The following is a 72,089-nucleotide window of genomic DNA, read 5'->3' on the forward strand; positions in this document are numbered from 1 at the left end:
CATTATTCACAATAGTCAATATACGGAAGCAACCCAAGTGGCCATCCAAATATGAATGGATTAAAAAGAATGTGGTATAAAAAAAGATGTGGTATATTTATACAATGGAATACTACTCAGTCATAGAAAGAAAATGGAAATTTGCCTTTTATAACAACATGGATGGACTTGGAGGGTATTATGTTTAGTGAGATAAGTCAGAGAAAAACAAATACTGTATAATATCACTTATATGTAGAATCTAAAAAACAGTGAATATAACAAAAAAGAACAGATATAGAAAATAAGCTAGTGATTACTAGTGGGGAGAAGGAAGGGGGCGGGGCAACATAGAAATAGGGGAGATTAAGAGTTATAAACTACTATCTATAAAATCAATATGCTACCAGAATATAGTATATAGCACAGGGAATACAGCCAACATTTTATAATAACTATAAGTGGAGTATAACCGTTAAAATTGTGAATCACTATGTTGTACACTTGAAATATATAATATTGTAAATCAGCTATGTGCAGGCTCAGTCATGTCCAACTCTTTGTGATCCTGTGGACTGTAGCCCACCAGGGTCTTCTGTCCATGGAATTTTCCAGACAAGAATACTGGAGTGAGTTGCCATTACCTACTCCAGGAGATCTTCCTGAGACTCAGGGATCAAACCTGAGACTCCTGTGTCTCCTACACCAGCAGGCAGACTCTTTAAAATTTGAGCCACCTGGGAAGCCCCCTGTCAGTTGTACCTCAATTAGAGACAATTTTAAAAGGTAAGACTCCTGTAAGCTAATATAACCTGTGAAAAGGTCGTGAACAATGCTATGTAACATCTCTTTTTCCTTGAATAAAAAAATCTCTAAAGACCAAGGATAAAAATCCAACTTTTAGAAATCTGTGGCCAATGTACACTCTTAAGTGTCAAAAAAAGGTGTTAGGAAAGTCCACAAATACAGTCATTATGCACATACATTGCGACATTCCAGGCAGATTCCTTACCATCTGAGCCACCAGGGAAACCCTATTTCGTCACTTTTGTGCCTGGAGACAGTTGGTTTTTTTTTTATTTTATCATGCTAATACAGCACTTCTTTAATATGTAGCTTGGTATATTTAACTAGCTGGACAAGGAAATGGCAACCCACTCCAGTATTCTCACTTGGAGAATTTCACAGACAGAAGAGTCTGGCAGGCTACAGTCCATGGGGCTGCAGACATGATGGAGCCACTGAACATGATCTTTAATTAGGTTTGAAAATTTGTCAACTATCATCTATTCAAATACTGCTTTGTCCAGTTTCTCCTTTTCTTTAAGACTCTAATCATAAATTTATTAGATCTATTTTCTATGTTTCTGGCTGCTTTATATGTTTTCCATCTTTTTGTCACTCATTACCTCCTTCTGGATATTTTCTTCTGATCCACTTTCCAGTTTATGAATATTCTCTTCATCTGAGTCTAATATGTTTAGTACCCCCATCCACTGAATCCATAAATTTAACTTTATAACTTTCAGTTCCAGAATTTCCATACAGTTTTTTCAGAGTTTCCTGCTTTCTGCAAAAATTATGTCTTGTTTTGTATCTTCTTAAACATAATAAGAATTGCTGTGGTTGTTGTTGTTTGGTTACTAAGTCATGTCCAACTCCTTTGCAACCTCATGGACTGTAGCTCACCAGATTCCTTCTGTCCATGGGATTTCCCAGGCAAGAATACTGAAGTGGATTGCCATTTCCTTCTCCACGGGGTCTTTCCAACCCAGGGATAAACTCACATCTCCTGCACTGGGGAGGAGGGGAGGTTTCTTGACCACTGATCCACCAGGAAAGCCCTTCATAACAGCAGTTATTTTAAACTATTATCCAGTATCTAGAGCCTTGGTGGATTCATTTACATGGTCTGCTTTTTTCTGCCATGTTTTATTGTTTTCTTGTCATTTTAAGTATCTAGTTACTTTTTACTGTTTGCCAAAAACTGGATTTGCAAAATTGTTTTTAGAAATAATTTTAAGTATAGAATATGTTATCTTCCTCCAGAAAGGGTTTAAAATCAACTTTGGTGTGCAGCTAGGGGAACCAGCAACATGGGTTCACTTCATTTTAATTTGAGAAATTGAAATGATGTACAGCTGACGTGCAGATTTTAAAAGTCATGAGTTTTCCCAGTTTCCATTATTCTTAGGATTTGTCTATTTAAATTCCTAATCCAAAATATTAAGAGTTCACCTGTGACCCACCTCACCACTGGTGACTGAGGACTCCAGTTTCTGCTAATTTAGCTTTGTCCTATAACGCTTGCATTTGTGACTTCCTTCTCTTTATGTCACTGATCCAACAAGTCTGACAAGACAGATTCATTAAAAACCAATGATATTACAGGTTCTTTTTCCCACAAGCTATTACAACACACACACACACACACACACACACACACACACACACACACACCCTGATAAGCCACATTATACCAACTCGCCATCTGAAAAGAAAAAAAAAGTGGTAGTACCAATAAAATTTGAAATTTGAAGTTTTGGATAAAATAAACAGTGCCCAGCCTATACTCATGACTTTAAATGAATCTAGGTCCTCATGGAAATACATACTGGAACATAGGAAAAGAAGCATAGGCATTGGCCTTATCTCCAAAATTCATCCAGACAATCAATAAATGCCTATTCTCTCACTGTACCTTTTTCTCATGCCATTTCTACCTTCAACTTCACCCGTTTATGTCTGTTTCTTGCCTCCAGTTTCTTAACTAATCCCCTTGATTGAGAACTCCCTTGGACCCACTTTCACAACAGCACCTTTGCCAGTATAAAACGTCTGGCATTTTGTCCGACTGCACGGTCTTAGATAAGAATTACTTCACAGGTAAAACTCTAACTGGCTCCATTAGACAGGCTTATGAAGTCATTGATCCCCACACAATGTTGCCCAAGAGACAGGAGATAAACATTTCTATACAATTTCCAAATTATTTAGTGTTCAAACAATGCAATGTTTAAACTCAAAATTACCATTTGCTTCAAATTATCTAAGATGTTTTAAACACTTTTATCCACATGATCTTAGAGATTAATAAAAGAATCCAAAAATATAGATAGCACAGCTAATTGAGGAAGAACTTAAGTCAAATAAAATTACAAATCCTTCAGATCTTGAGAGAGAAAGAAACAAATTTGGTTGATTCCATGAAAAAGGAGTCAGAAAATATTTCCATATCCAGCACAGATAGGGTATATTTTCTCAGTAGTGTATAATTTCGATCTTTAACTTATGTGATTAAAGCTAGAGATATTGGTTTAAACAAAAACCACAGCTGCCCTAAACTTACTTCAGGCTTTTGTTTGTTTTCCCATAATTCAGTTTGGAAACAAAGCAATTTAAAAAAAAGAAATGGAGCCGGCAGTAACAATGAATAACTGTCACTTTCTCTCTCAGGAGTTTGAGTGCCAAGATTCCTCCCTTAAGGAAATCTGAGTTACAAATTTCTAAAAATAGAGGTTTCTAATGGAGACAGCAACAGGGCAAAAGGCACCACTATAATTTGATAAGGACTCATTTAGTCAAGCCTATCATTTTAAATAGAATAAAATGTTTTAAACATATTTGTTTAGAGATGATTTATTTAGACTACCACTGACGCCAGGAAGATTAAAGACTGCAGGGCTAGTTGTTTAGTTCAAGATCTCTCAAAAAAGAGGTGATAAATTTCTGACATAGGTCTTACAATTGCTGCTGACGGACGAGTTAGATCCATATCATAATTCAGTTGCTTTATCAGCCCACCAGTAACTTCCCAGTTGCCTAGAATGTCCTCATGGTGACTTCATAGACGTTAAACATGCAACAATTCTGTAGATAAATTCCAGGACCACCCCTCTGAGAAAATCCCCCCTCCCTGGTTTTTTGAAAGTTCTGGTAATTTATAACCTCATATTAATGTCAGGGTTCTCTGAAGAGCAATTATATAAATATTTTTAATCGCAGGGTCCTCTTAAGCACACAAACCACAATTTTCTTAAGTAGGTCAAGGTCGCTGGTTATCTCCACCAAAGTTTTAACATGATGTGGCAATCTCAAAGTTCTTCAGTTAAAACATTTGAGCAAGTTTAGGAGTTTCAAAAGGTCTCCTGCTGTTCCCATGAAATACAGAGTGTACTCATCTCTCACGGGCATTTTGTTTTTCCTTGTTGCCTGTGTTGGCTAACTCCATGGAATAATGTGCAAATTATATCAAAGGTATGAATTTAATTGTACAGGGAAACAATAGCCCAAGTGTTTATCCTCACTTTATATGTTCATACTTCCCCATACAAGGAAACCTGGGATGATAGTAGAAATTAAGTGCAATCCTCTGCTCTGTGTGAATAAGTACCTTCATTTTCCTCTTTCAAAAAAAAAAAAAAAGTCTGTTTCAATGCTTAGCCCTCATGAAAGAGGGCAAGAAATAGACAAAGGGTAAGCTAAAAGGTGCCATGCCTAGGACAATATCCTGAATAGTATATAAGGAGTATAAAGAAGACTATCAGGAGATGTACATAGAAGTATAGAATCCATTGCTCTAGCAAAGCTGGGAAATTTTTAAGGTAGTCGGAGACCTTTTTAACACCTTCCCTTTCAAAAAAGCTGGGATGTGTATAAATTCTCTTCTAGTGCCACTGCAGAAAAGAGAGAACATAAGAGGAGAACTATTAATGAACTAATAATTTCAAAGCTTAGGTTGGAGAGCAGATTTCACCAGACACATTAGCATTGCACTGGTCTGTTTAAAAATGGGGCTAAAGATAGCCAGCGCTATCAAAATATTATTAAAACTCTGTATTTGATCTATGAACTTTGAACAATTATAGAGGCAGAGAATATGTGTTAATTAATATAAAACCTTTGAGTCAAAGTCATGTTCACTCCAACAGAGGCTGTCGTAGAATAAGTCCCACACATCACATCAGCCAATAATATAGGAGAAAAGGAAAAAGGAATCTGAGAACGATTATGACAGAGACATTCCCTTATCACTAATTAGCTAATAATCTTATAAAGTCTCTAGGGAAACAGGAGTGATGTTTTGCAGTGTATCCAAATACTATATATATATATACCCAGAGAATTTGTCAACAGTACCCTTTATTCAGTTATACTAAATACAAATATATATATATATATATATATTCCCTCTTAAGCTAACAGTGCATTAAATTCATACAGCACAAGTTATTATTTAAATTCTATCATTCTCTTTAAAATGCTTTCATTGTCTACATAAAGCCTCATATCAGAAGAAGCTGGCCAAGTCTTTTTAAATATGACCATTTTGGATATTCTCATTTGTCACTCTGATCCACTCTCCATTTACCGCCACCCTGCCTCTGACCTAGGAACCTGACTTCTATGGAGAGTAATACCATGACCTCTTGTCCTCGAGCTTCCAATTAGGTTCACTGGATGGGAGGTAACAGCATGGACAGTGAGAGGAGAGAGGTTTGGGGGTATTTACTCCACCAGCCACTTCCATGCCAGGCCTTGGGTTGGCAGCAGCTTGGGTCCACTGCTGATGGTGATAATTCACGTTAATTCTAGTTGGCCACTGCTCTTCTGCAGCTGCAGGAGATGGGGAACCACGCTCTTCGTTTCCCCTTCTGGCCTGCATTTGGTAAGGGCTCTCTAATCGTGCCACCTTGGGGTGTGTCCCCAATGCTTACTGGCTCCCTGAACCCTGCCTGTGTGTCTACAAAGTCCTTTCATTGATCTCTCCTTGTCTTACCCATTTGAGTGTGACATAACCCGACTGATCTATTAAGTGAATGAAAACCAACTCAGAAAACATCATCTTCACTTGATGTGCTCTAATCTGAAAATACATCACATCAACAGCATGTCCAGTTTCAACTAAATCAGCTGTGTCGACTCTTTATAAACTATGGTAACAGTGGGGTTTTTTGAGGTATAACTGATGTATAACAGTATATTAGTTTCAGATGTATAATATAATGATTTGATATCTGTGTACACTGCATAATGATCACCACAATAAGCCCAGTTAACATTCGTCACCATATGTGGTCACAAAAATTTTTTCTTGTGATGAGAACTTTCAAGATCTACTTTCTTAGCAGCTTTCCAATATGTAATGTAGTAGTGTTAATTACAGACACCGTGCTGTGCATTACATCCCCATGACATTTATTTCATAACTGGAAGATTGTACCTTTGACACCCTTCACCCATTTCATTCCCCCCGCCCCCCGCTGCCCCACCCCCACCTCTGGCAACCGCATGACGGTGTTTTCTACTCCAACTCTTTAAATACGGCCTCACACAGTATTTCCTATTTCTGATTTATAAATTTTTTATACAAAAGTTTTACAAAAATACAATAAGCAAAATAATAAGTCTGCAATTAAAAGCCAGTCTTTTTTCCCATAGCTAAATAACACATAAACAAGAGGGGTGGAACACATAAAGCTGAAAAAACTTGGCTTTCAAATACTTTAGGGACAGAGCAATGAGACGGTCTTTCCACAGATGTCTATCTAGCCTTTGCCATATATTGAGATCGTGCTTGATTCATCTTCGTCTGCACCCCTGGTAAGTATTTCTTCTTTATATGAAAAGGCCAAACCAACCTTCTGTAAAAATATTTTGAATGTTTCTCATACAAAAGCCCAAAGAATACCTCCAGAGGAACTGAAACAAAATACAACAAAAGGGGGGAAACACAATGATAAAGGCAAGAAAGTACCTTCAACAAAGCAAGAGACTTCCCAAAAGGGGAAATAAGGGCTAATACAGTCAAACTCCCTCTATCTATATCCTAACAAATAACTCCTCCTGTGCCTTAAATATTTAATGTGAAATCTGTGGATTTATACAGCTTACAAAATGCCAGGGGCTTATTATCTTTACAGTTGGCATGACAGGAATATTCATATTGCTCAATTTTGCAATCTAAGACAACAGGAATTCCTCCAGGTGCTAATGGCAGATAACTTTCACGTGGCTTCAATAATCCACTAATTATGGAACCCCTCAGGTAGAACAATGTCATTAATCTGATTAAATTATTTATATTGCTGGAAAACTAAATCTTATTAGGTCTTCAGTATTTTATTTGGTTCTTCGGTATGGATATGCAAAGTGGCAAAACCATCTCTTCACTGCATTTCCAGCTGAAGGAAAAGATCAACCGAGAAAGAACTAACCCCATGTTTAGTGCTTTGCTGCAAGATCACTGACCAGGAGCAAGGGTCTACCTCTCTCCCGGGCACTCTGAAGTCCAGGATTTTCCAAGTCCCTTTTGCAACTCCATTCCTGTGGTTGAGGTCTTCTTCCCACGTTTCAGCAAGAGGACCATAAGCCATGATAGAATTAAAGAGTCACTTACTGTCTAACATTACCTCTTAGGTACTGTCCAAATTAAAGTGAAGAGGTTTTATTTCTCCTGAAAAGACTGTGAAATCCCTTTTGCTAAATGGACTACCGAGTTACACTGAACAGACACCCGCTTTGGGGTTTTTGACAACATACAGCCCATTTTCATATCTGTGCTAGTCTATCAGACATTTAGTTAGAGCATTAAATAAGCCTGGAGATTTGATTAAATCCTGCTGGATTTGATAGGCTACTCAAAACATGTACCATTTATCCAAGCACTCTGTGTGAGTACTAATTTGTAAACTACTTTATAACCCATATTTTAAGATATTATGGCTGATTCATCTACCATTTTCATTTTACAGAAAGAGGTACTAACCCCAGACATACTTTCATCAGAAAAAAAACACAAGATCTATAAAGAAAAGTGCATGTTTTACAAAATGGAAATAAAAATACAAAGTGTCGTAGGTTTTACATTTGATCAAATCATTTGAGTTTTCACTTTATTGAAACTTTCCTGAGTCTAACCATCCCTTGTCTACTCATATTTCTATTAAGTTTCTCACTTCCCAAATATTCTTCCTTCTTTCAAGGCTTCCAAAACATGAGAAGCTGTGATAAGCCCTTCTTGTATAGCCCAGGACTTTCTTTTAATAGATATGTAGTTAAGACACATCGCCAATCCAGCTCCCTGCTAAATTTAAATCATACGATACTAGGAATAGAAATCATAACCTTGTGTTACAAAAACACCATCCTCTAATAGAATTCACAGAATTTCAAACAACTCTATTTTCTTCTTGGACCAGAAGCTAGAAGGCAGCAGAGAAATAAGCCTATGCTCCTCTCCAGCCCCAACCAACTATGATAACTTGGAGGCAGCAAGAACCAACATCTACCCCACCTGCATGAGTTTTGCAATTTCATTCTTGGAGACAGGCATTTGGGTCAAGTGTGTCCCGAGAGGCTTCAAGCCACAAACAGTAAATCTTAGAGCAGTAAATCTTAGACTGGATGTCTGTCTGTCCCAGGATTTCCTTAGAAGTGACTGTATATGTGTACCTGCAGCAGAAAGATTCTTCTCTAGAAACGAAGGACTGGGTCTGCCGCTGTAGGAGGTGTGGCAGGCACAGAGTCCTCAGCTGTCAGCCCCCTACAAGGACTGCCTCTGCTGAAGAGACCTTCCACACTCAAGATCATCTCCTCCTTCGGGGTGCGCCACATCTAGGGAACAACTGCTGTGGTGGTTATAAAGACCCTGCCTGTTGCCCAAATTCAGAGATCCCATGGGTTGGCTGAGGTTTCCATTGAGAATGCACTGCTGTTCAATTTCTCCCTCTGTCCAATCCTGCTTCCTCCTCTCACTTTCACAGCTTCTGATACCTAAAGCATTCCCTAAGAAACCTCATTTGTGTTTATTTCCACTGAGTCTGCTTCCCAGGCAGCTCAATCTTGCTGATGTTCAGCCACTATACTTCTTAATGATTCTCTGGGTCAAGGGGCATGCCCACCTCTTTGGGTTCTTTGGGGTTGAGTCAGGATTTCGAGGACTAAATTTGCCCAGACTAGTATAATAAAATATAATAAAAAATGAGTCTATATGATGGCAAGAAAAGAAGAACTGAAGTGGTAGTGTACAAATGGGCACCAAGTGTATTATTTTCTTACAAGATAGACTTCTTTCGGGATAAATAAAATGAGAATGTCAAGGGTGCTTAACCTGAGATTAACTGGCAGGTGAGCACAGGGGACAACTTGATGCTCAAAAGACCACTCTGTTTCCACTTGAGTCCTGGAGACAGAGGTGTTGTCAAGTGCACACACAGCACTTCATATGTGTAGTACCAATCCCCTTAATAGCTAGGATGGGCCAGGCTGAAATTCAAAACAAGAACTTTATGGTGCACCCCACTCCTGGAGACTGTCACTGGTCCCCTGGGGTGTGGGAATAGGACTGTCTGTATTCTGAGGCACCCAGAGAATTCCTCAACCGTATCATTTACAACTGCTCTCCAATACTCCGTGTTCTAGGTCCGCTTCCCGAGAAGCAGAGTCTGAGACAGGGATCATTGTGAAAGTGATATATGGAGGGCATGCTTGCAGGTAAAATCTGTAAGGGAGGGATGGACGAATGGGACGGGAGAAGAAGCTGAGATGCAGGTTCTGCTGAAGTCTACCGTTTATCAGGGAACTTTGGAGCATGGATAGTACTACAGAGGTGTCTCACCTTGAGCAAGGAGCCCAGGCTTTTCCACCGTCCTATCTGCAGTCATTGACTGTGGGCTGCCCTCAGATGGGGACGGCAGTGGCAGGAAGGGTACCTCCCAAGCACCTCTAAGTGAAATAGCTTCCCAGGCCAAGAGCAGCCCACTCTCACAGCAGTGACAGACAGAGGCACTGGCCCGGGAAAGGGATGGGACCAACAGTGTCCACAATACTGAGCAACTACCATCCATGCATGAGGTGCTGTGCTGGTGAGAAATATAAATGTAAGACTGGACCCAACAAGCATTGCCTTGGTGTCCTCACGTGTCCCCACATCCGGTCCAGGTGAGCCACAGGAGTTTCACCCCATCACTGGATTTCCCTTGAGAATAACCTCTGTTCCTGCTGGAAGGACCCTTGAAGGGAATTCTGCAGGCTGTAATCGAGGAGGATTCAGATGGGAAAATGAAAAGAGAGGAACATTATCTACTCGGCTCTTGGATCACAATAGATGTTGCACAGAGATCTGACCAGAAGTAAGAGTGAAATACAGGACACCTGTAGGAGAGGATGCGGGAGCCTAGCAGGAGACAGTGGTAGTCCAGTTAGGCTTCTGGCTGTGGCAATAGGCAGAAGTGGAGAGAGGATGTATTTCAGAAGTGCTGACAAATATTTGACATATTGATTATGGTTTGGATGTGGGGGATTGCTAAAAAAGAAAGAAGAGTAAATAATGACATCTGGGTTTCTAACATATGCAATAGAAAGAGAGTGATGCCATTTATTTGTGAAGACTGGTGAGTGAGAAGGAAAAATTTGGGGATAGAATCAAGAATTCATTCTTGACAAATTAAGTTGCAAAAGAGAAATCCAAGAATATATGTCTAATAAGCAGTGAAATATATACATCTAGAGATCAGTGTAATGATCTTGTCCATTAACCATCATCATCATCATTAAGCAAGGCACTTAAACCTTTGGAGACTCACTTTATTCATAAACAAAGTGGGGATAATAATATCTACCATCTTAATTCATAGAATTGTGAGGATCAAAATGAATTACTATATGGATAAGCACTTTGCAGACATCCACATAAAAGTATGAATATGTGTGTATGGATAATATTCGGCATTTCAATGAAAAGCAATCCTTTACACAAGTTCCTACCAGCAATACTCACATGCGGTTGTCATGAATATAGTGACTGATCTATGTTAATTTAATGAGAATTCTTCCTTTGTGAGTCTATAACATGTAACCAGCTCTAGATTAGCATTTCCACATGTCTGTTCCCACCAGACATTTGGTATTTTTGAGGAGACTTAAGAAATAGACATATAAGTGGTGCTGAGCCTTGAGAGAGAGTAACCAAAATAATTTGCAAACAAAGCTCACCAGTGCATGTCAAATAACAGTAAATATTAAGTAGTCAAAAACTAGAACTTTCTTCAATAGATAACAAGAGTCTATAGAAAAATACTCTTTCTTAGCCTTTACTTCACTTTCCTTATCATACTAATCCAAAGAATCATACTTTCCAAGCAGAAACAATAAGCATTTTCCTGTTAGAATTTCCTGTAGATATAATGAACACTCGTTTGGCCTCTGAAGAACATCATTCCAGTAAGATGCAAAGTGAGTGTGGAAGTTCCAGTAACTTCTGTAGGGTTAACCCTATTTATACAGGGCTCTGTCTCTTTGAACAGACCTTCTGGAGTCATAACCAGGCTAATTAATCCTCTCCATGGAATCACTCTGGCAGACAGAGTCTGGTGCCAATGCTAAAAAAAATACAGACATAGACAAGAAAGGTACTATAGTTGTACCACCAAATACCCTATACTGACAGCCAGATAAAGTAATCAATGATAATGAAGTAAAACTTCTGGAAATCTGTCACAGCAGCAGGAAATGTTTATCTCAATGACCAGTCTGCAACAGACTTGGTCAATTGGGGTCCTTTTTAAAACCAGTTAAAAGATAAAATGTGTGATTGCAGCTCTTGTTGGTAGTAACAGACATTTTCAGTAACTTACTAATCTTTATCTTTGCTGTATGCTTTGAGGATACCTTTCAGAACATACAATCAAAATATTAGAAATAAAATTATTCTATTTATTAAATTAAGCTTTAATTTTTTTTTTTTTTGCTGCTTAGTTGATTTCATTCTTTACTTAAAGATGGTCAGGACTAAGATCTTACCTAAATACTAAGTGCTAGAATTTATTATTGTGAAGACTTTCTAGTGTCTTTGAAAATGTTAAGCTTATGTGACTAGAATTTGAGATGGACAAGTAGAAGGCCTTCTGAACTTGGGGTGATGTGAGTAGGAAAGATGAATCTCTGGGTGGGAAGGGGTGTCCCTGCAATTATTTTCTTAGATGTATAGGCAGTATTAGGGCAAGAAAGGGTCTGCTTTGATCATTTTCCTTACTTTAGTGATGTCCAGAATGTTGTACACAAAAATCTTTTATTTACATTTATTTTTATTCACTCCTTTTTACTACTGTATATATTTAATGATGAATATAGTACATTAAAGATCTAATTTAGATATAAAATATATTTATATAAACATATAACTACATATACATAGTATATTCACATACTTAGATGTTTTCATGATAATGATGAATCATCATGAATATTGGGAGACCCTTGCTCAGAGCCTCAGGTTATGATCAGTCATGTTTTAAATACCTGTAATGCTGGAGAGGGTGTGGAGAAAAGGGAACCTTCTTACACTGTTGGTGGGAATGCAAACTAGTACAGCCGCTATGGAGAACAGTGTGGAGATTCCTTAAAAAACTGGAAATAGAACTGCCATATGACCCAGCAAGCCCACTCCTGGGCATACACACTGAGGAAACCAGATCTGAAAGAGACAAGTGTACCCCAATGTTCATCGCAGCACTGTTTATAATAGCCAGGACAAGGAAGCAACCTAGATGCCCATCAGCAGATGAATGGATAAGGAAGCTGTGGTACATATACACCATGGAATATTACTCAGCCATTAAAAAGAATTCATTTGAATCAGTTCTAATGAGATGGATGAAACTGGAGCCCATTATACAGAATGAAGTAAGCCAGAAAGATAAAGACCAATACAGTATACTAACGCATATATATGGAATTTAAAAAGATGGTAACGACAACCCTATATGCAAAACAGAAAAAGACACACAGATGTACAGAACAGACTTTTAGACTCTGTGGGAAAAGGCGAGGGTGGAATGTTCTGAAAGAATAGCATTGAATCAAGTATACTATCAAGGGTGAAACAGACCACCAGCCCAGGTTGGATGCATGAGACAAGTGCTCAGAGCTGGTGCACTGGGAAGACCCAGAGGGATGGGATGGAGAGGGAGGCGGGAGGAGGGATCGGGATGGGGAACACATGTAAATAAATCCATGGCTGATTCATGTCAATGTATGGCAAAAACCACTACAATATTGTAAAGTAATTAGCCTCCAACAAATAAAAATAAATGGAAAAAAATAAAAAATAAAATGACCTACAATCTGCATTTTCACAATAAACTGCTTTAAAAAGAAAAATAAATAAAGAAATACCTGTATAAACTGACTTGCCCTAAAATGCTTTTCATATATATTATCACCATTGCAAAGGCTCTAATTCAGGACCAAATCATACCTTTGTGAAAATTCAAAAAAGAAGCCCTTCTTCCAGGTGGACTTGCTTGAAAATTAGTCTTGAGAACTGAAAGGGGGCCGAATTGCAGCCCCCCTCAGCCCTCAGAAGATACCCTCATGCAATGAAGAAACTGCATAAGCGTCCAAACACGTGGGCCCTGCATGCTCCACTTTCAGAGACTGTGCTCAGAGCCATCACGCCCGCTGCCTCCATCTGGCTAAACTTCTAGGCAGTAGCCCCAGCAGCCTCACAAGACAGCGGTCCCTTTGTGAATTTGTTTGATCACAATCCAGAGTCTGATTCTCAGTGTCACAGCCTCAGAAAGGAGATTTTTGTCAGCAATGGAGACCGTTCCATTTGTTTTGACTTGAGTCGCAAAGTTATTGAATTCATTATTTTGTCTCAAGAAATATGTGTCATGAAAATCAGAATCCTCTGTAAAAGCACAATAAGCTCATCTCCTTATTATAAGCAAAACTATATGAGAAAGAAAGTTCTAATAAGAAAGAAGGCACCCATCAAATGAATCAAAAGAAAATGGTATCAAGTCAAGACAGCAGATGTCTACAGCTAGGAGCAGAGTTGAAAAAGGAAGTGAAAGTGTTTGTCGCTCAGCCATGTCCGATTCTTTGCGACCCCATGGACTGTAGCCCACCAGGCTTCTCTGTCCATGGAATTCTCCAGGCAAGAATACTGGAGTGGGTTGCCATTCCCTTCTCCAGGGGATCTTCCCGACCAGGTCTCTTGCAGGCAGATTCTTTTTTTTTTTTTTTTCATTTATTTTTATTAGTTGGAGGCTAATTACTTTACAATATTGGTAGATTCTTTACTATCTGAGCCACCAGGGGAATTCCCAATAGTAGAGGTGGTTGTACCAATTAGTACCCAAAGTGTTCTAGCTACAACTATTTGGATCCCTCTCCTTATTAGATGCAATCTTGACAAGAGCTTAGGTGATCTGACCAGCAAACTAAACTAAACAGCCACTGACTAGAACGTTCTCCCACACAGGGCTTTTAGAAAGGTACAATCTACTCATGTCTCACTGATTCTCCTGGTGCATCCTTGGATGATAAAACATGCCCTTTTTCTGACTGGCATGCTCGTTTTCTTTACATATATTATGACATTAAATTTGGCTTCAATCAGTCCTGGAGAGAAAGCTGTCTCTTTCAGGCTCCTATAAATCACTGCTACTGGCCTGCATGCTTCACGTTTAATTTTCTGAGGTAAGTCCAATGTTTTGCAACTTCTTTGGGATGCCAAACCATATCTCCAAGTGTTGAAACAACATGTTGCTCACACTGCCTCGAAGACTGCCATTACCTTTCTTTCACAGACGATGGTCAGATTCTCAGAATTCAGATAGCCATCTCCACACCTGTAGATTCCCTGGTCAACTAAAGCTGGTCATGCAACAGCGTCAAGAGGTAACTAAACATAACTAGGACACTTCTATGCTATATCCTCTCATAACCAACAATGTCTGCATGGCAAACACTTCCTTCTGATAAATTTATTATTATAACTTTGGCAGCTAATAGTGATGTAACAAGGGGAAAGCCATGTATTCAGACGCTACTGAAAATAAACTCCACCAGGGGAAAAATGTGCCCATTCATGAAGATGTTTACACTAATAGGGCCCAGCAGAGGAAAAGTATTTATTTAAAGCCAAAACATTTCTCTGAATGATGTTTGACCTCAGTTTTGTGTCACAGTTTAATAGAAGAATGTTTCCCTATGTATTTTCATTTTCATATTAATATATGCTACACTGAGAGAAAATAAATAAGTAAAAATAAGTCAGGGAATTCAGTGAACTAATGTGAATTAGTTATTCATGTTTTAAAGTTGGCAACAAAAAATAATTGCCAGAAACTACAGGGGCTCATAGATCCCCAAGGTCAGCTGTTTTCTGTAAACAGAGTTTCTAGACAGTTAATAACATGTCCTTGAACCAGAGTCTTGGGCCATTGCTCTGGTTTCCCATTAGATCTCCTGCAAGTGCATAAAATGTCTCTTCTCATTTTAGTGAGTGCGAATTGGCTGCCTATTCTTTATAATGATCATTTTTTACCTTTGAACAAATTGTTAAATTTGTTATTGATCATGCATGAAAGTAACTATCTGGCCTGAAACCTGGAAAAATTTGTCAGACTTTACTAGTCAATTCTATTTTTGAAGGTAAAATACCATCTATTACTTAGAGCTGTACTAAACTATTTATTCACACCTCTTCAAAGAATTGTGATCTTCAGTTTCCTATTTACACAGAAAATAGTATTTTTTTTTCTTTTATGCCAAAAGCACTGGGCTAGACAGTGGGAGAAAGGTTGAAGTGAATTAGACCTGATTCCTGCCTCCAGGAATCTGACACTCTGTACAGAGATAGGTGAGACATGCACATAACTGGCTGTAACGTAAGGCAGCATGAAATGGGGGCCATAGAAAGAAGGACCAAGTAACCGAGGAATTCAAAGGGAGCCTCGCTTCCAGTGGGGCTGGTCAGGGAACGCTGGCACCACAGAGGAGCAGGCGTGTGAGTCGGGCACGAAGCCACGAGTCAGATTTCAGAAGGCACAGATGGGCGGACGAGGCCTCACAGCAGATGGAACGGCATGAGCAAGGACAGAAGTGAAAAGTGCAGGGAACAAAGAGTGATTCGGTTTGGCCGGAACGCGTGCGCTGGATGGGTTGGGCAGGGGGGTGTGCTTGGGAGGTAAAGGTAAGCTGAGGTTAAGTTGTGACGGGTTCTCAATACAGGTTTGCAGAGTAAAATCTCGGTGGGCAACTGAGGGAAAAGTGACTGTCCTTATCGGAATGTGTTTAACAGCAATTCATCAGACGGTGCGACGTGGGATGGAGGTGACGCGAGGACGGTGGGGGAGTTACGGTTGTCTGTTCCGCACATGAGATGGTTCGTGGGCTTCCCAGAAGACTGCAAGGAACACAGAAGTCTGAAGGGCAGCAAGAATGTCTCTGTGTGTCCTTTTTTACTTAACCAATTTTTTTTTCTTCCCCTTTCTGAATATAGGAGTCAGAAAATCCAAACTCCATCAAGCTCGATGCTAAATGTGAATTCTAGGGAGCTACAGAATTTTAAGGGGTCAGAGATGGACAATGAAATCAAGTTACAGAGCTAGACTTCTAGATCAAAAAAAAATAAAATAAAATAAGGACAGGCACAAATCAAGTCATTCTGGAGAAATTCGAGGGTGGGAAGAGAGTCTTCCAAACTGTCTAGAATGGAATTTTTTAACTCTGTGTTTTCTTTTTGATGATAATCTTAAAAAATTGTGAAAGTATACTTTGGGTTTCCTTATAAATGAGGAGAACTTTACTCTATTTTAGTTGCTTTCATTTTTCTACTGTATTAACACCAAATAGTACCATTTTAATTATCATGGGCAAATGCAGAGAAGTAATTAGTATAGAAATGACATATCTATCCCAGTTAAAAGCCAACTGAAATTCTGCTGCTCTAAATGAACAACAAGTTCTTAATGGCTCTAATAAAGAAATGGGGAATTGAGTCCATGATACAAAACTAAGCAGCGCTAAAGACTCAGAGACCACTGTAATAAGCAGCTAAGTTTTTCTAACTCAATTTAGATTTGGACTTCATTAGTTTGATAATTTTCTTGATATGTAATTTGTAAATGTTTTTATTTTATAACTGTTTGCCATCTATAAGTATGATGAGTGCAGACCTAGTTTCATTTGCACAAATCCAAGTATTACCATCTTAAAATGATATCAGTTAATTTGATGACAGAAGAATGAGGGAAATATTTTTTTCATTTAATTAGGCCCCTGCATTACTCATGTTTGGAAAATGTTTGGCTCCTGGCTTGCTTTTATGGTAGAGGTGTGCAAAATGGTCAAGGCAGAGAGAATATTCATATACTTATATTCTAAGAGTTAAGCTTATCCATTTTTCAAGCCATAAACTTCAAAATTAATATACAGAATAAAAGTTTTATTTACCACCTGTTCACATGTGGCAGTGAACCAACTCATTTACTATGTTATTTAACCAGATAACTCCTCCTTTCCAGGCTATAAAATAAAGCAGATTTTAAGAGTGATTTTTAAGAATGTGTATTACAATAACATTATAAAGCAACTGTACTCCAACAAAAAAAAAATTTAAAAAGAATGTGTATTACAGAAGAAAGTACCTACTATTTTTCAATTTTGTATTTGTTCTGTCCTGATTTTAATAGCAGGTAGAGTCAGAGAATGTAAGATAATCTAATATATTCTTATGACAGCTAAGCAGGCAAATAAAATCAGCATATCAGTCACCACTGGGATTGTATTATTTTTAGCATGGCTGATGTGAAGTTAAGTTTAGTGGGATTCTCTATTACATTAATTGGCTACCAGTTCTGTTAAGTGTAATTAGCACTTCTATTCATATCTCAGCTCGTGTGTGAATCTGGCAGCACTGTCAGAATAACACACCTGTTTTCCTACCTGGAATATCAACTGAGCAACAACTGACTGATATTTTGAATTACATTAAATATACTTAGTAGTATTTCTGATATGTGTTCAAAGAAGACAGTATTGAGATGTTTTTCCTCACTGGTAATATTATATAAAGAAATATATAATTTTTCAGGAGATTTACAAACTGTTAACTAAGTCATCTTTAATATACTTCCGTAAGATATTCATCCCATTATCTCCAATGTATAGATTTGGGAACAAAGGTCAAAATGTCCAAAGCTTTAACACTCTTCAACTAAGCACATTTCTAAAATGTCCTCCTTGTGAATAAACTCATAGTAAATGCTCTCAGCAAGTGGTGGACAATTTAAGAATGACCAGTTTTAGGGTAGGAGAAATCCATGGAGAATATTAGATTAGTATTTATATGAAGATAAATGTTTAAAATAAAGCAAGTTATTAAAAACAGCATAAATACTGAATCCAAGCAATGCCAGTTCAGTTCAGTTCAGTTCAGCTGCACAATCGTGTCCGACTCTTTGCGACCCCATGGACTGCAGCACAACGGGCCTCCCTGTCCCTCACCAACTCTCAGAGTTTGCTCAAATTCATGTCCATCGAGTTGGTGATGCCATCCAACCATCTCATCCTGTGTCACCCCCTTTTCTTCCTGCCTTCAATCTTTCCCAGCATCAGAGTATTTTCCGAACAGTCAGTTCTTCGCATCAGGTGGCCAAAGTATTGGAGTTTCAGCTTCAGCTTCAGTCCTTCCAATGAATATTCAGGACTGATTTCCTTTAGGACTGACTGGTTGGATCTCCTTGCATTCAAGGGACTCTCAAGAGTCTTCTCCAACACCACAGTTCAAAAGCACCAATCCGTCATTGCTCAGTGTTCTTTATAGGCCAGCTCTCACATCCATACATGACTACTGGAAAAACCAAAGCTTTGACTAGACGGACAATTTGCCGGCAAAGTAATGTGTCTGCTTTCTAATATGCTCTCTAGGTTGGTCATAGTTTTTCTTCCACGGAGCAAGTGTCTTTTAATTTCATGGCTTCAGTCACCATCCACAGTGATTTTGGAGCCCAAGAAAATAAAGTCAGTCACTGTTTCTATTGCTTCCCCATCTATTTGCCATGAAGTGATGGGACCGGATGCCATGATTATTGTTTTCTGAATGTTGAGTTTTAAGCCAGCTTCTTCATTCTCATCTTTCACTTTCATCAAAAGCCTTTTCAGTTCCTCTTCACTTTCTGCCATAAAGGTGCTGTCTTCTGTGTATCTGAGGTTATTGATATTCCTCCCAGCAATCTTGATTCCAGCTTGTGCTTCCTCCAGTCCAGCATTTCGCATGACGTACACTGCATAGAAGTTAAATAAGCAGGTGACAATATACAGCTTTGACATACTCCTTGTCTGATTTGGAACCAGTCTGTTGTTCCATGTCCAGTTCTAACTGTTACTTCCTGACCTGCATACAGATTTCTCAGGAGGCAGGTCAGATGGTCTGGTATTCCCATCTCTTTTAAGAATTTTCCATAGTTTGTTGTGATCCACACAGTCAAAGGCTTTAGTGTAATCAATAAAGCAGAAGTACATGTTTTTCCGGAATTCTCTTGCTTTTTCTATGTTCCAGTGGATTTTGGCAATTTGATCTCTGGTTCCTCTGCCTTTTCTAAATCCTGCTTGAACATCTGGAAGCCCTTTGTTCACATACTATTGAAGCCTGGCTTGGAGAATTTTGAGCATGACTTTGCTAGCATTTGAAATGAGTCCAATTGTGTGTTAGTTTGAACATTCTTTGGCATTGCCCTTCTTTGGGATTGGAATGAAAACTGACCTTTTCCAGTCCTGTGGCCACGGCTAAGTTTTCCAAATTTGCTGGCATACTGAAAGCAGCACTTTTACATCATCATCTTTTAGGATTTGAAATAGATCAACTGGAATCCCATCACCTCCACTAGCTTTTTTCACAGTGTTGCTTCCTAAGGCCCAGAGTGAACATCGACATTTTAGGAATCAGTGAACTCAAATGGACTGGAATGGCGAATTTAATTCAGATGACCATTATACCTACTACTGCAGGCAAAAATCCCTTAGAAGAAATGCAGTAGCCCTCATAGTCAACAAGAGAGTCCAAAATGCAGTACGTGTGTGCAATCTCAAAATTGACGGAATTGTCTCTGTCCATTTCCAAATAATGCCAAATAATCACAAATTTCTGTAATGTGTTAAGAACATTATAGGTTTCTGTCTCATCTTTTGACTGCTAATGGTGCCCTCTCAGTCTCTCAACCATTGCCATGCTCAAATGCCAGTCAACTGGTCTACCCCTAAAAGTGGCATTGCATACTCAAGCCATTTCTTCTTGTTTCTCTAAGAAGCAAATTTCCACTCAGCTCTATTCCCTCTTTTGGAAGCAAACTCAAGTAACTGTTCTTTCCAGATCCCTAATTTGTTTTACACAAAACAATCACAGCAAGTTTCCAATCAACTGTCCCTCTCTACCAACTCTGCAAGATTCAGGAATCTACTTTCCTAACAGGGCAGCTTATTTTCAAACACAGCAACATGCCCCTAGAATCATGATGAATAGTCCTAAAATCCACCAGCTCTCTCTTCAATGTGAATTAAGGCATCTCAAGCCCTGCCTACAGCTCCAAAATGACATGTCTTTTCCATCTACCTGCCTAATTGCCAGAAACATCATCATTAGTCCTAATTTGGGGGATGGAGCATTACACCGTGAACAACCCTATTAAATTGTAACTAGTGAAAGCAACACATTAATCCATTGATTATTAAGCAGAGATACGCAACAGAATCATCCAGTGGAGTTTTCAAAATATATATACTGAGCTTTGCCCTCTAGAAGGTGTTGCTCAGAAGGCAGGGCTAAGAGGAAGGGCATGTGGAAAAAGCCCACTGAGCCATGCTGATGTCCCGGCTTCCAATGCACTGCAATAATTCCTCATTAAGCATCCAAACATAATGCAATAGGTTCATCTTTTTTTTTTTTTTAAGCGTCATGAAAAAATACAAAATGGAAGGAATAAGGAAGTTTGATGGTGAGATGACAGTTAGGAAAGAAAAAGTAGGACAGAATGTTTTGCTTCAGGGAAAAAAATCTGAGAAGCCAGGGGACACCACGAAGAAACTGGGTCCCGGAAGGAGTGTGGGGGATTGGGAGAGGTAAACGGAAGAAAAGTTTTGAAACTACTTCCTAATTTAACCAGAGACAGACTCCAGTATTGAAATTTCCAGCCTTAAGTTCTCTATAACTGTGATAAACAGTTGGTGGTTCCTTAAAAAGTTAAACATAAAATTACCAAATGGCACAGCAATTCTATTCCTAGATATACACCCACAAGAATTGAGAACAGGTGTTCAAACAAATACTTGTACATGAATGCTCAGAGCACTACCATCCACAGGAGCCAAAAGGTGGAAACAACTGAAATGCCCATCAGCCAATGAATGAATAAATACATCCAGTATAGCTATACAATAGAATCCTATTCAGCCATAGAAAGCCATGAAGTACGATACATCCTACAAATGCTATGCTGAGTGAAAGAAGCCAGACACAAAAGGCCACATACTGTATGCTTCCATTCACATGAAATGTCCCTCACAGTCCAGGCTATCAAGATAGAAACAAGTTGATAGCTGCCAGGGCTGGGGAGGGGGCAGGGAGCCACAGAAATGGGAAGTGATGCTAATGGGTACAGGGTTTTCTCTTGGGGTGATGAAAAAGTCCCAGAACTAGATGGTGGCGATGGTTGTACGACACTGTGAATGTACTTAATGCCACTGAATTGTACACGTTAAAATGGTTAAATTGGTAAATTTTAGGACATGTGGGTTTTAACACAGTTTTATTAAGTGCTTTAGAAGTATGCTGTTTTTTATTCAAATTCTGCCACATCCTAGAGGAACTCTGAAGAAATGCACTTGCCGGTAAGCTACACATGGACCTGGTGGTGCTTTTGCAGCCTTCTGCCTCCCTTCTACACTGAATTTACAGATAGCGCCAAGTGTGTGTCAACAGGAAAAGCTGGTCAAGTACGGCATCTCAAGTTACTCCGTGCCTTAGAGGAGGAGATGAGTAGAAGAAAGGGGCAAGGACATTAGAACAGTGTGGGTTCCTAAATGCCACTGGGTTTTAGGTCACCAAACCTCACACACTCTCTGGAAAATTTCATAGATCAGCAGGTGATGACCACAATAGGTGCCCTGTGATTTCGACTGGTCCCGTCAATTGATGGCAAATAGATGGGGAAAAAGTGGAAACAGTGTCAGATTTCATTTTCTTAGGCTCCAAAATCACTGTGGATGATGACTGCAGCCATGAAATTAAAAGACGCTTGCTCCTTGGAAGAAAAACTATGACCAACTTAAACAGTGTATTAAAAAGCAGAGACAATACTTTGCCAACAAAGGTCCATCTAGTCAGAGCTATGGTTTTTCCAGTAGTCATGTATGGATGTGAGAGTTGGACCATAAGGAAAGCTGAGCAATGAAGGATTGATGCTTTTGAAGTGTGGTGTTGAAGAAGACTCTTGAGAGTCCCTTGAATGCAAGGAGATCCAACCAGTCCATCCTAAAGGAGATCAGTCCTGAATATTCTTTGGAAGGACTGATGCTGAAGCTGAAACTCCAATACTTTGGCCACATGATGCGAAGAACTGACTCATGGGAAAAGACCCTGATGCTGGGAAAGATTGAAGGCAGGAGGAGAAGGAGAAGACAGAGGATGAGATGGTTGGATGGCATCACTGACTCAATGGACATGAGTTTGAGCAAGCTCCGTGAGTTGGTGATGGACAGGGAAGCCTGTTGTGTTGCAGTCCATGGGGTCGGAAAGAGCTGGACATGACTGAGTGACTGAACTGAACTGACAGTGTAGGAATGTGAAAAAAAATGAAGCTATTTTCTGGGGAATTTGGAGAATTCCCTAAGTACCTAATTACTGGCCTCCAAAGTATTCAGCTCTGAGACTTGAACAGTGGAGGAAAGTATGTTTCTCTAAGGGGAATTTGTCTTCTGATTATAGACAATGGTAGTCCCTAATGTCATTTCTCTGTGGCTGGTCTCTCTGGGTTTACAGTCACCAAGTCTTCAATACCTAGCTCATCACAGTTGATTATCTTCATTCTCGGTTTAGGTAACTTAGAAAGGAGAAGGCACTCCCTAAGTATCATTTTAGCAGACATAAGCAAAAGAGAAAAGTCTGTAGGTAGCACTCAAGTTTTGTACATACATTTTAAGAGGGTGTTGGATGGAAGGTGATTCAACAACATGTTTACACAGATTGCTTCAGGGTGACTATTGGTAAAATACAGCTATTTTTCTTTTCTTTTTTTAATGTATTCCTGTGTTTCTGAATTTTCTGCAGTAGGTACACATTTATTATTTTTAATGTAATAAAAGAAAAAGCATCATTTTATATTTGGCCTAATGTTAAGTAAAAGTATGTTTATGTCGAAGCTCAAGCAAATTGCTATCATTGCTGTTCTGTCTGCTAACTTTACCTGCTTCTAACTGGTTTTCATCTTTCTGGTTATTATTTTCTCACTAGTAGCTTCTAAACTTTTGACATTATTGTTATCTTTGATAGCTATCAGAGCTTTTTTTAGAGTTGAGGTCAATAAACTAGTATATAGGTCTAAAAGATAATAATATGCAAATGGAACAGAGTCCAATGAGAAAAATCAGCAAAATTTTCTTTTATAGGCTTTTTACTGAAGTATGATACACATAAAGAAGAATGCATAAGTCAAAAGTGTCAAGCTCAATCACAAAATGAACATAACATCACCCAAGTAATGAAGCAAATTATTACTGGCCCCTGGAGGGCCCCCACAGGCCTCCTCCAAATCTCAACTCCATCTTCCTCTCTAAGGCTAACTGCCACCCTCATCTCCAGCAACACAGACCTGCTTTGCTTATTTTAATATATTACAGAAATGAATCATATACTAAATGCTTGGGTGTCTGAGTACTTTTCATGTAACCAAACCTTTGTTAAGTCTGTGTTGTGTATAGCAGTAGTTTCATTTTTGTTGTTGTATAATATCAAACCGTCAGGGTGGGGAGCAGATCGTTTTAATGTATCATGGATAGAGGTGATCAGAACCAGAATACAGTCCCTGTGGTGGATGGTTTATTTTTAGGTCATTTACTTTAAGATTTAGTCCTTCAGGATCTAAAATGAAAGCCTGAGGTGGCCACTAAGACTCTTTCCCTTGAGTGAGTGAAAGTTGCTCAGTCACGTCCGACTCTGCAACCCCATGGACTGTAGCCCGCAAGGCTCCTCTGTCCATGGAATTCTCCAGGCAAGAATGCTAGAGTGGGTTGCCATTACCTTCTCCATGGGAACTTCTTGACCTAGGGATCAAACCTGGGTCTCCCGCATTGCAGGCAGATTCTTTACTGTCTGAGCCAGCAGAGAAGCCCTTTCCCTTGGTAGGCCTTAATTCCAGCTATTTCATCCCAGCCTCACGAGCATGCTGAAATGTCTGCTCAGCTTTTCAGCTTCTTCATTACTATTTACAAATCTGCAAACACGTCTAGTGCAAAAGTCGTGTGGGACCAAGGGTCCTCTCTGTCTATAAGCCAATTGGAAACAGATATAGATAGGAGAAAATAGAACAATTTGAACAAAAGAATAGAACTAAAGCAACAGCAATTTGTTTAAGCTTCCACATACATTTACTTTTCAAAATATCAGGCCAAAAATAATATGGTACTTTTATAACATTATAATTTTATAAATTATCATACTTTGAAAAGGCTTAGAAATAACCACTATTCCAGCATTAACAGATATTCTAACACTTAGATTGCAGTTTCTAAATACCTTTTCCCACCAAAGTTCATTCTATGCCTATGGCATGAAATATGCCAAATAAACTTGGAACATTTTGTCAAGCTAGAAGGCAAGGAAACTATTAAGGAGTATCACGATTGTCAAAACAGCCCAGGAGCCAACTTGAAAAGGATTCCACGGCAAAAGATGGGACAATTTGAACATTAATAGTAATTATAACTTCAAGGCATTAAAACATATCATACATATTGAAATGCATTAGATTGTTATGCTAGGGAATGAATTCAATACTCTGAAAACTGATAAACAACAACAAAAAAGAATCAAGCATTTATCTTGCCTTTTTTTCTTTCTTTCTTTCTTTCTTTTTTTCTTTTGGCTATGCAGCTTGGACAGCAAGGAGATCAAACTAGTCAATCCTAAAGGAAATCAACCCTGAATATTCACAGGACTGATGTTGAAGCTGAAGCTCCAATACTTTGCCTATCAGATGCGAAGAGCCAACTCATTAGAAAAGACCCTGATGCTGGGAACGATTGAGGGCAGGAGGAGAAAGAGGCAACAGAGGATGAGATGGCTGGATGGCATCACCAGCTCAATGGACATGAGTTGAGCAAGTGAAGGACAGAGAAGACTGACGCACTGCAGTCCATGCGGTCCCAAATAGTCAGACACGACTTGGCGACTGAAGAACAACAACACAGCTTCCAGGATCTTAGTTCCCCAACCAGGAACTAAACCAAGCCTGTGGGAGTGAAGCACGGAGTCCTAACCATTGGACAGCCAGGGAATTCCTACCTTGCCTTTCCTATACTAAGCTTACTAGGGGATAACCAAACAGTTGATGTGGGCAAGTGTTTATTTATACAATCATTCTAGCTTATAAATTAGGAAGCAATTTTAGAGTTAAATTATCATTATTTTTCAAGCCTGATAAACTAGCAAATGCGTGAAGATATTATATCATTAATGGCTCCTAATATCACCAAAAGAGATATAACCAGGTATGTGCCTCCTACCGTAAGTAGACACAATCACCTAAAAATAAAAGTCTCTAGATCTAACTTTCAGTTTCTAATAAATATAAAGGAAAGAGGACTTTGTTGAATGATAGCTTGAGGTGCAATCAGCAAAATAAAAAATGTGGAAGCCTATAACAAATGACTTAGCTTCTTCAATGAATAAGTTACAAGATAAAAAAACAAGGGGAGAAGGGGAGAGCCTGTAAATTAAAAGAAAATTAAGAGTCATATCAACAAATTGCAATGCACAAACCCTACTTGAATTCTGATTTGAACAATTGTTTAAAAAAATGTTATGCAATCTGGGAGATGTGATCACTGAGTAGTTATTTGTTGATATTAATAAACTATTATTAATGTTTTAGGTATGATAATGTGATTATGCTGTCTTAAAACAGTTCTTAGCTTTCAGAGATACATACTGAAATATTATAAATAGAATGATTAGACATCTTGGAGTTGCTTCAAAATGATCCATCTGCAGTTGGCAACAGGATTTGCCAAGGGTTGAAAACTGATCCGGACAGGTGATAGGAATGTGAGTCTTCTCTGTACTAATACTTATTCTTCCACTTGTGCAAGAATAATAAAAAGTTCAAAATTCTAGAACATCTACAAATATCCCCAAACTTTGCACCTAAGATATAAACGTATCTTCTTTCTCGGGTGAATATCAAAACTGAGAAACACCTGACTATTTTATAGCTAGAGAGAGAAACATCACAGGGCTGGAGGAGAGGTAGCCAGGTTGAACTTAGCCATGCTGAGCAGGCCAGCAGAACTTATATTTCAGTCCATATCTTTAAAAGGATGATTTTTCAGAGTGAGTTCAACATTAATTTTCTGACCAACCTAGGGGCAGTAATGCAAAGCTTCTGTTTCATTATGCTACTTCTTAACACAAATACTTCATGGAATTTTATAACCAAGAGTTGGAAAATGGGGGAATATTATTTCAAAGGATCTTGGTAGAATTTCTCATAGGAACAGAACTGTCTGTTGTTATGCAAAATACTTTAATGAGCCATTTAGGTAGAAAAATGTGGTCATCTAGAAGAAGAGAGTAAAAGAAAAAAATAAATGCTTTTTTATATTTCTGTTAAAATGAAAAGAATCTGGATGGTGCACAGGGAGCCTCTAAAGAGGTGAGTGGCCTTAAAAGAAAGAAGAGGGGTACATGGACAGGGAAGGAACCCAGCATTCTGGAGGAAAGTCTTTTTAAGGAGGAAAGATAGTCAGTCCATAAGGAACTCAGCAGTGCTAGCCGTGACTGTGGAGCTATTTAGAACAACGATGGCTAAATTTCAATTTTGAAGTATCTGTGGTGTTGGTAGGTGATATGATCCCCCAACCCCTCATTAGTGCCAAACCATAAGTAAAAGCAACTGCCCACACAGCCATATGTGGGTGGTTCCTGGAAGAGAACCAAAGGCAAGACAGCTGCTCTTTATGCTGAGTTAATGTGGGCAGAAGTAGGAGTCCAAAGAAGAGATGTGTGTTCAGTGGAACCAGAGTAATGCATGTCTTGCGGGTATGGATGACCCTCAAGAATTCTCAGATATGGGTCAGGCAGGTGGGAAACCTAGGGGTAAAGGCTTGAGCCAGTTTATTTGACTCTTACAAGAAAAAATAAATAATAAAGGATGACTCCACAAAGACTAGAAGATTTGGGGATGCCTATGATGCTATGTCTATGATGCTAACTCTGGGAGAACACTGAGAAGACCGTTTAGACCACCAAGGTCTATAATCCTATGATGTTACTTCTGGGAAAGACCCTAATCACCCAGAACAGCATTTTTTAACTCCATCCACAAAGCCCCTGGTTTCTCATAGGTGGCCCAGGGACTTCCAGAAGGAGCATGGATTAGGCCCCCTAATTCTTGATTAATCTGGAAGAGTTACTCTATATTACCTAAAAGGATTCCATTGTGGACCTTATTTTTTTAAGATTTTTGCTGCTAAAAAGAAGAAAAGGGCATTGATATTATCTAGCTGCTTCATGTTATAGAAAGGCAGAGGACTGAAAAAATGCTAGGGGACTTGCCCATCATCACATAGCACAGCAGATGTTAGAATCCAGTTCTTCTGATTCCCAGTCCACTCCATCCTCCTCTTGACTGAGAAGCTAACAAACGTGCCAATGGAAAATGTATGTACACTCAGAACTGGGTTGGCCTCTGCAGTTTTATAGGTTCTCAGCATCACATAGAAGTCACTGGAGGCCAGACAACAGGAGTCTTCGCCATAGCATAAACCACATGATGGAGAAAGGTCTGCAGGCTAGAGGATACATTTTCCCTCTCTCTTCCTGCTGCAAATATCCATCTAATCCTGTTTCAAGGGCCTGCAGAAAGCCTACGGCTGAGAGAAAAGTCCCAGCTTCATCTGTCCACCTGTTTTGTTCCCATTCCATGAGACAGTCTGAGCTGCCTTCTCTTGTATTGCCCTAATTTTTTTTTCCTTCCAGTTTTTTGAGATATAATTGATACATAAGCATGTGTAAGTTTAAGACGTACAGCATGACTTGACCCTAATCTGTTTCTAACAGAATCAACTGCCATCTCTCTACCAAATTCTATCTCAAAAGCCAAAAGTGAAATTTCAGGAAAGTCTCACGCATAGTGGAGGGAGGACAGGACTGAGAAAGAAAATTTCCAGGTCAACAAGACAGTTCTACCAATTAGCTGAGTGGCCGGAAAAGTAAATTAATTAACTCTTCATCTGTAAAATGATTCAAATAATACTTACTTCATAGGGGCATTGCATAAAGATAAAATGAAGTAAGCCACTTAAAACATCTACCCCAGGACATGTTAGTCATTCAGTAAATATTGGTTGGATTATTTTTTCACATTTTTTTCATGTTCAGCCTCACAAAGGAGCACTACAGTGTTCTCTTGGCATTCTGTCCTTGGTACACAGCAAAGGCAAGAGACCCAGCAGCAGCCAGAAAGGTCTTGAAGATGAATTTCCTGTCTATGACTGAATTCAGGATGTTTTTCCTAGGACACTGCTGTGTCCACAGTAAAAACCAATATTATTGCCCTCCAGAAAATATGATCTGAAAAAAATGGCAGAGTTTTTATGTGGTCACAGTTGACTGTCTGCCCAGGCCACTCTTCCCCTGGTGGTCTCTTGGGATTTAGGGAAAATGTTGGCATCTTAGAAAATATTTTATTCTGTTGGTTCAAATTTGTAGAGGGAGTCAGCCACACAGATCCTCCTCAAGCAGGTGAATTCAACCAACTCTGAAGGAAACTCAGCGCCCTCACTTCACATGAGACATTTTAGATCAGTGTCCCCCACGACCTTCGGCAGCAGCAATTACATGCTCTCATCCTTCCCTTCCACCAGGCCCCGTGACAGCATTCTTCCTCAAATGCACACACTCAGTTCACTGACCTAATATAAACAGTGGCTGTAAATTCCCCACAGTGGAGGGTCTGCCCCATCTCCCTGTAATGCAGGTCCAGGAGCCCACTTGTCTCGTATGCAGTCATTCTGTAACCTTATACATGGATTCCCTGGTAGCTCAGCTAGTAAAGAATCCACCTGCAATGCAGGAGACCCTGGTTCAATTCCTGGGTCAGGAAGATTCCCTGGAGAAGGGATAAGTTAGCATCTCCAGTATTCTTGGGCTTCCCTGGTGGCTCAGATGGTGGAGAATCCGCCTGCAATGTGGGAGACCTGGGTTCGATTCCTGGGTTGGGAAGATCCTCTGAAGGAGGGCATAGCAACCTACTCTAGTATTCTGGCCTGGAGAAGTCCATGGACAGAGGAGCCTGACAGGCTACAGCCCATTGGTTCGCAAAGAGTCAGACACAACTGAGCGACCAAGCATACAACCTTATACATAATCTCGTCCTGCTCTCAGATGACGATCTTCCTTCCTAGTCACAAATTCACTGTTTTGAATAAACTAAAGGCCTAATTCTAACAGTTTTTCTAGAGTTTCACCTAACTTACAACTCCCCAAACAGCTTCGATTTATAAGCACAAGTTCAGGAGGAAAAAACTGCACAAAAGTTGAGACACATTGATGATTGTATCCATCAGCAACTGTCACAACAATGCTGAGTCACAAACCAAGGAGAACTTAGTGACTACCCCATGAGGCTCTTCTCTAGACTGAAGGCAGGTGGGACAGCTCTATTCCATGAGCACTCATCCTGGGTCCCTGGCGGAGGAGGCAGCAGGCATCATCATGGTGAGAGGTCAGAGCCCCCAGATGTTCATGTGAACACACAAAGCATGTGAAGGCCTAGGACTGGAACTCACACACTGTCATTTCCCACTATGTTTCATTAGCCGAAGCAAATCACAGCAAGTCCACACTGGTAGCGCGGGAAGTATATTTCTCCAATGGAGGCAGTGGTGAGCGAGAGAAGGAATATTTGCCCAACAGTGGTCTACCCCACAGGGCTTCACCTAGGGCTCAGCAGTAAAGAATCCACCTGTGACACAGGAGACACGGGGTTCGATCTCCTGGAGGAGGAAATTTCAATCCACTCCAGTATTCTTGCCAAGAAAATCCCATAGACAGAAGAGCCTGGTGGGCTACAGTCCATGGGAGAGAGTTGGACCTGACTGAGCACACACACATGACTTCACAAGACCTGTGTACACGCCAACTCTTCCTTTATACCTTGGATGCTCAGTGTTTCCTTGCATCTCAATATTAATGTCTTCCTCATCCAGAGTTACAAGTTAGATGACACAATACTTCTACAAATCAGAAAATTGTCTATCACAACAAAACCTGCTTGAGGTCTAACCACTGTCGCCTACTTAGCACTAGGTAAGAGATCTGGACTAAGACGTTCTGCTAGTTGTGCGTAGCAATCACTAGAAATAAATGCATGTATAAATGATGTGCAATTTAAACACACAAAAAAAAAATAAAAAAAAAAAAAAATAAACACACATACACACACTCACAAACCACAGACATTTTTGTAAACTCGCCAGTGCTACGGGGAACCTCTAGCTTGTGGTCTGGCCTTTCATGTGGAGTTTCACTTGAGTATTTACTTTGGAATTTGATAAACACAGCTATTCACAGGGCCATCACCACATGGTACGTTTGCTACCACAGAAACACAGAACTTCTTCTGTAGGAACATCCCCTATTCATCCTGCAAGCTGAATCCCTGCCGTTTCCTAAAGATCCCGCAAAATGACTGTACATATTGCACAGTAATTTGGAACAGGGGGTAATCATTCATTCTGCACAGCTCTTCTCTGGCCTCCTTCCTCTGGCAAAATTACCATCATCGTGTTTTACTTTAAAACTTAGGAAAAAAAGAAAGAGAGAGGGAAAATGTGGTCTCACTTGAATAACTGAGAAGTTGGAGCGGCAAGGATGAAGACCTGGCTAGGGCGGGTCTTCTGGAACTTTGCTTTTGCTACCAAATTACATCTTAAGGAGTAGAAAAAAGAACAATGAACAGGCTGACCCGGAATTAACCTCAGAATTTGCCTTTCATTTAATTTTTTCTTGTAATGATGAAGGAGAACAACCATGTCTGTCCCTTTCCTATGTGCTCAGAATTTAAGCTGAGAGAGATTCAGCAGGACACCAGATAGAGAGCGCAACACCAGTCTTAAAGCCCTAGAAGAGACCACACAGAGAAGAAAGTGCCCCAGCTCTGTGATCAGACAGATGCAGGCTTCCATCCAGACTTGCTCCTTCCTCTGTCGTCGGGCAAAACTGCTTAAGTTACTTTTTGCTGCCTAATAAACCACCTCAAAACTCGTGGTTTAAAATGACAACCATCTGACCACAGTCACAGTCTTGTGGGTCTAGGATGAGTGCAGGGCATGGCGAAGACAGACTGTCTCTGCTCCACAGCGTCTTTGGTCTCAGATAGCATAGTACAGAGGGCTGGGAATGACTAGGATGACCCCACTCTGGACACAGGTGGGGTCCTGGATTCTGGCTTTGGTTAGTCTTTTTGATTCTTCTCCAAATAGGATCTAATGGGGCTGGAATGTCCAAGATAACTTCTAGGCTAAGACGACCAGAAGATTGGTGCTGGCCAAGTGTGCCTGTCTGACTGTCTCTCGCCCCCTCTCTCCTCCACTGCCCCTTCCCCTCTTTCTCTTCTCTCTTTCTCCCTCTCCCTCTCTTTCTCTTCATTCCCTCTGCCCCTCTCTCCTTCCCATTGCTCCTCCCCCAGCTAGGTAGCCTCTCTGTATGGTTGACTTGAGCTTACTCAAAGCATGACAGTCTCAGAGTACTTGAACTTCTTACGTGACATCTAGAACAGAAGCAAAAACTATCAGGTCTCTTAAAGATTAGACCCAGAGAAGTCAATGTCACTTCTACCACATGCTATTGGTCAAACCAACCAGTCTCAAGGGCCAATTCAGATTCAAGGGAAGAGAGAAAAATACCCAACCTCTCGATAGAAGGGTAGCAAAGAATTGCAGAATTTTAAATCTATCCCAGACTCAATTTCCTCATTTGTGAAACAAAGGCAACAACCATAGGAAGAAGTTTTGTAAAATGAATATATGACGGTTTTGAATGTTTGTAAAATACTCGACATTTAGATAGCATTTCAAATGGTAGCCTTTACTACCAAGAGAGTTTATTTGGACAAGGAACATCTGCAACTCCCAAGATCAGATGCTGGTCTTACTGATGTGAGGGAAAGAGAGAGCAAAACTTTTCAGAGAGGTAAACATAGCCAAGATAAAATATAATGTATAATAAATGTACCCATTCTATTGTTTCCTTCTGATTTGCTCCTGTTGTTATTAGCCTTCTTTGTTTTCATGGTTCAGATGAATCTAATAGTAATTTCTCATGGTAGAACAGAAAACCATTATGGTGGAACTGTATTATAATCTCAGGAGGGTGAGGTGGGTGAGGAATATTCTGGTGGTGAGAGCAGATGCTTAGAAAGAAGTCCTGCTGTCGGAACCTGATTGTGTATGCAAGCCTTCTTCTACAGTCGTACAACGGATGAAGAGAAGAACTGACCTCCTGTGGAGATAGAGTCTCCCCTGGGTTATGGACAGGGCACCGCAGAGCAGAGAACAGGAGTCAGAGAAGAAAACTCAAGTTGAAATTCCAGCTCTGATGCTCACCACAGAAGACAGGTTCCTAACCTCTCTGTACCTCCATATCTTCAACACAGAGGTATGTAGTATGAGGTTTGGCACACCCAAGCACATCAAAGCCCCTTCTTCCAGGACCTAGTCATGTCAGTGGACACACCACCCAGTGCCCCAGACTTTGTATATGTTCTCTACTTTAAACTTCCTGTCCCCCTGAGCACTTTCATACTGACAGCACAGATGGCTTTTGCTTTGGATTGGAAAGTTAACTCACTTAATTCTCAGGGGTTACGGGTGGCTCAGTGGTAAAGAATCTACCTGCAAATGTAGGAGATAGATGCAGGAGATGTGGCTTGATCCCCGGGTCAGGAAGATCACTTGGAGAAGAAAATGGCAACCCACTCCAGTATCCTGGGCAATCCCATAGACAGAGAAACCTGGCAGGCTACAGCCCAGGGGGTCACAAAATAGTCAGACATGACTTACCAACTTAACACACAGCCTGGAGGTAACTTGCGAAATTGAGTCTCCAGAGGAGAAGGCATATCCAAGTAGACTCATTAGACTGGCTAGCTCAGTAGCTCCCAAGCTTTTGCTAAATTCACAAGCAACACCACATAGATTAACATTGATTTTACTTTTACCTACATCATTTTTCTTCCTCAGACCATAAGTTCCTTGAAGGAGGGTCCATGGGCTCTATTTTGTACACGTTTCACATTTTTTTCCAGCAGGAGGATGAAAGGCAGCCTGGTGTACTAGAAAAAGTGCAAGGTTTGGACTCAAATGGCCCCATCATTTTACCATGTATTAGCTCTCTAAACCAGTGGTTCCCAAACATGCCTGCACATTTGAATTGTTTTTATTAGTTTTATTTTTTTCCCAAATACTAATGCCCAACTTCTACCCCCAGGCATTCTGATGTACTGGTATGGGTTGCTGCCTAGGCACCAAGATTTCAGAAACTCCCCAGGGAATTTTATAGCTGGGTTTGGAAATCACTCCTCTAAACTATTAATACAAATTCCCTCCTCTATAAAACAGTGGTGAAAATTGTCCCAATTATAAACAGCTAATGAAACATTTTAACAAGATCATAGATGGTAAAGGGTTGGCATATTATACATGATCTGAGAATAATATTCAGCCTTGTTAGCTGGTGGTGGCGGAAGTCGTGAGCCATGGAACGATGAAGACTTGTGAGGACTCTCCCAGCCTAGCTAGCTATGGAGCATATTTAGATCCCTTTAAATGTCAGTCCAATTTCTATTTCTATGCATCTGGAACTTTTTCTGACTTGTAGAAAAAGTCAGAGGCATCACTGCAGAGGCATCTTTTGTTTGGATTTACCTGCGAGTGACGTGGACTTGACTGTCTCACCTTGCATAGCAATGAGATGACATGTCCTGTGAGTCTAATTACTAACTAGAGAAACTTTTGTGGGGTCATCAAATTTTACAGGGCTAACTTAAACATGTGAGGAGAAAATTTTGGTATCAAGTTGCATCTGAGCCTTTGAAACTATTTTGGGTCAGCTACATAGCAGAAGTTTGGGCCTGGCAGAGAGCCGTAAAACTGGGCCAAAAATAAACCAAAGACCATTATAAAAATGTTCTAAGTGCCAAATGCGTGAGATGCTAAAATTGCAATATAATGGAGTAAAAATTTATGAAAAAGACTTTCCAATGGTGGTACTAAGTGTTCCAACCCAGAGAAAGAGAGTTCAGGGGGAGAAGTCGGGGGAGTGAACCCAGTCCCTGGAAAGAAGCCTCCCAGAGAGCCATAAGTGCCCCCGTCCCGGCTATTTACAATTTATTACCCATCAGGCATCACAGGCATTGATTTTCTCCTCCCTATCAGAGAGCACAGGCTGAATAGCCAGGGTACGGGGGAGAGTTTTCATAAAAATTAATTGGGCCACTCAGCTTTTCACCGTATTTAGCAAATGCTGCTCCGCTTGCTCTTCTCCTGGCCTGGACCTGCTCTTCCTCCTTCTCTCAAATCCAGCGCATCCATAATGTACTCGAGCACATCCGCACATTATTTATTTATAGTCTCACTTTCCTGAACTCCAGAAAAGGTGGTGATTTATCCTTGGTACAGGCCTGTGGTAGAGGTTTCAGGAAAGGTGGCAGCAAGCACGGGGCTCCCTCCTCCCGGTTCTTCTCTGCCTGCCAGTCTCAGCCTGCTCCCTCAGTCCATTCCCCTCCCTCCTTCTCCCTAATTAGGAACGGCTACCAATTGTACATGGACAGATTTATGCATGGCTGGGGACCAGCTAGTCTCCCACTGATTGTCTAAAAGAAGAGTATGTTCTATGTCAAAAATCCTTTGCATGGAGTCCAACTGTTTTCTTGGAAATAGCTCCTTTGACCCAGGCCCATAATTTTTTTTTAGGTTTGAATTTTATGGGCCTGATGCAAAGTCTGTCAACATTTTCTTTCTGAGACTTATTCAGGGTACAGCATATTTTTGAAATGTGCAAAAGTTTGGGGATATTTCTGTCATCTGGTGCCAAGAGAATGTATTGGAAAAGAAGAGGGTGGGAGAGGCAGAGCAGTATGCTTAATGACCACTTACTAAGGGATTTTTGAACACCAAGGCAGAAATGACATTCAGATCAGAGGTGCGTGTGTATGCCTGTGTGTGCATACTTATATATGCATGAGGATATGATAGTCTGTTGTTTAAATATAATAATAATACTTTAATAATACCTCTGGTTTCCAGTTTTATGTGTAAGGAGCTTGGAAGGCATGACACTGTCTAAACAATAAATACAAGCTGAATAGACTGAAAAATCAGCAATTCTTCTTGGATCTGGATCCATAAGAGAGAGGAGGACACAGTCAAAGCACTGCCCCCAAAGCTGGAGAAACAGATACGTGAATACAGTGCCAGGATCTAGTCCATGCGCTTCACATATAGTAGTTCCCTTAATCTCTCAGATCTAGTGAAGTGGGGATTATCATCCCCAATGTAAAGATGGGGAAACTGAGCCGCAGATGTATTCAAGTATTTTGCCTACAGTAACACAACTAAGTGTATGAGTCAGATTTTGAAGTAATATGATCTAGCTCCAGAGCCTATGTCTTGATTATTATACCTGACTACCTCTCTAGAGTCTAGGACAATTTCCAAGTTGATGCACATAGCATGGAAGATATATTTCTAGATGCTTCAAACCACACCACTTGGTAGAAACATCTTATTACCCTATATAATACTGACCTTGGAGTGCTTCATATTACGTCTATAGATAATTCTCTGGAGTCAGTTTGGTACCTTTAGTCACAGAATCCATTGTCAAGAAGAAGACATAAGTCCCTTAAATGTTATGTCAAACTGAGGTGTTATTTGCCTGTATGGTTGAATGAGTCACACTAATTTTGAAACCTGGTAGTAGGAGCAGCAATAGTAGCAGAAATACAAATACCACTACTAATAAAAATAACAATAATAGCAACAAGAGTCAAATGGCACTCTGTTGATCAATTATTATTTACCAAGCATCATGCTTCGTTTTCATATTCATTATATTTTTTAATCCTCAATAAGCCCTCTAAAATAGGTATTATTATCCTCACTTTACCGGTAAAGAAACTAAGAATTATAGAGAGGTTAAGTAAATTCTGTAAGGTCACAGACAAGTAAGAGGATGAGATTTGAACCAAGGTCTTAGTCTTAGGCTGCACGATCCCTTATTGCCAATTTAATCTTCTGATAAGTTTGTTCACCTGTGAAATGAAGGAAGTTGAATTCCAAGATGACTTCTAGCTCCATAGTGAAAGGATTGAACGCCATTGAAGACACAGAAATTGAGTGTCAGGAGGAAAGTAAGTGGAGGTGGGATGACTTCATAAGATGAAGATTAAAGATGCTCAGGACTTCCCCGAGTGGTGGTCCAGTGATTAAGAATCCACCTTGCGATGCTGGGACACAGTTTCCATTCCTGGTCAGGGAACTAAAATCCCACAAGCCACAGATCTACTGAGGCCACATGGTAACTGCTGAGCCCGAGCGCCACGGCTGGAGAGCCCAGGCATCGCAACAAAGGGTTCCTGCGTGACCCAGTGAAGACCCCACATGCCACAGCTCAGACCCAGTGCAGCCAAATAAATAAATTTAAAAGAAAAGATGAAAGCTATTCTTCACGGAAAGGATATAAAGCATTTCTGTCCAAGAAAACCTCATCTCTGGACACAGGAACCAAAATGTCATGGTGACCTATGGCCAGAAGAGACAGACTCTAAATCAGAGAGTAGATTCTCAGATAGTTGAATGTAGAGGAAACAGCATGATGTTGCAAGTTGATATTTGCCAAACACTGGGACTCTGTACCCATATTTAAACACAGTCTCTTCTTTATATAAATATATTTTAATGAAATGTATGAGTCAAATTAGAGAAAAATATTAAGCAAAAAAGTTTTAAATAATATGCAGATATGGCAGAAACAATAAAACTATTACCTACAACTGAATTTAGGAACACAGATAGTCTAGAACTCACTCTGATATTAACTAGATGTGAAACAACAAAGCTCTCCAATCTTTAGTTTTCCCGTTTAAAAATATGAGAGTTAAATTACTTTCCAAATATCTCTTACAACTCGAGTGAAGCTTCACTTTTAAAAACTGTTCATAAATAAATTTTAAAATATATCCACACCAGATTTCCTTATACCTTTCACTGAATCAAGTGTGCTATCCCATAATTAGCCAATAGGTCATTTTTCAGTTAAAAGCTGTTGACCTATTTATTGAGTACCTCTAATCTTGAATTGGAGAAGTCAATGGCACCCCACTCCAGTACTCTTGCCTGGAAAATCCCATGGACAGAGGAGCCTGGTAGGCTGCAGTCCTTGGGGTCGCTAAGAGTCAGACACAACTGAGCGACTTCACTTTCATTTTTCACTTTCATGCGTTGGAGAAGGAAATGGCAACCCACTCCAGTATTCTTGCCTGGAGAATCCCTGGGATGGGGGAGCCTGGTGGGCTGCCGTCTATGGGGTCGCACAGAGTCGAACATGACTGAAGTGACTTAGCAGCAATCTTGAATGGTCATCTGTCTGTCCGAAGTAGTTTAGGAAAATGATTCTGAACCTCCTTCTCAATCTAATTTTACACTCACATAACAAATTTCAAGTCAATGATACAGAGACTTCTGGTTTTTAAATAGCAAAATTAACTGAAATATCAGGGAAGCCTAAATGTATAGTTATGTATAAATTATGACATATGCAATCAATAAATAGTAAGCAATCATAAAACTAAAAAAAAAAAAAATTTAAGATATCTCCACCATCCATTCCTCCTTGAAATTACCTAAAAACAAGACATTCGAGAGGCAGAGAAGCAAAACTCAACTGGAATGAAGTCTGTAATTGAGAACCAAACTGTATGAGAAAGAGCCCCCAAATTTAGTGAATAGTAGGCCAGAGCGCAGAACAATGTTAGGGAACAATTGCACCTGGAAGTCACAGAATCCAAGCCAGGTGGTGCCCTCTAAGGGAGAAGCAGCAGAACAAGATGTGCAGTGATGATGGGACCTTCCCTGGACCCTTTTTAGCAGCCAAGAATAGCAAGAAAGACTAGGATAAAAAGGGAGCACATGGACTTGCCATCATTCCTTGAAGGAATATGGTATTAACACAGGAGAGACAAGAGGCTCTAAAGTTTGAGTAGATGTTAAACTCTGGTCAGCCTCAGAGATGAAAGCATCAACTAGTTGAAACTCAAAACCCTAAATCATAAGGAGTTTTCCTGTGCACCAGTGAGGCTTCCTGCTATCCCAGAACATGGCTAACACAAAACACCTCCAAGTATCTGGCTCATCATTCAAAGATGAGTGATAGTAAAAAGGAATTTGCAAAAGATCTAGTCAAAGATATCATAGTAAAATATCTATGAAGAGCAGTATAGAGGTTCCTTAAAAAACTAAAAATAAAGCTACCAGATAACCCTGCAATCCCATTCCTGGGCATATATCCAGAGAAGAACATGGTCCAAGAGGATACACACGTCCCAGTGTTCACTGCAGCACTGTTTACAACAGCCAAGACATGGAAACAACATAAACATCCATCAACAGAGGAATGGATAAAGAGCATGTGGTACATATGTGCAATGGAATATTACTCAGCCGTTAAAAATACTCTGCCATGAAACAATGCCGTTTGCAGTAACATGGATGGACCTAGAGATTACCATACTGAATGAAGTTAGGGAAAGAGAAATATCATATGATATCCCTTATATGCAGAAGCTAAAAAGAAATAATACAGATGAATGTATTGACAAAACAGAAACTGCCTCACAGACTTGGGGTAAGGGATAGGTAGGGAGTTTGAGATCAGTGTATATATACGAACACTATATATAGCAGTAGATATTATTATCAGATATAGCAATATACCCTGCTAAATTTAAACTGGATAACCAACAAGGACCTACTGTATGGCACAGGAAAGTCGGCTCAATGTTATGTGGCAGCCTTGATGGGAGGGGAGTTTTGGGGAGAATGGATCCATGAACAGGTATGGCTGAGTCATTTTTCTGTGTGCCTGAAACTAGCACAACATTGTTAATTGGCTAAACTCAAATATAAAATTAAAAGTTTTTTTAAAACAGAAAAGAAGAGAAACAAAAAAGCACATCGTAAAAAGTATTACAAAGAAGCAGACAGAAATATCAAATACATTTCCAGGACCTCAGAAAATTAAATAGAAAAAATGTCATTTTAGAACAAGAGCACAAAGAAAAGATACAAATATTCAAAAAAGAAAAAATGATCAGACATCAGAAGGAAAATACATATGAAATATCCAGGACTCAGGAAAGAAGTCAAAGAGAAAAAAAAAAGAAAACCGCCAGAGAAATCAAGACTGTTATGGAAATATCAAAAAGTACAACACATACTGCAGAAAAGACAGAACTGAGAAAGGAGAACAAAATAAGATGTATATACTAAAGACTTTTATAGGACTCAAGAGGAAACAGAAATGTAAAACCAAGGAGATCCTAAATTTAAATATTTTTGTTCTTGAAAAAAACAGTATCAATTGAAGAGAAAAAAAACTCAAAGATATAATTCAAGATAATTATCTTACATCAAATTACAGTTAGAACTACAGATTGAGAGGTTATACCATATACCAAGAAATAATGAATCAGAGAGATAAATATCAAGACATACTTCAGTAATGCAATTAAAGTTAAAGAAATAGTTATTTGGGTAGTGATCCAAAAATAGCAATCATGAAACTGCCAATATTTTGTCATTCTAGCCTGTAAAAAATGAAACAATTTCTTCTGGCTTTATTTAATAACAAAAGCTTGGAGATAAGGGCTGAAATAGAGAATGGAGAGCAAATATATTGGTAGAAATTAAGATACATCATCTAATTCTGATTAATCTGGTAATAGAAATATGCCTATGGAAAGGTTCAAAGTAAACACTAAGAAAACAGAAAAAGATGTCATAATCAGCTAAAATCAGGGTAATCAGGAAGAAGAAAAGTTCAATAAAAATTGCAGGAATACTTATTTCTTTGTTCATAAAAGTGAAAATTAATTATATCACTTTAGACTATAAGGATAATCATTACAAACTGAAAATAACATAAAACATCAAATTATCATATGAACTGAATATATAACCAGCAAAGAGCAAACAGAACAGAAAATAAATGAGAAACAAAACAAAGAAAACCTTAAAGTTTTCTACTATATAATATGGGCTTCCCTGGTGGCTCAGATGGTAAAGAATCTACCTGCAATGCATGAGACTCTGGTTGGATCCCTGGGTCAGGGAGATGCCTGGAGAAGGGAATGACAACTCACTCTGGTATTCTTTCCTGGAGAATTCCAGGGACAGAGGAGCCTGGTGGGCTACAGTCCTTGGGGTTGCAAAGAGTTGGACATGACTGAAGTGAATTTGCACACACAGCACAATGTTACACCAGCAGTAAGTCCAAAAATGTCATTAATAAGTGTACATGTTATAATCTTATATACTCAAAATACACTCAGATACTCATAACAAGGCAAAATCCAGCCATAAGTGGGACATAAGATCTACCTCTGAAACAGTCGTTCCAGGCACTCCTGCTGACAGGGCCCACAAGCGGTGGTCGTGGTGTCAGCCTGCACGTGTGGGCATCCGCCGTGCCCTGCGGGCTGCGGGGCTGAGGACTGGCGACATCTGGACGCTGAGCACCTGCTCTGCTCTCCATGGATAAGTCACACACCTGAATGATATCAACAAAATATGGTGTTAAATTGTAGAAATCAGCAGTTTGGCACAGGAAGCTTTGCGAAATGTCATTTAGTGTAGACTGCCTGAATTTGGGACAAAATTGAACAAGAGGAGTTTGGAGCTATGCAAAGTGTGAAAGCTGCTGGTGAACTTTATACTCCTCTATCAGATGTAACTGAAATGAATGAAGCTCTAGCATAAAATTCAGGATTTGCCAACAGATCTTGCCAGGAAAATGGCTGGCTGATCAAAACGGCATTCAGGAACCCTTCAGAACTAATAAGTGAAGAATAATGTGAGAAATGCACAAAATCTATTTATGGCTGTTTATTTACACAAACAAAATAAACTAATTTGAAAGAACTTAATCTAGCATACTTAAGTTAGCCAGGGAAAGAGGTTTCTTTAAAAGCAACTTTCGCAAAAGAAACTATTTGCAACAAAATGGTACCAGAAAAAAATACTCCTTAAATTCCTAATAACTTCAGATAAACAGTATGAGTCTTTTTCACAGCAGCTTATGATTTTTAGGCTAGGGTCCTATTGTAATACTCAGAATTCCTGAAATTAGTTGTGGTAAAAACCAGTTATAAAATTTATGCAATTCAAGGATAACATTGTTATCTTAAGCCTTATATAATATTCTAACATGCTTATATACATTCCTGGATTAGGGTTAAAATACTTAATGATCTTCCCATTGCAAATAACTCGCAGTGGAGAAAAGTTTTTGCTAGTTCCACACTGTTAGATAAAGAACAATACTATCAGAGTTTTGTTAGAGGCTTCCCTGGCGGCTCAGTGGTAGAGAATGGCTGCCAATGCAGGAGACATGGGTTCTGTCCCTGATCTGGGAAGACCCTGCATGCCTCAGAGCAACTAAAACCCTGCACCATGACTACTGAGCTCTGCCCTAGAGTCCGGGAACCCTAACTGCTAAGCCCATGTGCAGCAACTACTGAAGCCTACAGGCCTTAGAGCCTGTGCTCTGCAACAAGAGAAGCCACTGCAATGAGAAGCCCATGCACTGTAACTAGAGAGTGACCGCCCTTCTCTGCAACTAGAGAAATGCCCATGCAGCAAGCAACACCCAACACAGTCAAAAATAAATAAATAAGTAAATTATGTTTTAAAAAATTTGCTATACACTGTGTTTGCTGGTGCTATTTTTATACAGTGAAGCGAGTCGTGAAAGAAAATAAGAAGCAGTTTAATAGTAAAATGTTCAACCTCTTAATTTAAAAAATAGAGCAATTCCAAAGTGATAAAAGAAAACCTGGAAAATGAAAAAGAATGGTGGTGGAGAGAAAGAAGGGAAAGAAAGAGAAAAAAATAGAGAGGGAGGAAATAAAAAAATAGAAAAAAATATAGAAGGGGAGGAAGAAGAAGAAAGGTTATAATCCCAATATTTTTAATGTATTCATAGTGTTAAAAAGTTTCTTACTGCAAAGGTTGCACTCCATAAAGATCTAGCAGGCAGAGTATCTATACCTAGTAATAGAGCATCAGGATTCAGTGCAAGAGGGAGGCGTAAGTTTCTGGATCTCTCACAATCTCCACATAAAAACAAAGGAAGTAGATGATAAACTCAAATACTCACAGGCAACAATGACAACAAACTACAAATGCCAAAATATAAATGGGTAGGGAAAAACCACCAGCAGCCATGAAATCTGCCAAAGCAAAAAAGTGCCTGAAGACCCAAGAACTCAAGAATCCCCAAAGAACAAACAGGTATTCCCTGAAAAGCAAGCTGTTCCTGTCTCCAATCCCAAAGAAGGGCAATGCCAAAGAATGCTCACACTACCGTACAACTGTACTCATTTCACACGCTAGCGAGGTAATGCTCAAAATCTTTCCAGGTGGGCTTCAGCAGTATGTGAACCCAGAACTTCCACATGTGCAAGCTGGATTTACAAAAGGCAGAGGAAACAGAGATCAAATTGCCAACATTCATTGGCTCATAGAGAGAGCAAGGGAATTCCAGAAAAGCATCTACTTCTGCTTCATTGACTATGCTAAAGCCTTTTACTGTGTGTATCACAACAAACTGTGGAAAATTCTTAGAGATGGGAATACCAGACCAGCTTACCTGTCTCCTGAGAAACCTGTATGCAGGTCAAAAAGCAACAGACATGGAACAACAGATTGGTTCAAACTAGCCAAAGGAGTTTGTTGAAGTTGTGTATTGTCGCCTGCTTATTTAACTTATATGCAAAGTACATCATGTGAAATGCCAGGCTGGATTAACCACAAGCTGAAATCGAGATTTCTGGGAGAAATATCAACAACCTCAGATATGCAGATGATGCCACTCTCATGGCAGAAAGTGAAGAGGAACTTAAAGAGCCTCTTGATGAGGGTGAAAGAGGAGAGTGAAAAAGCTGACTTAAAACTCAACATTCAAAAAACCAGGATCATGGCATCTGGTCCCATCACTCCATGGCAATTAGAAGGTGGAAAAGTAGAAGCAGTGACAGATTTTATTTTCTTGGGCTCCAAAATCACTGCAGATGGTGACTGCAGCCATGAAATTAAAAGACATTTGCTCCTTGGAAGGAAAGTTATGACAAACCTAGACTGCATTTTAAAAAGCAGAGACATCACTTTGCCAACAAAGGTCCATACAATCAAAGCTATGGTTTTTCCAGTAGTCATGTACAGATGTGAGAATTGGACCTTCAAGAAGGTTGAAAGTGCTGAAGAATTGATGCTTTCAAATTGTGATGCTGGAGAAGACTCTTGAGAGTCCCTTGGACTGAAAGGAGATCAAACCAGTCAATCCTAAAAGAAATCAATTCTGAATACTCATTGGAAGGACTGAAGCTGAAGCGCCAATCCTTTGGTCACCTGATGTGAAGAGCTGACTCACTGGAAAAGACCCGGATGCTGGGAAAGCTTGAAGGCAAAAGGAGAAGGGGCCAGCAGAGGATGAAATGGTTGGACAGCATCACCAACTCAATGGACATGAATCTGAGCCAAGTCCAGGAGACAGTGATGGGCAGGGAAGCCTTGCATGCGGCAGTCCACAGGGATGCAATCCTACATGACTTAGTGGCTGAACAACAGCCACCACCAATCTGGGAGGAGCAGTTAAACCTGGGAGGAGTTCTTCCCAAGCACACGATGGGGGAGTTCAAGGGCCACGTCAGGTTTCAAGGTGCTAGGAGGCAGAGCTTAATCCCCACCTACCGTCCCCCTTCAGAGGGCGCTAGACTGTGACTTACCTCCAGAAGACAGAATAGCAAAAGGGCAAAAGTGCAGTAATGAGACCTGGTAGACACTACCGTAACTAATGAAGGTCCACGTTCCCGGCGTTGTCATGGAACTATCAGGGATGCCTGATGTGTACGCTCATGCTGCAGTACTTGGAGTCGCAAAGAGTCAGACACGACTGAGCGACTGAACTGAACTGAACTGATAAAATACAACAAAAAGGGCATTTCATCACTGTGCTATTTTTTTTTAAATCACATAACTCCAGTCTAATCATGGGGAACACATAAGATACACCCAGCTTGGGAATATTCTATAAGGTATCTGGCCAATACCCCACAGGACTGTCAAGGTCATGAAAACAAGGAAAGGCTGAGAAGTTGTCATGGACCAGAGGAGAATCAGGGGATTGACAACCATACACATATGGTCCTCCCAACTTGTCCTGGAACAGAAAGAGGTATTCATGAAAAACTGGTGAAATTCATGTAAATTTGGCTGTTTAACTGATAGGAATGTGCCACTGTGGGTTCCCTTGTTTTGGCGAATGTACCGTGGTAGTGTACAATGTTAACAGTGGGAGATACTGAGGAAGGGGGAATATAGAAACGCTCTGTACTATCTTTGCCACGTCTCTGTAAATGTACCTTTTTCCAATTATAAGTATTTTTTATGGTAAATACATTCTTTTTTTTAAAAAAAAAAAAAAAAAAAGAGGGCAAAAATGGATGGAGAGAATGCAAATTAGTTTTTCAAGAGGCTTCCCAGGTGGCTCAGTAGTATAAAGAATCCACCTGCCAAGCAGGAGGCTGGGGTTCCATGCCTGGGTTAGGAAGACCCCCTGGAGAAGGAAATGACAACCCACTCCAGTATTCTTGCCTGGGAAATCCCATGGACAGAGGAGCCTAGTGGGCTACAGTCCATGGGGTCACAAAAGAGTCAGACGCAACTCAGCGGCTCAACAACAGCAATAATTTTTTCAAAAATCATTTAGTTTGTAAGCCTCTCAGGTTAATTTGTACAGAACTTGTTTAGGGTATTCATTTATTGTACAGTGTTTCTAACAAACACAGAAGTATGAAAGATGTTATAATAAAGTCCCATGTACTCATCCCTGAGCATCTGCTATTTTCATTTTTTCCAGTCTTCTTTCATTTAATATTTTTAAAAAGTCAACACAGAAGGAAGAAGTAATGCAGATAAAAACAGCAATCAGTGACTTGGAAATTAGAAAAAAATTAGCAATGTTAGTAATATTAAATTACTAATAATTAAATTCAAGATCTGGCTCTTTGAAAAAACAAAATAGATAAATGATTAACTGATCTAATTTTTTTGAAGAGAAAAAGCACAAACTGACAAGAGACATGAAAAGACAGTTCAAGGAAAAGAAAATTAAAATCTTTTAAATGTTTAAAAATATGTTAAATACTATTAATAATAAGAGAAATAAAAATAAAAAACTATGCAAGACTCCATGATTTAATTACCACTGTTGGCAGAGATCAAAATATTTGGTAATATCCAGTTGGTATGTTGGCAAAAAGAATGAGGAAACAGGAATTCCTGTGTATGTAGACAGAAGTATAAACTTGTATGTTCTTAATGAAAAATAATTTGGCAATATTCTTCCATATTAATTATTTTAGCCTTTAAGTGAAGTTTATACAATCTATTGTGATAAACCCAACATCTTACATTCCACTGGAATAAAGTGGAGTATAAATACATGCATATATCCTTCCTCTAAGCATAAGATGTACTGTTGCTCATGGACAGGCATGCAGCTGTAAGAACCCAATTCTTCCTGTCCAGACAGCTGACTCATACGAGACCCTGGAGCAGTCAGTCAAGACTACCCAGGCCCATTCCATCATTCCTCAGACCCCTTCGAAAACATCTTAAGACAGGTATTAAAATATCCGATCATCAGGGAATTCCCTGGCGTGGTTAGGAATTGGCGTTTTCACTGCCAAGGGTGCAGGTTGGATCGCTGGTCAGGGGACTAAAATTCTGAAAGCCACACTGCACGACCAAAAAATAAAATAAATAATCAACAGGGACCTATTGTGTAGCACAGGGAACTCTCCTCAATATTATGTAATAACCTAAATGGGAAAATAACTTGAAAAAGAATAGATACTTGTGTATGTATAACTAAATCACTTTGCCGTATACCTAATGCAGCACTGTTAATCAACTATAATACAAAAAGTTAAAAAAAAAAAAAATGGTCATCAGACTTTGATGACAGAAATGCCTATGACGAGCGACTTCCAGATTTTGGGGGTTAATCAAAATCACCTACATCACTAGAAATTTCTACTCAGTTAGTCTGGCTTATGCCCAGGAGTTAGAATGTTTAACATAAGTTGAGTGAGTCAGGTGTATGTGGTCATTGGAACCAATACAATAAACCGTGCCTTTAGGTACCAGTTTTCTGATGGGAAGAAACTGTGCTTTGTTAAAAGCTATTACTTGGTTTTTTCAAACTTGCATCACAACATCAGTTTCATCGGCACTAACATGATGATCACCATAGTCTTGAAAAATCTCACAGTGGCTCCAACAACACAATAAAGTGATTGCCTTCACCAGTCACAGGGGCACCGTAACCAGGGTTGCTTTCGTCTCACACTCTGGGTCATTTGGGTCCCATTGCAGATGCAGCTGAGGTATCTGTCCTGGGGTCATCAGAGGGTGACAAAACTCCTAAGTTTCTGCATCAGGGGAAGAGTCAAGTCCACCTGCCCTCAGGTGTTGTGACCTATTACATCAGCTCCTGGTTGGTGCTGGTGGGTTTGAATATCCTGCTTCAGAATCCATTCTCCTTGTGCTTGAACCTGGGTCCAGAAACAAGGGGAAGCCCTTTTGACCTCTAGACCTTGGGTAGCTGTTCATCTTCCCAGGTCTTTTTTGTGCAAGGGGTGTCAGAGTTCCCATCTGTTTCAGGCAGCGTGCCCATGCAGCTGCAGGAACCAGGCTAGCCCCAGGGCAGCTACGTCCAGTAGAAGTTCTGGAGTCAAGAGGCTGCACAGCCTGGGAAATTCCGTCTCCAGGGACAGACATCTGGAGTGGCCCCTCCACACCTACAGACTACTAGATCACATTCCAGAGTCAGTTACAGGTAACTTCGCCTTCACCACTTATCTGAGGCAGAACTTGTTCCTTCTGTAACCTGTAAGAGCAAGATCTCCCAAATTAATTATTATTCACATACTCTAGATTCACCAATTCCACTTCCTGGAAATTATGCTACAAATACGCTTACAAATGCACACAAAGATATATGCACAAGGATTTATGTAGAGCATTACCCCCAAAAAAGTAACATTTGCATACTGGAAGTAATTTAAATACTCAATAATGGAGGGTTATATTTTAAAACATTATAGTATGTCAAAACAATAAAATATTATAGCACCATTGAAAAGGCCTAAGAAGTTCTTTATATAATACTATGAAACAAATTCCAAAATATGATGAATTTAAAAGCAAGGGTCGGGAGAGTCTGTATAGCATGGTAAAATCTGTGCACAAAATAAGAAAGGAATCCCATGACATTTCATGCAACTGATGAAGTCGGACATGTCTGTTCTCAGCAGCTGAGTGTATTTAGCTGTATATTCATGCTCCTGAGCATGCACTTCTTTGCCCTTTGGTTGAAGTCCAGGATCTAATGTCAATAACCATCTTTACTCTTCAGGGACTGAATTTACTCCTCACCCTATGACCACTAACCGTTTTGTTGGTTTCAGGCATTTCCTAAGCGTATGATGAGAGAAGAGGCCTTCTCCAAATGTAACTTCCTTCCTAGGAAGGAGTTTGCTACTGTTGTCCAGTCACTCACTCATGTCCAGCTCTTTGCGACCCCATGGACTGCAGCACCCTAGGTTTCCCCATCCTTCATCATCTCCCAGAGCTTGCTCAAACTCACGTCCATTGAGTTGGTGATGCCATCCAAAAATCTAATCCTCTCATCCTCTGTCATTCCCTTCTCCTCTTGCCTTCTATCTTTCCCACCAACAGGGTCTTTTCTAATGAGTCAGCTCTTCACATCAGGTGGTCAAAGTATTGGAGCTTCAGCATCAGTCCTTCCAATGAATATTTAGAATTGATTTCCTTTAGAATTGACTAATTTGATCTCCCTAAAGTCCAAGGGACTCTCAAGTGTCTTCTCCAACAACACAGTTTAAAAAGCATCAATTCTTCAGCACTCAGCTTTCTTTATGGTCCAACTCTCACACCCATACATGACTGCTGGAAAAACGATAGCTTTGACTGGTTAGACCTTTGTTGGCAAAGTAATGTCTCTGCTTTTTAATATGCTGTCTAGGTTGGTCATAGCTTTTCTTCCAAGGAGCAAGCATCTTTTAATTTCATGGCTGCAATCATCATCTGCAGTAATTTTGGAGCCCAAGAAAATAAAGTCAGTCACTGTTTCTATTGTTTCCCCATCTATTTACCATGAAGTGATGGGACTGAATGCACGGTCTTTGTTTTCTGAATGTTGAGTTTCAAGCCAGCTTCTTCACTCTCCTCTTTCACTTTCATCAAGAGGCTCTTAAGTTCCTCTTCACTTTCTATCATGAGGGTGGTATCATCTGCATATCTGAGGTTATTGATATTTCTCCCAGCAATCTTGATTCCAGCTTGTGCTTCCTCTAGCCCAGCATTTCACATGATATACTCTGCATATAAGTTAAATAAGCAGGGTGACAATATACAGCCTTGACATACTCCTTTCCCAGTTTGGAAACAGTCCATTGTTCCATATAAAGTTTTAACTGTTGCTTCTTGACCTGCATACAGGTTTTGCAGGAGGCAGGTAAGGTGGTCTGATATCCCCATGTCTTTAAAAATTTTCTACAATTTGCTGTGATGTTCCACAGTCAATGAAGCAGAAGTAGATGTTCTTCTGGAATTCTCTTGCTTTTTCTATGATCCAGTAGATGTTAGCAATTTGATCTCTGGTTCCTTTGCCTTTTCTAAATCCAGCTTGAACATCTGCAAGTTTTTGGTTCATGTACTGTTGAACCCTGGCTTGGAGAATTTTGAGCATTACTTTACTAGCGTGTGAGACAAGTACAATTGTGTGGCAGTGTGAGCATTCTTTGGCATTGTCTTTCTTTGGGATTGGAATGAAAACTGACATTTTCCAGTCCTGTGGCCACTGCTGAGTTTTCTAAATTTGCTGGCATATTGAGTGCAGCACTTTCACAGCATCATCTTTTAGGATATGAAGTAGCTCAGCTGGAATTCCATTACTTCCACTAGTTTTGTTAGTAGTGATGCTTCCTAAGGCCCACTTGACTCCACACTCTAAGATGTCTGGCTCCAGGTGAGTGATCACACCATTGTGGTTGTCTGGGTCATTAAGATCTTTTTTGTATAGTTCTGTGTATTCTTGCCACCTCTTCTTAACATCTTCTGCTTCTGTTAGGTTCATACCATCTCTGTCCTTTATTCAGCCTATCTTTGCATGAAATATTCCCTTGGTATCTCTAATTTTCTTGAAGAGATCTCTAGTCTTTCCCATTCTATTGTTTTCCATTTCTTTGCATTGACAACTTAGGAAGTCTTTCTTATCTCTCTTTGCTATTCTTTGGAACTCTGCATTCAGATGGGTATATCTTTTCTTTTCTCCTTTGCCTTTAGCTTCTCTTCTTTTCTCAGCTATTTGTTGTCCTCCTCAGACAGCCATTTTGGCTTTTTGCATTTCTTTTTCTTGTGCATGGTTTTGATCATTGCCTTCTGTATAATAGTTCTTCTGTCCATAGTTCTTCAGGCACTCTATCAGATCTAATCCCTTGAATATATTTGTCACTTCCACTGTATAATCATAAGGGAGTTGATTTAGGTCAATCCTAAATCGTCTAGTGGTTTTCCCTACTTTCTTCAATTTAAGTCTAAATTTGGCAATGTAGTTCATGATCTGATCCACAGTCAGCTCCCGGTCTTGTTTTTGCTGGCTGTATAGAGCTTCTCCATCTTCGGCTACAAAGAATATAATCAGTCTAATTTCAGTATTGATCATCTCTTGATGTCCATGTGTAGGGTCATCTCTTGTGATGTTGGAAGAGGGGTTTTGTAATGACCAGTGCATTCTTTTGGCAAAACTCTATTAGCCTTTGCCCTGCTTCATTTTGTACTCCAAGGCCAAACTTGCCTGTTACTCCAGGTATCTCTTGACTTCCTACTTTTGCATTACAGTCCTCTACAATGAAAAGGACATCTATTTTGGGTGTTAGTTCTAGAAGGTCTTATAGGTCTTCATAGAACCATTCAACTTCAGCTTCTTCAGCATTAGTGGTTGGGGCATAGACTTGGGAGTACTGTGATATTGAATGGTTTGCATTGGAGATGAACAGAGATCATTCTGTCATTTTTGAGATTCCACCCAACTACTGAATTTCAGGCTTTTTGGTTGACTATGAAGGCTACTCCACTTCTTCTAAGGGAGTCTTCCCCACAGTAGTAGATATAATATTCATCTGAATTAAATTTACCCATTCCAGTCCATTTTAGTTCACTGATTCCTAAAAAGTCTATGTCCATGCTTGCCATCTCCCAGTTTGACCACTTCCAGTTCACCTTGATTTATGGACCTAACACCCTATCAGTATGGTCTTCACAGTGTCATACTCTTCTTTCACCACCAGACACACCCATACCGGGAGTTGTTTCCCCTTTGGCTCAGCCCCTTTAGATCCTCCTGGAGCTATTTCTCTGCTCTTCTCCAGTAGTATATCGAGTACCTACTGACCTGGGGAGTTCATCTTTCAGTGTCATATCTTTCGGCTTTTTCATACGGTTCATGGGGTTCTCAAGAACCCCAAGTCTAGGAAGGAGACAGATACTCTATTAATATAACAAAACCTAGATATCTTAGTTGTACATAAAACTGCAGAGTGCAGGATGTCTGATTGCTTTTGTGATCAGTATTCACGGCCAAGCCAGATCCCATAAAGGTGTTTTCCATTCCCCTACACCCCCCATGCTCCTAACAACAGAACCAGGAAGAAGAGAAAGCAAGAACAACAGTAATAACACTGGAGATGGTAACCAGAGAGAAATAAATTTCTAAGTGGAAGGGCCTGCATAAGAGAGAGGCCTCTGAGGTCTCTTTTCAATGATTTTTAAGGTAATTTGCTAATATGACAATTGTTGGGCTTAAAATGAAAAGTTATAAAAGCATGTTGCTGTTGCTGTTCAGTTGTAGTCATATCCAACTCTGCAACCCCATGGACTGTAGGATGCCAGGCTCCCCTGTTCTTCCCTGTCCCAGAGTTGCTCAAATTCATGTGCATTGAGCCAGAGGTGCCATCTAACCATCTCATCCTCTGCTGCTCCCTTCTCCTTTTCCCTCAATCTTTCCCAGCACCAGGAACTTTCTCAATGAGTAGGCTCTTTGCATCAGATGGCCAAAGTTTTGGAGCTTCAACTTCATCATTAATCCTTCCAATGAATATTCAGGATTGATTTCCTTTATGGGCCAGGCATTATTCTCAGGTCTGGTGATATATCACTTAAACAGTCCCTGTCCACTTGGACCCTATGTTCTAGTGGAAGAAGACAGGTACTGCATAAATAAAAGGGAAGAAACTGAAGCAAACTCAGGGGAAAGAGAATAGCAGGAGAAATGTGCTCTTTAGATATGGAGGTCAGGAAAGTCATCAGCTGATGAATCAGCATCCGTGCAGAAAGGTGAGTGAAGTGAGGACATGAACCATGAAGACTTCTTCAAAGAATACTCCAGGCTGAGAGAATAGCAAGTGCAAAGTCTTCAAGAAAGGCCAGATTTTAAAGGGCTTGCTTGGAACTATAAGAACCTTCTATTTCATTCCAAGTGAAATTGGGACATCATCTGAAGGTTTCAAGTAAAATAATAACACAATCAAATTTATGTTTCAAGAAAATCATTCTAGCTGCTATGAAGGGACCAGTCTGTAAAGTGAGATGATTGCAAAAGACAGGCTAGTTGAGGCTATTGCCATAGCACAGCCCAGAGTCTGTAGAACCTTGGACTACACTGGTAGTGGTGGAGATGGGGATAAATGGTCACTATCTGTATATTTTTTTAGGTTAAACAACAGATTTGCTGAAGAATGAATGTGGAGTACAAAGGCGAGAAGGAAAGTCAGGAATAACTCCCTGGTTTGTGCCTGGAAATTGAATAATTAGATGAGCCATTTATTGAAGTGGGAAATATTGGGGTCACAAAGGTTTGGGGTATGAAATTAAGATTTTGTTTTATATATTTTAAGGAGTACTAGGAATTTATTCTCCAAGAGGAGTTGCCAAGGAGGCAGACTGTACAGGAGAGTTGAAAGATTAAGGAAGAGATCTTGACTGGAGATATAAATTTGTGAATAATTACATTGTGAAAGTGAAAGTCACTCAGTCATCTCTGACTCTTTGCGATTCCAGGGACTATACAGTCCATGAAATTCTCCAGGCCAGAATACTCTAGTGGGCAGTCTTTTCCTTCTCCAGGGGATCTTCCCAACCCAGGGATCGAACCCAGGTCTCCTGCATTGCAGGCGGATTCTTTCCCAGCTGAGCTGCAAGGGAAGCCCAAGAATACTGGAGTGGGTAGCCTATCCCTTCTCCAGGGGATCTTCCTGACCCGGAAACAAACAGGGGTCTCCTGCATTGCCGGCAGATTCTTTACCAACTGAGCTATGAGGGAAGCCCCTAGATGGTACTTAAAAGTGTGATGTGATGACATCTAACAGTAAATAGGAAAAAACAAAGATACAGAAAAACAGAACCATTGGCTACACTGGCATGTAGACGCCTGGAAGATGGGGGTATGCGGCAAAAGAGACTGAAAAAGAGTGGATAATCAAGGGAGAAGAATGTTGAGCCCTGAAAGTCAAGTGAAGAAAGTGATTCAAGGAGAGACTGATGAAATGTATCACATACTCTTAGGAGCAGAGTGAGATGAAGACTGAGAATTAACTACAGAATTCGGCAGTGCATAGTTTATTGATGGATTACTATAGAGTGGTAGCAAGAACACCTGATTGGAATGGATCAGAGAGGATGGTCGGAATACAATCCTTTAAGTTTGTTTACACCACCAAACAAAAAGTATAATGCACACACACACACACAATTGCGGGCACACTCAACCCACCTCCCACCCCCCATGTCTCTCATAGTCTCGCTTACAGGTTCATTTCCTTTGAGTTAAACCATAACTCAGCTTCTAGGGTATTTAACTTCTTTGTACTGTATTTCATATCAGTGTACAACTTTATAGAGCTACATTTTTATTTCACAATTTGGACTAAGTTCTTAATAAAAGGGATCAGAAATAAGAGTCTTGAGGTTACTAGGAAATACAGTTCCTATGGAAGATAATGTTCCCGCTTAAATAACTGTTCCATTCAGTGTGGCAGGAGGATGACCTCAAAGACCTTAGAGTCATTACTCTGTTGACATTGCTAATAAGGGCAAACACATTTTCCTTGACAGACAGAAGCCACCGAAAGTCCCTTCTCTGGCCACTAATTAGAGAGGCAAGTTGTGAATGCTGAGGTAAGCCTGGACCTGCCTAAACACAGAAGGCATCTATTGTTTGGTCTGTCTAACAAGAGCGAAGAAATTAGAAGAGGACACTTGAGCAGACTCCTATTATTATTTAATGCACTGTCCTTTATCCAGGGTTTCTGAGCCTACCAAAGTGTATACACATCACCTTTCAGCCTTGAGGACAAAGGAATAAAACAAACTCATCACTTTACCAAAAGGGATAAGTACTGTTTCAATTAATGTGCTAATCTCTAATGAAGACAGCAGTCATTAGTTAAATAAGCAAACCATTAGGATAGGAGCAGAAATGTCAGTCCAATCACAGATCTACTGATGGTTGCTAGATATCAGCTATGACCTACAAATCCTGAAAACAGTTTAGCAAAACTTGGTCTAAGACTGAAAGCTTTATTGCTGTTAAAACAAATTGATTACATCTATATTAAAAGGAAGCCGTCGGCTTCCCTGGTTGGCTCAGTGGTAAAGAATCTGTCTGCCAATGCAGGAGTCTACTGGAACTTGAATAGAATTTGTATCCTTCTGCTGTGTGAATATTGCATAAATCTTAATTATATTGAATTGGTTCATAATGCTTTTCAGGTCTGCTATATTCTTCTACTTCTCTATATATTCATTCAATTAATTTCTGAGAGTTTTACACTGAAATGCCAACCAAAAATCTTTATTTATCTACTCAAAATGGACAGTTGTAATATATAGTGGAACTATACGTAATTTTGTTCTGTATTTTCCAAGTCTGTAAATGTGTTATTATATTTTCATAATTTAAGAAATAAAAAAAAAAGCAAAAAAACAAAAGGAATAAACCAGTCTATCAGCATGGCAGGGTCTCAAAAACATGTTGAAGGTAGATGGGCAATGTTCAAAAATAATAATCCTTATGTACATTTTAGAAGTAACTCATAAAATAACACTATACATTGGGAATGGATATGGAGAAGTAGAAGCGTTAGCTGTTCAGTCACGTCTGACTCTTGCAATACTATGTACTGTAGCCCACCAGGCTCCTCTCTCCATGGAATTCTCCAGGCAAGAAGACTGGAGTGGGTTACCATTCCCTTCTCCAGGAGATCTCCCCAACCCAGGGATCAAACCCAGGTCTCCCACATTGCAGGCGGATTCTTTACTGTCTGAGCCAGCAGGGAAGCCTACTGGATATGGAGAGATAGATGAATATATAGACACAAAATAGAGTTGTTACACAGGTATATAATGACATGCACCGAACTATTAATGGTGGCTGCCTTTGAAGATGTTGGGAAGAAAATGGGACATAAAATGATGGTTAAATGGGATAATAACAGTTAATTCTGTGTGATGGGAATAGGAGTGTTTATTATGTTCTCTTTTATGCTTTATGATATTTTTAAAAATTAAAAAAAAAAAACCATTTTAAAATAAATGTTACCTACCATGAAGTTCTCTGGGTAGGAACTGAAGAGACCTGCAGCCCACAATGGAGAGAAAGTCCATGATGGCTACCATACCATCAGTCACATGTATTTTCCTGTAGACTGTCCTTAGCTCTCTCCACGTCTCAATCACTGCCATACAGTTTAGCTATCATTTCACAGTTTCACTCATCCTGGGATGGTGTGATCAGGGAATTTATGCAGAGTAATACTTTCACTGTAAAGAACTATTGGTGGTCCACAAAGCTTACAGCTCTCAGCCCAGTTTGTCTTTCAGGAGCAGCTTCTGCAACAATTATTCAATCACTCATCAGAAACCATCCAGCCACACTTCCAAGTATCAGGGAATGGACTACTCTGACACCTCACTAGACAAAGAATGCAGGGAACTCAAAAAAACTTGACAAATGAAGGTCCTTCATGGAAGGCAGAAGCAGGCATTGAAGAGAAACTAAGTACATAGAAAGAGCAAAGCCTGTTGATGAATCAGACTCAGGAAGAATGACAAAGTGTCAGTTATGTTAAAATCCAAATCATCTCTTGGTGAATGCAATTTGGCATCCAGAGGGATCATACTAAACAATGCAATTCTATTTAACTATTTAAATATCACTTGGAGAATCACTTAACTTGGCAAGTAGAACTATTTAAAATCTAATGTTGTATAGGAACCACATTACAGTTTTGCTACATAGGAGAAGACTTTTCTGTAGTCCGCATCATTTGTAGTAAATGATTCTAAGGTTTTAATGGGCTGTCTATTCCAGTAAGAAGGACAGGAACTGACATTCAGAGTTCTTTGTACGTACCATGGCCCAGACTGGTATCTTTAAGTATATTACAGTATAAGATCAGTATCATGTAGAGATTATTCCAGAGATCTTTTTCTAGAATCTAAGGATTCTAGAGGTGAGAAAACTAGGCTTTGACTCTTAAAGTAACAACCAATCTCAGATGGTTGGAAAGTGGCAGATCCAGATTTCAAACCTAGGTTGTTCAACTTCAAAGTCTTTGTACTAGACAGCTCATTTGAAATACATTTTTAAAAGTAATATAGACTATACTAGGAAGCATCATATGTAGCCATCACAGTAAATGGAAATGGAAATTCTATGATATATATGAAAGCCTTTTATGAGAGAGCTTGTAAAAAAACATCAATTCTTTGACCTATGAACCCCTACAAATACACTGTGGACTGTGGAAATCTCCCTAATTGAGATTTAGTAATCCATAATCACATTTTAATGAGCACATGAATCCTCTGGGGATCTTATTAAAAGGCAGATTCAGATTCAGCTGGTTTAAGGTGGAGGTGAGACTGCAGATCTAACAAGCTCCCCACAATAATGATCTTGCTGGTCCATGGACCACAGTTTAAGTAACAAGGAGTTGTAGAATATTTAACTCTTCTCAAGTGAAGATGGTCTTCAGGGATAATCTTCTGCTGGTGGCAATCAAATTGTTTTGAATGACAAGATCTCATCTTAAAAATTATTTAATTTTCTTGACGACCTTGGATTTATATCCTGCAGAACATACCGTAAGGAATGATTTCCTGCTAAAAAGAATTCCCTCTAAACTCCCCCAAATTACAGATCTATCATGTCATCAAATATATACCCAAAATCTGGGGTCTACTTTTCCCTCAATACATTGCACACATTGATTTCTCATTTAACTATGCAGCATAACCAATAAACTAGCTTCAGGATGAACTTTTTACCATGGAGCTTTGATTTATGTTGCTTCACTTAACAGAGGAACTGATTAAAAACAGCAGCAAATATTAGATATTCTAAACATTTTTAAAATAAAATCTGTCTCTATGATCTCAATAAAGTGACCCAAGATACTTAAGGATCTTGTGAGAGACTTTTTTTTTTTTTTTTTACAATATCACCTTTAAAATCACAATAAAGTTTAAGTATTTCAAACCACTATTTCAAATAGCATGGGAAAAAAAAGACTATGTTCCAGCCACTTCCTTTTTAATTTATACCTGAACAATTTTATGCAAATCTTTCAATACATGCTCCCTGCAATTAAAAAAAAAAAAAGAATGGGTTGTTATTCTTATCCATTTGGAGAACATAATTCTACTGTAATGTTCTAAAGAAGGTAAAAATATCAGTTAATTATAATCAGGTAGATGCATTAACCTTGATTATAATTAAACCAAAATCATAATTTTGGGGCTTCCCTAGTAGCTCAGTTGGTAAAGAATCCGCCTGCAATGCAGGAGACCCTGGTTTGATTCCTGGGTCAGGAAGATCTGCTGGAGAAGGGATAGGCTACCCACTCCAGTATTCTTGGGCTTCCCCTGTGGCTCAGCTGGTAAAGAATGCACTTGCAATTCGGGAGACCTGTGTTCAATTCCTGGGTTGGGAAGATCCCCTGGAGACAGGAAAGGCTACCCACTCCAGTATTTTGCCCTGGAGAATTCCATGGACTGTATAGTCCATGGGGTTGCAAAGAGCCAGACGTGACTGAACGACTTTGACTTTCATAATTTTTGGCCAACATGTCTCTGCCACAACATGAATCATGATGAACAATTCTGCTCCTTGGATTTACTCATCTGATTAATCAGAGTGTATTCTGTGGCTAATATAATCCTAACAGATCTATCAGAATGCCTCTCTTATCAAAATTTAAACTTCCACATTATAGAACTGAAGAACTGTACCCTCAAAATCTTCCAAGAATAGAGAATATTGTGTTTGCCTAAAAAACAATCCACTCCCTCTTCTTTTGTTAACTATTCAATTCTCTTTAGATATCTATATCCCTACATAATCACACCCTTCCTGCCTCATGAAGCCGATGTGTTTTGAAGGAAGGCAACCCCACCCCTTCCCAGTCAGTCCTGAACCAAGCAGAGTACCCCTTTCTCTGGGCAGAGTAATTAGTTCATAGACGGACTCCTGATCCAACTGGAGCCAATAAAATATAAGAATAGGTTCATTGTCACAACCCAGGAAAGCAGCTTCCTGACTCCTCAGAAGGAAGATTAGAAGGAACCCTCTCCCTTTTCAGAGCAAGCGTCGATGAAGCCACCTTTAACCACGAGGGGGAGCCAACCCTCACGCTGGCGCTGACACAACAGTGGAGCAAAAGGAGGAACTGTGGAGGTTGTTTCAAAGGAACTACCCTTAATACACGCTTTCCATCTCTGATTCAACCAATATTTCTCTAATTGATCTATGAAGATGTTTTGAAAGTCCTTCAGATGCCTTGCTTTAGTTCAAAAGTACACTCTGCCACATTTTCCCTGGTACTATAGTCCAATATATCTGTCAAAGAAGGAAATGAGGTTACTGTAATGATGACCCAAACACTTCCTCTTCTTGGAACTCCAGGAAATAAAATAAAGCTCATAATTCAATAGTTTGCAGAATCTCCCTTCCTCTTTTTGAAAACTGGAATGGCAAAAAGATATGTGCTCATATCTGATCTTCCAGTGTACCTCATTTGCCAAGATTACTCAACAATCTCATTTACAAGTTCTTCTTTAATATGGTGAAATATAATTTAAAGAAAAGCATGCACTTACAGCAAGAGGGTGCTTCAAACCTCTTTTAACAATCTTTTTGCTCTTCCCCTTTAACTACAATTCTAAGGAAGGACTGTCACTGTTTTAACCACTGTGTTAAATTTGATAGGAGTTTCTTTATCCAAAAAAAGAAGTCCAGAGGTAGCTAGCCCATAGTAGATATGGCAGCTTCACTGTTACCAAGGACTCAAGTGTCTTTTCTCTTACATTTTGGTAATCTTCAGCATATACCTCATGGTCCATGCTAGTTAAGAGCATCAACCTCCTTGTCCATATTTCAAACAGCACAAAGAAGAAACTGGTAGGCAGAAGAATGTGCCATTTCCTTTAAAGGACTGCATTGATGAAGTTATGCTAGATTACGCTGTGACAACAAACTCCAAAATACGAGATGCTTACAACATTTACTTTTCTCTCTCTCTCCACTCCACAGATTGATCATCTCTCACCACTTAAAACTGACCTCTATGTGGGCTTGTGCCTCCTCTAATCCAACTCAATTTCCCACCCCTCCTGACTCCCTAACACCTTGCTCTGAGCCCTCTGCAACTTGAAATCCCCTGAGCTGTGACCTTGCTTCTGGAAAGCTGCCTTCACCTTCATGCTCCAGCTGGAGCTCTCAGAGACCACTTCAAGAGCAGCCCTTTCAAGTAGAGGTTGTTTTTATTCTCATACCCAATATTCCACAAGGTTTGTAATGGGCGGGGATTCCCCCTTGCTCCTTATCTTTATTTCTAAACTATTGTTTCCCCCAGTGTCTATAATTCTTCAGTTACAAGGAAACGTGGGTTATCACATTGTTTTTGTTTGTTGTTTAGTCACTTGGTCATGTCCAACTCTTTGCAACACCAGGCTTCTCTGTCCATGGGATTTCTCAGGCAAGAATACTGGAGTGGGTTGCCATTTCCTTCTCAAGGGGATCTTCCTGACCCAGAGATGGAACCCATGTCTCCTACATCAGCAGGTAGATTCTTTACCACTGAGCCACCTGCCCTTCTTGCAATAATCTACCTTCCACTGGTTCCCATATTAATGTTCTAGACCTTGTCATTACCAACAAATACACTTGCCTCCAAATTTTCCATTTAGGTCACCATCACCTATTCTTCTTGCATCCCTCCCTCCAACAGTTTTGATCCACTAATTCTTCAACCACTTTGGGACTTCCACTGACTCCCCTTACCACATTTCACTGTCTGTTATACATTCTTATTTGCCTCTTCAGCCTGGTTAGATTTCATAACCCATTATTATAATGTTTTCCTTGCATATGCCTGCTACACTCCCAGCAGGATCCCAATTCGATCAAATGCCTGCCTCCAAGCCACAGAACACTGTAGGAGAAAGCTCACAATCGCTCTGATGGTTCATCATTCAATGTCTGTGCAAACTTCAAGTGGGGACCTCAGCACTGCCAGAAAGTCTTAGTCAACATTTCGGACATAATTTGCTTTCCCACTCCTCCTTAGGAGGCCCATTGCACAATTTCTCCTTTCTCTGCACATCTCCAACAGATCCTCCCTAGTCATGTTCAGCTGGCTTTTTTCTTTTTTTGCTAAGAAAACAGAAATAAACCAAAAAATTAACTGCCGTGACAATCTACCCCAAAATTGCACTGAAAAGACCACAAGAGCCAAGGATTCTGAGAGAGAAGTAGGAAAAGTATAGTAAATAAGACAGCATCAGCAACAGACTTTATCTTCTTTATATTTGCTTGAAAGGCTAGCTCTGGATTTTGTGTGGGACCCACCAGCCAGAGCCCCTGGGCGTGTGGAGATGAACACACCCACAAAGTCATGGAATCCAGTCTGGTCTTGAAACCCCAGCTCCAGCCTTGGTTCCACCCACCTTCCAGCTGCACAAAACTTCCTGCACAAACAGGAAGGATTGCAAGCTCAGTTAAAGACGTGAAACTGCAGAGAGCTTATTTTCCTTATAAAATGGGACCATCAGCTTCTATGCTGGGCTTCTTTTAATGTATGCAAATGAATGGGGAAGTGGGAGTGGTTGAACTTTCCTGTAAATCTATTTGAACTCCTTTGGGGAAAGATGTAAATAAGCAGAGCTACACATTCATTGTGAAGACACAGACATGGTATTATTAGCAATAATTTAATTATATTAGCTAATTGTTATTACACTTTTATGCATTCACATGAAGGCAAATTTTGTCTTCCTGTTATCTTGTCATTAAAACAAAAAAATAATGCTATCCTAGATGAGAAGAATCCTGACTACACCTGTCAAAATAGATTTATATCTTGAGCCTCAGACAGCCTCTGTAGCGTGTTTTTGCCAGGAATATTCATTTGTTCTTCTTTCTCTTCTTTTCTGTTTCATAGAAGACAGAAAGCAGATTTTAATCTTTACTATTGAGCCTCCCTCTCTAGTGATGCTCGGGGCAAAAACCCTTCAAAATTAGGTAACAATCAGTGCCAATTCCTTTGGTAACCATTGTAATAACATTAACATGATGAACTAATGAGATATTAATGCAGTTGTAATAGACATTTCCATAGGAGTTCCACTGTAATTGAGTAGGTTAATAATCTGCCTTAATCTGTACTTGGCAAGTGTAATGTATGATGAATAGGGAAAGGTGGAATTTTGAATACTTTCAGCTTGTGTTTACTCTTTCAAAACAGAAAGGAAATACCTGTTTTTAAAAGCAGGTGCACCAGAGAACATGGGCAAAAACTGAGCCCAGAGTGTCATAACCTTTATTCCTCAAGTCATTTTGTAGGTTTAACTTTCTAAATAGCAATAGATGTGGCAAGTGGACATTTAAGATCTTTATTTGTATTAGACGCACATGTGATAGTTCATCCATTTATCTGACCTTTAGTCTATCAATACTTAGCAATTATAATTATGGATGGCAGAGCTTTGGGAATTCAACAATGGTTCAATCAGCATTCCTCTTAGAGGAAAGAAACACCATATATCCATCCCCACACACACATACACCCACAGTCACATAGATAGCACACATCTACATACACATACACAAACATCGACACACAGACACAAAGGCATACACACATACAACACACGTGTACACTCATACACAGAAGAGCTTCTATTGTCTGAGAGAAATAAAGAAATAAGGTCAAGAACCTATAAAGAAATAAAAAGGAATGAGGTGATGGAAAAGCAAAAGCAAGATTGAAAAGCCAAGATATTCAGAGCCTTTCAATTGGATTCAAAAGGATACCTGCAAATAACCCTGGTTTGAACTCCGCTGAAAGAGATAGGAGCAGAAAGAGCAAGGCCTTTGTATGATTATTTATTCCAGCAAACAACAGCACACGGCAACTCAGAGCCTTTCTATTCCCTGAGCTAATATTTGGAAGACATTGTATCTCCAGGGCAAATTCTAAGTGTGCCTCTTCTCTCTAAAGTAAAGAGGAAAGAGGAAAAAATCAGGGGTTTCCATCATCCAAGGATAAAAAGAAAATACTGATGATATTCAACATTGAACATTGTACGAGGAAGATAAAAAATTAAGAGGGAAGTATGATGATAAGTTTGCATGGCAAATACAAATGAAGGCTGTGTAAACCCATGTGATTTTTTTTTTTTTTTTTTAGGCAGACTGTTGTTAAATTAACTGGCAGCATTTCGAAATCCCTTAGCAATGAATGTCGCTGCCAGTTCCACACAGCTCAGACCCCTTCTCCAGGAGATCTGCTTTCCTGGACTGTTCAAGTCGTCTCAGGTCTGCCCAGCCTTCATTCAAAGAGGTAGTCTACAGATTGGCCCACTTCCTCCCATCTTCCCCAATTCCCTTCCCAGCTGATAATTACAATAGACCCGTTGCTCTGCTTGCCTTGGAAGAACTGACTTCCTTGGTGTGACTCGGCATCTGGTATCTGCCTGGAGCACATCTCCAGGGCTTTTGCTTTGCTCTCCATCATAGCCAACCTGCAATTACTAGAGGAGACTGTCCAGATTCTGCCAGAATTTCACAGCTTAGCAAACTTTTGGACCCACCTGTAAATTTGACACCAGTAAGGCTTTTCAACACTACGATTTTGAAAGAAATAAGCAGACAGACCAGGGAGGAGACAGACCATCATCACGGAATTTAGAACACCCAGTTTTCAAATTCTGGTTTCTCCAATTTCATGCCTTATGTTACTTCGCCTCTAGAGCATTTCAGCTTCCCCATATATGAAAGTATCTGTCTTAGTCACCTCAGGCTGCTGTAACAGAATACAGACTGGGTGGGATAAACAAAAAGAAATTATTTTCTCACAGTTCTGTTGTCTGGAAGTCCACGATCAAAGTGCTGGCAGGTTTGATTTTGGTGAGCCCTCGCTTCCTGACTTGGAGATGGTTGCTTTATTGATATTGTCCTCATGTGGCCTTTCCTCTGTGTGAACTTTAGAGAGTTCTCTAGTGCCTTCTCTTCTTATAAGGACACCAGTCTCATCATTTTAGGCTCTACCTTTAGGACCTCACTTAACCTTAATTACCTTCTTAAAGGCCCTATCGCTAAAAAGTCACATTGAGGTTTAGGGATTCAACACATTAACAAATCTAGTCCCCTATAACACCTCCCTTGAAAAATTTCAAGGATTCCCAGAGTTTTCGTACTCCATGATGGAAGTTCCTGCATTGAAATGTACAAAGAAGGTGAGAGGAGAAAAAGAAGGCAAATCAAGGCAGCATTGTTTCAGGAACATCTCTGTGAAAAAGAAAACTGAGCTTTTACGTTTTCTCAGGCCCTTATTAGCAAAGATTCTATATTTATAAGAGATAATCAAATAATATAAAATTTTATTCTTCTCTTGTATTAGGAAACATTGGAATAACCATTGTCCATATGACCAGAATATGTGGAATTCTAATTTCTGCCCCTGCCATTGACTGATATGGTCATTTTGAATATTAAAATTTCCCTCTATTTTTAGAGGAAATCAAATATTGCATAATAAACTGCAGTGCAAACAAAACTATGTTATGCTTCTCAGCAATTATAAATAACCAGATCAACCCTAATCAAATTGGAGAAACATTTAGAGTCTACTGAATCCATTAGCTGTGGTGTAAGATAAACAGAATAAATAGAATATTCCTAATGAAAGACACAGACCATTGCTAGCTCTGCCCATGCCCTCTCTGGAATGGACACAGTGATGTGCAACACCCTGGGATCAGGTCACTGGACCCAGGGTGGACACTGAACCCAAAATTGCCTAAACCTCTATTAGTTAAGAAAAGGCCATGGTTCCCACGCCTTCCCAGCAACAGGGCCCTTAAAGCCCATCTTTTAGCTCTATTTCCTAATAAACCTCCTGAAACCTTATAAGAAACCGTTCTCCTTTCATGGGCTGGCTTGGGTGAGCTTCTCTTCTGCAATCAAGGGAACCATCACTATTGATTTTGGATCTAAGATTGCAGCTTTTCTGTGCCTTTCAATGCCCCTAAATCTATAAAAATCCTCCAAAGCCTGAATGTCTCTTCATCTAGCAGCTCCTAAAGGACTTTTTGTTGGTATTTTGCTTATTCGATGTTATGTATCCTTGTTCTATTACTGTTACTCCACATCCAAAGTGTGTGGAGATATGAGTCAGTTGATATTGAATCACCGTAATAGGCTATCACCATTTACAAAGAATTTGTCCTGGCAACTAAAGACAAATTCACCTGTAAATATTAAAATGTATCTTGAGCAAAAAAAAGCAAAACAAAAGCCACCAAACATGGGTTAATGTTTCTCAGCAGGAAAAAAAATCAATAGATGAGTTTTAAATTCCCAGAGCTAGGAATCAAGAACCCTAGACACTGATGTCAAAATCTCCCAATAACTAGTTCTATAACCTTGGGTACTTGTCCACCAGAACTTTTTTGTTTCATTTGCTTTAGTGTTTATTGAAGTATAGCTGCTGTATAATATTATATAAATTGGAGGTGTACAATATAGTGATTTACAATTTTTAAAACTCCATTGAGAGTTATTATAAAATATTGGCTATATTCCATGTTGTACAATGTATCCTTGTGGCTTATTTTATACCTAATAGTTTATACCTCTTATTCCCCCATCTTTGTATTGCCTCTCCTCTCTTCTATCTCTCCACTGGTAACCACTCATTTGTTCCCTATATCTGTGCTGCTTCTTTTTTTATTATATTCACTAGTTTGCTGTTATTTTTAGATTCTACATATAAAGTGATATCATACAGTATTTGTCCACGAGAACTTGAAGTTTTCTTATCTTTTTAAAGATGACAATAACACTTTCCCAAGCTGATAGAGTTGTCACGGGGAGTCAATAAGGCAGCACATGCACAGAGGTGATGGAATAGCTAGAATGCTACATCCACAATAGATTTTAAAAAACAATACATACTATTAAAAATATTATATATCAGTATATTATTAAACAGTATGTTGTAAAATTCTGCCTTGATAATTTCAAAGTAATGATTATACTTCTGTTTTGAAAAGGAAGAATGTGATATTCAAAATATCTAACAAGTAAATGTCCTTTTATCTAACAAATCTCCACTATGATGTACAAAACCTGCTTAGGAGAACCAGCAAGTGGAGTCTTCCTGCAGCTCCTGACCTTGGCCTGACTTGGACATGTGTTGGGCAGGCCCTGGACATCATGGCTGACATCAACTTTCCTTCCTCATCTGTACCCTACTTCCACTCTCCCTATTTCTAACTTAAGGATCATTAAAATATCAAATAAATCTATCTCACTTTGCATTATATGCTTAGTGCTCAAAACATACTAGGTGTTCAATAAACAGTGTTGAACAGTTTTCAAATAAATGAATAAAATTTCTTCAAAACCTATTCCTGCTTATGCACAAACTATGCTACGATAATCCAAATCCTCTCTTCCTTTCACTTATACTCAGGAATTCTCAAAATACTTTCACTCTTCCAACTTGATTTGTTATTGAGTTCAGGAAATCTGTCTTTCCCTTTCTGTATTCTCTCCATTGCCTTCAATGAGGTAGATGCTCAATAAATGTTGGTTGACTGGTTGAATGATAACTTGAAAATTGAGTGAAACAAACTGATAATTCATTTTTTAAAAAAAGATCAAATCAGTTTTGATACGAGTTGACTGATCAATGCCTTAATATTCTAATACCCAAACAAACTTTCCTCTTTTTTAAGGAGTGGTGATTTGAACCAATATGCTCATATAAGACATTGGAGAGTTATAAGGTTTTAAATTCTTTCTTATTGATACTTTTTACTATTTTATTACTTCCTCAGTGTCTTCAGAGCCTACTTTGTTTTCATGGGGAAAGGATTGCAGAAGAATATGTAGGAGACATCTTGGGGAAATGAGGAAGGAATTAACTTTGAAGTTTCCTAGTTTGAAAGATTAAAAAGCACTCCAAATCAAGGGAGCATTCTCGAGGCTGGAAAATGACAGTGACTAAAAAAGTCTTTCAGCCTGTATGTGCACCCTCCGCTGTCCCCAGTCCCTAGTGCCGGGTAACTCACAGATATAATTTATGATGGATTCACAAACAAAATGGTCAATGGTTCAGAACAAACCAAACATGAGCAGACACATTTCTAAACCCAATCGTCATGCTGCTTACACAATCTGTTGATCCATTGAACAAATATATGTTGAAAGATTAAGCGGGAGTTGACTGTCATTCAGGAAGATAAATGTAGTGTAGACTCATTTTCCGCCTGACTTAATGCTTAAGGATTTGTATTAGAAGGATGTTGGGGAGGGGATTTCTGCGGGGGATGGGAGGAAGGGAAATTCCAGTCACCCAGATCTTTAGAATGAGATTATCTCACCAAGGACCTCACACAGAGGCCTTTACCAGCCACTTCTTACATCTTGGGCCTTCTTTTCCTTCAGTCTTTTATTGTTTAAAAAAAAAAAAATCCAAGGGAATAAATGAGTGCTGTTGGCGCAGCTATTCAGGTCTCATTGATGGAACGATAGGAGACAGAATGTTTTATACAGTACAGTTTAAGATTTGAAAGGGGAAAAAAGAGTCAGCCAGTCATAAAGGCACATTGTTATCCAGCTGTCTCATAAAAGGGTTGTGAGCCATTAAGCTACAGAGAGAACTCAATGCCTGAAGCTAGAATCTCAGTGTTCCCGCTGGTGAGGCCAGTGCCATCCCCAGGCAGAGAGCAGGGCCAGACTTGATTCAGCTCGTTCTTGCTGACACCTTCCTCAATGGAGGTATGAGGCCAGGCTTCTGGAGCTGCATTTGTCTAGCTTGGCTAGGCTGAAAAAGACAGCCCTTCAAGGCTGTTGATCCTGTTATCAGTGTCTGAGCTTCACAAGAGAGCTTTGATAGATGGAAAGTAAAAAAGAGGGGAAGAAAGAGGGAGAGTTGAAGGAAGAAAGGAAGGAAAGAAGGGAGGGAGGGAGAAAATGTAAAGAACAAGAGAGAAAAGCATGACCATTTGTACAATATAAGTGATTTGTAAACCTGGGCCATAGCTACAATACAACAATGCAATCATGCTGATTCCTTGTATAGGAAGCTGTGAACAATGTTCAGAGACATCCAACAACTTTGGCCTGGTTGGGAATGCATTCAAAAAGAAAACCACTGTGCATTGCGAAAAGAGATGGATCTTGACCTACCAAAGTACATGTGCCAATAAATGCACTGGGAAGCTATTCACTTCAATTCAACATTTATTGAATGCCCATCGGGGTCATGACACACGAGTAGGAACCATGAAAGCTTTCAAAAGACCTGGCTGTTGCCCTTGCAAAATTTTAGTCAGGTGCCAGCACTTCTTCAGCATTGCTATGAAGAAGAAAAAGGAGATTGAGCATGGAAAGTTTCACATATACATTGTGGACACAAAGGCCACAAAAGAAATAGTATTCAAAATAGACTAAGAACATTATTTATTTGCCAAGCAAAGCAGTATGTTTGGAAACCAAGAGATGATGGGTAAAAATGACTGATGAAAGGCCTTGAAGTTATTTTTAGCCAGTCACAAGCCCTTGCTTTTAATTTTTAAATGCATCCAACACAAGATGAAGAAATGCTGAAAAAAAATTGCATGCACATAATTCTCTAAGTCAAATTTCTTTGGGTTCTTGTTCTTTTGAACTTTTCATTTTGTTTCTTCTCATCAGATTTCCTACCCTGAGTCATCCTAGGCCTCCAAGTTGAAGAGGTTAATGACCAACATATTCTAGCACACTATTTCAGTTTCTTGTTGTTTTTGTTGTTTTATTTCACTGGGAAATATGGCTGGGACTTAAAATGGGGCCACACAACAGGTAGGCCTGGACCATTTCTTCAACATAATACCCCTCTTTTCTCTTTGGTGACACAGTTATTAAAAGTATCTTTCATGAGCACCTTCCTTTCAGATAAAACCGACCATCTCATAGCATAGTCTGAATCAACAAGTTTTAACTTTTGAACCAGTGAGTCTGCAGTCTGTTTCATTCCATTTGTTCATTTTAACCAAATATCATTAACTTTGAACTGCTTGATCTTAAGCATCTCATCTCTCCTCTACTTGCATGGCTAGAACTTGGCAAGCCAAACGTTAACTGTAAGAATAGAAAACAAGAAACACTAAAACTAGTGAATTCACTGGAAGGACCATCTGGGTTAGGTTATAGACTGAGCTCTCTGTTTGGTTTGGCTCGGTGCGGGAAAGTTTCCCTCCTATCACTCTTTTATATTTTTGCCGAGCAACACAGAGTCAGATATTAGTCTATGAGTGGCTTTAGGTTTTCTGCAAGGCTACCCCTTTGGACAAGCAAGTCTATGTGAATCTTGCACAGGATGGAAATTGGAAAGCACACTCCTGGATGTTCATACAGCCTCCTGAAGTTATTTCTCTTCCTCCCTGGAGTTCATAGGGAATACACTGTAAGATCCACTCTCACCAGATCCAGTCACCTCAGGTTCAGGTAAGTAATATTGTTTTAAAACCCCTCCATAGGTGAGTATAAGCCAGCTGATAGCAAAGCAGAATCTGAGAGAGTCTCTTCACCCAACATGGGCAGTGACTAGAATAGGCCCTCCTGACTAATTCACAATTGTCCTAGGGAAAGGAATAGGATGAATATGGGCCTATCCCTACTTTGGCAAGAGGTTGCACTGGCCTGGATAGCCCTCATAAAGGCATACAGAAGGACTAAATGGTCACTAGGGGATTTTAAGGATACAAAAAGTTAACGATTCTGCCACAAAATTATATTCTGGATTGAAAAAAGAATCCTATTTTTAGCCCTTAAACCTAGGAGAAATTCTTTCAGAATAGCAAAATTAATGGTATCCAAAGCTAATGGAGTGTTCTAAAAAGTATTTTGCTCTTTCTCAATGAAGCTCCACGTGTATGATGACATTTTCAGAAGGAGCTAAAAGCTATTTTCCCCAGGTTTAAAGCACAGTTAGAAAATCTGCTCCAAATACAATGATCTGCTGGCTTTGAAATACTGTTCCAGAGTCAAGCCCCATGGTGCTGGGGAAGACCTGAATCAGCAGAAGGCGGGAGGGGGCCTGAAGACGGTATTTATTATGTCTCGAGACGACTCTATAGGTCACTGCTGATTTCTGTTTACACTGCACTGACCTTTCACACTCCGGAGCAATTTGTTCAGCTGTGATCTACAACCAAGAGTACATGCAGTCTGTCATCCACTGGACCCCGCTCTAGCCAGTGGGTATAACCAAGAAAACAGGTGGTACTACATACAGAGAAATGCCCAGCAGCCTACAGGTCCTTGAATTGTCTGTTTTCTCACTTTGCACTTTTGTGCTAATAAAAACTACATGTCTGGGGATTCTGGTGTAAAACATGACCTTAATAAACTGGATTTTAACAAAGTGTTTCCACTTTACATTATGGAAATTGGAAAATGAGCCTGTGGAAACAGTCCTATCTGCAGGCCATTATTTCACCCATCTCAGTTAGGAGGTTCAAATATTGACGTGCAATATAATGCTTTTTGTAATGGTTTGTGTCAACGCTTTGCAAAGGATTATCTCAGGCCACCATGCTGTGGTTGGAGACAAACCATGGGCAATTCTGTTATCCTATGAGATTGATGTCTGCAGTCTGACTAATGAGGGTCTGTTTCTTGAACTTTGAGCTTGGATTGCAGTATCTACCCATTCAAGAGCAAAAGACTCCTCCTGGGCTTCCTGGGTGTGAAAGTTTAACTACATTGCCACGGAAAAAAAAATTTTGTGATTTTTCTGAGGCTAAAAACACTCTCATACCTATGTCATATAAGCAATAAAAATATAGTATTTGTTTCCCAGATAAAATTCTAACTCCAGGGGCTGTACTACATTAGTCACTCACTCCTGATTTACTCATGTGGCTCTCTTAAGAGGGAATTCCCATATATAGATCACCTTTTAGGATGGGCTCCCACTGAAAACTTTCTACACCTGCCCTCTCCTGTATCAACTTAGCATCTTATACTTCCCCTTGTCACAGTATTCAACATTGTACAATCACCCACACAACTGGTTATCTGAGGAAAGTATCCATAGATTCATCTATAGATCTTGGTTGTACATAGAGCACCAGTGCTTAACACAGTGCTTGACACACAGTAGGTACTCAATAAATGTGGAAGTGGACAGTGATTCTGTTACCTCTTCCTTAGAACCCACTGATATCTTGGGCTCTGGGATCCTAGATTCCTTTTAAAAATGAGAGAGAGAAGATGAAGAAGAAGAAGGGGAGAGAAGAGAGGAGGAGGAAGAAAAGGAAAGAATGAGCGAGAAGGAAAGAAAGTAAAATCAAAGATAAAAAGGAAGGCACAGAAGAAGAAAGGAAAGGAAAAAAATGAAGGAAAACCCATAGCTCTGAGTTTAACATAAGGAAGGACAGGCTAATAAAAGAAGTAATGCTGATGAATGTAAAGTGATCAAGTAAGCACTATTTTTCAAACATGAAACAAAACAGAATTTAGAATTCTATTTCCAGCAACATGGCAGACTAATCCCTTCAGGCATAGCTAAAATGCTGAATAAAATATTTAAAATGTCATTTGAATGCATGGCGTGGCTGGCAGGGAAATATAGGGATGGATCGGAGGCCAGAAATGAAGAATGTGAATCTCAGAACTAAGCAAGCAGTAGAGAAAGCACTTATCTTAGGACTATCTAAAAATCCTCAAGAGGCCCATAGCTCATTTTTTACTTGGCTGCACCCAGTAAAACTTGGGGCTCCAGCAAGCAAGCGGGTCAGATTAAAAAGCTCTGACATAAAGTGCCCTCCTAAACCCAAATATATATAGTCTCAGAGAGTAGGGGGGAAAACATTCCTTACATTTTACAGAAGGAGATATTGGGCATATATGCCTCACTGGGCTTTGGCCTCAGATTTGGATAGTCGAAAGAAAATTAAGCCTTGAGAATTTCTAATCACAAGTCCTATTTGTATGGGTGGGATGTAAGAATTCCCTCTGTCTGTGTGACTCCCAGAAAAATACATACAGAAAAAATATTTCTTTAAGTTGTCAAGCCACATCATATCCACATGCTAAGAAGAAAAGAGAAACAAAGCCACCTCTATTTCCCAGAAGCTGTACACACCAATTCTGGCCACAACTTACTCATATTATGACACCGAGCTATATATGCTGTCTTTATTCTGGGTTCCAAGTTTCTACTGATGGAGAGAAATGAAAGAATAAATACTGGAGGTAGGGAGCCCTGCCTCTGTCTTCAGGTTCCAAGGTTCTACTGATGGAGAGAAATGAAGGAATAAATACTAGAGGTAGGGTGCCCTGCCTTTGTCTTCAAATATTGAGACAACTCCCAAGAGACAATTAAGGTAAAACATGATCCTTGGACTTACCGGTTAGTAATAGATGGAGTTTTTTTAGTCTCACTGTAGAATAAATTGGTTTTGCTTGTCTTCAAATTTTCATTAAAAAAAGATAACTAGGTAAAAAAATATATTTGAAATTGGAAATCAATTTCTTAAATAATAAAGGGAAGAGGAATCCAAGAGCATGAAATCATATAAACTACAATTAAAGTTCTTTTTCTCAGGGAAATTGAAGTTCCTAGGATAGACAAAACTGCTCAGAACTGAAGTGGACTTATTTCTTACCTATTCGCTCTCATTTTGCTCCTCATAACGCAAATTTCCTCAAAATAGCATAGAAGCAAAGCCCTCCTGCAGAGCTAGAAAAGGGAATAGATGGTTTCTTTTTGGTAGAATGTTTTACTTAAGGCTTTTTGTTTGTTTTAGGTTTTGTCATCTTTAAAAGGAGAAGGCAATGGCAGCCCACTCCAGTGTTCTTGCCTGGTGAATCCCAGGGACAGGGGAGCCTGGTGGGCTGCCGTCTACGGGGTCGCACAGAGTCGGACACAACTGAAGCAACTTAGCAGCAGCAGCATCTTTAAAGGGTTTTAAAAGATACATTTTCTATAATAAGATAGCATCTTTTTAAAAAAGCCACAGCTAATGTTTCTAAATGTTCATTGCAGAAGAGAACTGTAAGTTTCCCT

This window comes from Cervus elaphus, chromosome 29 (genome assembly GCF_910594005.1).
Source record: "Cervus elaphus chromosome 29, mCerEla1.1, whole genome shotgun sequence".
Lineage (NCBI taxonomy): Eukaryota > Metazoa > Chordata > Mammalia > Artiodactyla > Cervidae > Cervus > Cervus elaphus.